The 72,089-nt window shown below is 36.4% G+C and overlaps 2 protein-coding genes, 1 long non-coding RNA gene, 1 other non-coding gene and 1 pseudogene across 5 annotated transcripts; 3 read left to right on the top strand and 2 right to left on the bottom strand.

Moving 5' to 3' along the window:
* Nucleotides 1–15,659: 15,659 nt before the first annotated feature.
* On the top strand, nt 15,660–15,766 carry LOC116105145. The gene has a single exon (XR_004124035.1). It is a non-coding gene; the product is annotated as a small nucleolar RNA R71 (small nucleolar RNA).
* Nucleotides 15,767–34,500: 18,734 nt separating this feature from the next.
* LOC116105144 (origin of replication complex subunit 6-like) lies at nt 34,501–37,380 on the top strand. Its single transcript, XM_031391560.1, has 10 exons — nt 34,501–34,721; nt 34,809–34,855; nt 34,941–35,045; nt 35,140–35,220; nt 35,451–35,562; nt 35,666–35,728; nt 35,814–35,901; nt 36,099–36,169; nt 36,808–36,901; nt 37,007–37,380. Exons 1-10 carry the CDS (start codon nt 34,602–34,604, stop codon nt 37,084–37,086), a joined length of 861 nt encoding a protein of 286 aa, XP_031247420.1. The 5' UTR covers nt 34,501–34,601; the 3' UTR covers nt 37,087–37,380.
* Nucleotides 37,381–38,407: 1,027 nt separating this feature from the next.
* Nucleotides 38,408–40,820, top strand: LOC116105130 (sphinganine C4-monooxygenase 1-like). Its single transcript, XM_031391550.1, has 2 exons — nt 38,408–38,899; nt 40,128–40,820. Exons 1-2 carry the CDS (start codon nt 38,669–38,671, stop codon nt 40,680–40,682), a joined length of 786 nt encoding a protein of 261 aa, XP_031247410.1. The 5' UTR covers nt 38,408–38,668; the 3' UTR covers nt 40,683–40,820.
* Nucleotides 40,821–41,059: 239 nt separating this feature from the next.
* On the bottom strand, nt 41,060–45,099 carry LOC116105132. 2 transcript variants are annotated; one of them, XR_004124032.1, is made up of 5 exons: nt 44,979–45,099; nt 42,333–44,406; nt 42,125–42,240; nt 41,877–41,996; nt 41,060–41,592 (listed from the first exon to the last, which is right to left on the bottom strand). It is a non-coding gene; the product is annotated as an uncharacterized LOC116105132 (long non-coding RNA). The 2 variants fall into 2 exon arrangements; XR_004124031.1 differs by having other exon boundaries at nt 41,877–42,240.
* Nucleotides 45,100–47,404: 2,305 nt separating this feature from the next.
* Nucleotides 47,405–48,863, bottom strand: LOC116105126 (annotated as a pseudogene).
* Nucleotides 48,864–72,089: the final 23,226 nt, after the last annotated feature.

A 72,089-nucleotide genomic window follows, 5' to 3' on the forward strand; every position in this document is an offset into this window, starting at 1 on the left:
CTAAAACAATCGAGAGCTTCAAGAATCAAGAAAGAAGAACAAGAAAAGTTTTCTTCTTGAGAGAGAGAGAGATAGGGTGGCTAGGGTTTAAAATGAATGAATAATTCTCTTAATGTTTTAATTTTAAGTTGCACTTATACAGTGCAACAATTTAAACCCTATTCCACTTAGGAATAGTCATGGGCTCCAACCCTAGTTCACCCTTGCAACCAAAAAAACCCTTTATGGTATTTTAATTAATTAATTATTATTATTATTAAAATCAATTAATATATAATAATATATTAACATTCAATTAATAATAATAATTCATTTAAATATATACATAGATATATTTAAATATAATCTCACAAATTTAATTTTAATATTAAAATTAAATACAGGCAACAACTTCAACAAATTTAATTGCACTGTGAGATTACCAAAATACCCTTTCGTTCTGAAAGACGAAAACACCCTTCTCACAAATTCATTCTTAAATTATCTTCTAAGTGTATGACCCGGGGGCTCCTTATCATATCAGTAGTGAGTAGTATCGCAATTAACATCAATTAATTGTCTCACTATACACAGACCCAGATTGGCCTCTTGCAAGGCATCATGGCCACCCGATAGATTCGAATTCAGCGAAACCGCAGCCTGTCAACAATATGGTTACCATGCAATCAAATCATTTTCATCAACTGTTCTCTCATCAAGACTAAGGTACAGAAATAGTGTCAACCTTAGATATCCTCGACATGTTTATATTCAATTACTGGACCAATGACAGGAATATTAATTTGGATTGAGCATCAACTTAATCCCACTATGGCCACAGATTTAGTGTCATTGTCATTTACTAAATTACCCAGTGATATAACTTCTCCCGTACCCAAGAGTGATGAATCCTTTGTCGATCCACCATAGCCTCGATACACTTCTCAATGTAGCTAATCACTACCATATTGAAAGCTTTGAATAGAACTACGTTGGGCTAGTGTCAAACTACACCAATCGGTGCATAAGGCACTTTGGTGATCTCAAGTCTAAGGATCACATGCACCACCATCCGTTGGAGGATTTATTCCATAGACACTCGGGCTACCATCCATATGGAATCCTCTGGTGGGTCTTCCAGTGAACTTGCCTCTAGCAAGCACCCATGCGTTGCACCAGGTTGTCGGCAAACAACCTTGACAAGTGAGATCAGTCACTGCCTTTCGATAGGGTCGTTCAACACTATGATAGCCTTGCCGTATTATCTATGTCCTTGGTCAGAATAATACTAGGGCTATGGATATTTCTAGAATGGCCACCATATGTGATCATAGGGTTCTCACTATCAAGATTTGAAACACTTGATACCGTTGTCACGGTTCTACCATCCTAAGGACACATATCATTACATACACGATATAGAAGAATATGCCTTTTATTGATAAATAAACATTTATTACAGAGTCAATTTTACAATAATTGATTTGCTCTAGGGCACCTACTCTAACAGTCTCATCATGCCAGCTTGGAATAGAATAAAGAAGGATGTAATTTGCAAGGCCATTCCTACATGGAGATCTCTCGAATCCCTGACAATGTCTAGTATAGTAAATCCGCCTTATCTTATAGAAGAAATAGCCGTAAATTGCATGAACTTCAATGAACTCACAATCATGGGTCCTTTTGATGTTCTCTTTGCTTATACGATAGTCAAATTTCTTCCAAATTTGAAGGCTTTGAGCTTAAGATGGTCAGCAATAGTTGAGGATGCCCTATTGCTTATATTGGATGACCTACTAAATCTGGAAGTCTAGTCTTCTTATACAAGGTCCACTTCTTTCTCCAATGATGCCCAAAAAAATCATTAAGAAGCTAGATAAAATTATCTTGGAAAAGGTTGCTCAATTACACGAGTTCTTAACATGTATTGAGCACTCGTGCATTATGAGGTAACGTACTCGATGTGATGAAGGCTTTATGAGGTGGTACAAATATGAGGAAGGTCTATGGAAAATGGATGAGGGGGGTCTTTTGCTCTTTGATTAGGATGTTGTAAAGACTGTAATTTTAATATTTTATTTTGCTTGTATGTAATATATAGATAATATGTTGTTGAATAAGCATAGATAGAATTGGTCTATTGTGGTTTAGGTTGTCATGCTCTTAAGCTTTCGTTTTAGGTCGTGTAATACCCAAGATGTCAAAAGTATGTTCCTAACTCAAAATAGTCCTTTAAATGTTTATTTTATGTTAAAAAGCATAAAATCTAACTAAGGGCAAAATAGTCAATTCATTTGGAACGGTATGAATCAATTATCCATAAAGAGGCTTAGGGGCAAAATGGTTATTTTTCCTATGGATAAGCATTGAAAAAGTCAAGGATGAGTAGGCTTCATTGCATTTAATGGCATTAATTAAGTAATAATTATGTCTAGTGTGAAATGACCAAAATGCCCTTATATGAAGAATTAAGGACTTATGAGTTATACAATTAAAATAATTGGGCCAATTGCATAATTTTGGAAAATAAATGAAATATTTTCCTATAAATGAGATGAAATTCGTTCAAGCCAAAGGAGAGAGCCTTTCTTCAACATTTCTTCCATTTTCTCTCAAATCTTCCATGAAACAAGCTTTCTTTCTCTAGGTTTTCAAGGAGTTTTGCATAATTTTTCAAGGAGAACAAGATAGGAGCCTTGGATCTTCAATTTGAAGGGTTTAAGGTAAGGATTAAAAACTTTAGTTTTGATGTGATTTGAAGATTTGAGGTAGATGTTGAGGTATAATGTTATATATGTAGGATTAAGGTGTAAAAGAAGTCAAAGGCAAAGGATTTGTTGGAGGAAGTCTTTAAAAAGGTAAGGAAGAACCTCCCATGACTTTAGGGTTTATGCTAGGGTTTGTAGATTTTTATGAAACCTTAAATTAAGGCTTTAAGGCATAGAATTAGTTGATGGCAAGTGTAGTTGAACTCATTTATTCTACTTATTGCCTTGAATTCATTATACATGAAGTTATTGCTATTTATGTTTTATGAGTTGTTATGTTTGATTGAAGAAAATGAAGTGTGGATACTGATTGTGGCAAAAATTGTAGTATTGGAGGCCACATGGTGTTGAATGGTTGCTATTAGAAGTGTTGATGTGTTGTTTGCATTAGCTTACAATGTTATAGCAATAATGGATGATTATGGGAATGAGATTTTACACTTCCTTTAAGATGTTAAAGACTATTAAGGGGAGGTTTATTTGATCCATAAGTTAACCTATTGGTTAATGTCAATAGGAATTGATGTGGCATAGTTAATATGAAAATTCGGATTTAGTGGGCTTAGGGGTTTTGTTAACCCTGCTTCAGTATTTCGACCATAACTTGAGTTATAAAAATCGAAATGAGATGATTCTTGAAGCATTAGAAAGCTAAGACACAGACCTATAACTTTTATGTTTATGCCAAGAGCCAATTCGTTTGAGAAAAGGATGGAAAATGGCCTGAAGCATAAACTGGTTATTAAAGTTTAAGATTTAACATAATCAATTCTTATGATTATGAATTGATTATTAATGTATTATTGTAATTATGCCATGTACTAATGTTTACCCATTAGTTAGATGATCTTTGAAAGATATACATGGTCATGATGTCAATGCATGATTAATGTTATGAAATGGCATGAAGATGCAATGTAATACATGTTTTAAGATGATGTATGTGAGCAAGAGGTAATGTAAATGGATTGATAATCCATAGATGAATTAAAAGTATTAAGCTCACCAAAATATGTATTTACATGCCATAAGATGTTAGAGATGCAAATAGACATGATAGAGATGCATATAGACACGATGGAAAACGCGTAAGCATATCCTCGTATACCGGTTGAGGAAAGATGAATATATGCTTTAGATGCTAAATAACGCGTAAGCACGCCTCCCGATGATATGAGCTCTAGATGAAATTTGAGGCTAGATGATATGAAGTGCTTAAGATGCTAAGAAAGGTCCGATCGGCTAGACGTTAAATGTTTCATATGCATTTAGTTGCATTACATGAGTTATGATGTTATTTACATCATGAGATGATTTATACTCATGTTAGATGATTTTAGATGTTATGTCATGATATGTGATGTGTGTGTACACATTGATGTTTATATAGCCATGGGATAAAATGATGAAAAGCATATGAATTAGTAATAAAAGGGGAAGTATCCCTAGATGTAAAAGATAAGTGATGTGTTAACAGATATGTTTAAATAAAGATCAAATAGTACATTTAGAATGAAACGGATCATTCCTTACTGAGCGATTAGCGCTCACCCTTTCATTGTTGATTGCTTTGCAGGTAGACTAGAAGCGAGGGATGCTAGAGACAGCGGGACTACACGTGAGGGGAGATGATTTATTATCATCTCGATGTTTTTATCTTGATGTAAATATGTAAATGATAAATATTTGTGAAATACATTTGGAAGCTTCCACCCTATAAATATGTTTTGATTGTGTAATTTCTTAAAGTTTGTAAATTATAAGTTTAGATCCTGCGTGATATTTTATATGCATGTTTTGGATATTATTATTATTATCCTTATACAGATTTTTTCTAAATACAACTCGTTCTCCAGACATGTATCCTCGGGATTCTCATTGAGGGATATTCAGAGGATACCTGACTGGAGGGGGGTTTTACAGGTCGTCAACATTGTAATACTTGCATGATGATCTTCTCTCATGGGAAAAGTATTATCTGTCTACAGAATTATGTGCACATGTTAAAATTTTACTTTTTGTTGTTTCAAATTTATCTTTCGTTATTCATTAATGTTATTCAAAATGAAGTGGTTTCAAACTAATATGCAATTGAGTATTTTATATATTTCAATTCATGTTATTTATTTTGTAATTGTTATTGTGAAATTCATTTCTATTGTCAAGTTTAGTATTTGATAGAGAGATTTTGAAGGAATCTTTGAGTCTCGTTTCTTTTATACTTTGATGATAAGTTATAGTGACATTGTTCAGCTGAAGTGGTAATATAAAAGTTTTACTGTGCGCTATCATTTTGGCTTTGTAAAATTCATAAATGATGAAAAATGTTGTCGTTTAAAATGTTGTTGATGCTTAAAGAAAACATGCGGAATTAATAGGTCATATAATTTTTAAACTTCTATTGTCCTGCATAGTGATTAGAGCAATGGCGATTTGATACATTGCTTGCTGGTAATCTTGTTTGTAAGCTGCAATGAGTAGTTGTAATACTCTATTTCTATCATGCTTCCCAAATGACTATAGCCCCTTGGTCTTGGGTTCGAGTGCTGGGGAAGGCGAAAGAAATCCCTTAAGGGTGGGGGGGGGGGGGGGGATATTCCTTAGAGTCACACAGAGTGGGTTGGTGCTTTGTGAACTCCACCCGGCCGTGCCTCCAGTAAAATGGGGTCGTGACAATCATGTATGCCATGCTATGTACTCGGATTGATGTCTCATGTGTTTTGAGTACTTGTAGGAGATATCAATCGGATCCAGGTGAGCGTCATGGATGGCTGTCAAGAACATTCTTAAGCACCTGAAGAGGACTAAGGATATGTTCTTGGTTTACGGAGGGGAAGATGAGCTCATTGTAAGAGGATACAGTGATGCTAGTTTCCAAACCGACAAAGATGATTATCGATCGCAATCAGGGTTTGTATTTGGTCTCAATGGCAGTGTAGTAAGCTGGAAGAGCTCTAAGCAAAGCACTATAGCGAACTCTATAATGGAGGCTGAGTATATTGCATTATCAGATGCGGCCAAGGAGGCAGTCTGGATTAAGAAGTTTATTAATGAACTTGGTATGGTTCCTATGATTGTTGATCCTATAGACATCTATTGTGACAACAATGGACCAATTGCTCAAGCCAGGGAACCACGGTCTCATCAGAAATCCAGACACATACTCAGACGATTCCATCTCATCAGAGAGATAGTTGAGAGGAAAGACGTACAGATTAGTAAAGTGCATACTGATGACAATCTCGCAGATCCATTGACGCCTCTGTCACAGTAGAAGCATGAAAGGCACTTGAGATCATTTGGTATTAAATACATGAATGATTGGCTATAGTGCAAGTGGGAGATTGCTAGAGTAGATGCCGTAGAGCCAATCAATTATTGTAGAATTGACTCTTTGTAATAATGTTCATTAATCAATAAAAGGCATTTTATTCTATATCGCTTAAATCATTATTATTGCAATATGTATTGATATATGTCCTTAGATTGGTAGAACCATGACGAGGGTATCAAGTGTTTCAAATCTTGATAGTGAGAACCCTATGAGCACATATGGTGGCCATTCTAGAAACGTGCATAGCCCTAGTATTATTCTGAAGTAAGGGCACAGATAATACGGTAAGGCTATCATAGTGTTGAACGACTCCGTTGAAAGGCAGTGACTGATCTCATTCGTCAAGGTTGTTTGGTGACAATCTGGTGCAACACATAGGTGCTTGTTGTAGGTGAATACACCGCAGCAAGTTCACTGGACTGACCCACCAGAGGATTCCATATGGATGATAACCCTAGTGTTAATGGAACAAATCCTCTAACGAATGGTGGTGCATGTGATCCTTAGACTTGAGATCACTGCAGTACCTTGTGCACCGATTGGTGCAGTTTGACACTAGCCTAATGTAGTTATATTAAGAGCTGTCAATACGGTGGTGATTGGCTGCATCAAGGAGTGTATCAAGGCTATGGTGGATTGACAGAGGATTCATCACTCCCGAGTACAGGAGAAGTTATCTCACGGTGCAATTCAGTATATGGCAATGACACTAAGACTGTGGCCACAGTTGGATTGAGTTGTTGCTCTATCCAATTTATAATATAGGTCATTGGTCTAGAAACTGAATACATAATATCGAGAGTAACCAAAGGTTGACACTATTTCTATGCCTTCGTCTCGTCGAGATAACGTATGATGAAAGGATCGAATTGTACGGTAACCATATCATTGACAGGTAGCTACTTTGCTGAATCCGAATCCATCGGGTGGTCATGATGCCTTGTTAGGGGCCAATCTTGGTCTTTGTATCAGTGAGACGATTAATTGGTGTTAATCGCGATACTATACACTACCGATATGATAAGGAGCCTATGGGTCACACACATAGAAGATAATTTAACAGCCAGAAAGAAAGAAGGGCGTTTTCATCTTTTTGGGTGAAAGGGTATTTTGGTAATTTCACAATGCAATTAAATTTGCTGAGGTCGTAGCCTTTATTTAATTTATTAGAAAAATTAAATAAGTGAAATTACGTTTAAATATTTATTCGCATATATTTAAATAAATATCATTATTGTTAAATGTTAATATATATATTAATTGATTTTAATTGAAGATAATGATGAAATAAAATAAATATCTAATTGGGAGTGTTTGGTAACATGGGGTGTTTGGGTTGCAGCCCAAGCCTATTCCATAAGGGAATAGGGCAACTAAAATATGACTATAAAAGAAAAAGGTGTGTGTGATTTTTAATTGATTCATTCTTTGATTGAGAAAGAAAACACACAACCCCAAAAACACTCTCTCCTACGCCACATTACTTATTTTGCTTTGAAATCAAATTCTTTTGATTTTTCTTCTTTGTTCTTAAGGCTAAAAAGGATATAGCAAATCCCTCTTTAGTTCCTTGTGATTGTCTTCGTGTAGAGTTCATCGGTTCGATCCTACACTTAGGTCGGTAGTAAAACACGTTCTAAGATAAAATTGGAGGAGCCTCCAACGTGGGTATGGTTCCTAAACTTCAAACTAATTTTCTGTAGATTTTATAATGGATAAACTGTAATGTCTGTGCCCTGATTTTGGGTTCTAAGGAACGATCCATTGTTGTAAATATTTTGTTTTTCCGCTGCATAACTGGATCGCTTCCTAACAGTGTTTAGGGTAAAGGGATTGGACAATTTTTGGGTTGCAAGGAAAATAAAGCAATGATAATCTCATAAGGCTTAAATGGGTGACAAGGGAAAGATTCATTCATGGGTCAGCTGGAAAGGCTCAAACGTTCCGAAAAATGCCTAAATCATTTCCTCAATGTCTATTCCTATAATTTCGCCTCAAGCACTTCTCTACTAGGTTCTAGAGTCCACCAACATTATCAAGACTTCACCTTACCACATAAAATGTTTCTAAGCATGCCGAAATAATGAAAATGGTGGTTGAACCACTCAACAAACCTCAAGCTAAATTCAGCAAATCAACAAAAACTTGAAGCAATGCCTAACATTTTTCAACAATAAAATCCCAACAATCCTATTGTCATCATTGGCAAACACAACAAAACACGAAATTAACTAAACAAAAATAAAAAATTTCTCAAATTTCTCCTACCCCCAAACTAAAGATGACATTGTCCCCAATGTCACATTATGCACGAATTAGGAATAGAAAAACAAAATCTACAAAGGTATGAGATAGTTCCCTGATTAATCTGTGAAGTTGAAGTTTCGTTCAACAGCATGCACACCCGGTCCTTGGCTTTCTTATCACCATAATTTGTAAAAACACTTGAAATACTGTGGTGTCCACTGTGTTAGAAAAGTTCACTAACTAATATGAAAATATTACAATCCTAATCTCACCTTTACAACTACTAGGAAATTAAAACAAAATTTAAACCATCCAAAAAAAAAAAAGCAATTTAGTTCAATGTTCGAAATGAAATACAAAAACAACTAAAACAAAGAAACTAAAATACAAAAACAGGTGTTCAGGTTCATTCTTCGGCCTCCTCCTCTCCCTCGGTATCGTCCTCTTCTGAGTCGGAGCCCATCCATTCTTCTGAATCCCAGTCTGCCCATTGGAAGCTCGAAGTATCAACTTTGAGCTTGGTGAAGCAGTTGTGCTACATGTCATACATCATCTGGGTCTGCTCTGCAAGCCAATCCTGACATTTTTCCATCTGTTTCATCTGACCCAACATCTGTTGCATCATCTCCTTTAATTTGGATGTGGAACTGGATGATGTGGCAGCTTCTGTGGTTCTTTATCTTTTTGTTCCGGAGCTAGGTGCTTCACTAGGAGTATGCCTAAGTAGCTTCCGATAGTAGGCTATGTCGAGAACTGGGGCAACATGGATAAGTGGTTCATCATCCTCCTTCTGGACTCCTGCTTTAATGCACAGCTCGGTGAGGAGATGTGGGAAGGGGAAACTCCCTCACCTTGGTTGGGCTGCATTCTGTATACTATTCAAGATAATTTTCCCCACATCCTTCTTCTTTCTGATGGCAATGGAGTAAAGCAGCAATGCCTTGTCAAAAGTTATTGAACTATAAGTTACTGAACTATAATGTGTTTCCGGCATCATCCGTGCACACACAAAATACTGCCACAACCTAGCTATTAGAGTCAGATTAGTTCCCTTGATGTTCTTCTTTCCCTTTTTTGAAACCTCCCAAGGGGTATCCGGTTTTGCTATAACCTTAAGTATCTCATCCTCCTGAAATTTTTTCTTCTTAAACTCCAGATACTCATCAGGGTCAATCGAAGGCAAGTGAAAAAAATCATTGATGACCTTCGCATCAAATGGAACATCCGTAGCCCTCATAAACACATGACCGGGATCACACTCAAGGAGGTTGGCGTAAAACTCTCTTACTATCAGCTCTACAGTCGCGTGTCCGGGTTCATTCATAAATGCATTCCATTTTCGCCCTTCACTCCACTCTTCGGCATAAACAGTGGTCAAACCCCGCTCGACAATAAATCCCTCATCTTTCCTTTGGATTGCCCCTTCATATCGTTTCCGAGCCTTGTCATTCACAAATCAGTTGTCCACTTTTTTTCCTTTTCCTTTACCTTTGGATTGTGTTTTGAGTAGCATTTTCCCAATTTACAAATCAACTCAATAATTCAACTCTAAGCACCCTACGAACAACCACAATCAATCCTACAAAAACACCACACTTCCAAAAATCGCACCTAGACCCACAAACTTTGATTCTTCCCAACTTCACAAAAACCCCCAAAATTCAAACCCAAACTCCTCAATACTACACAATTCACAATCCACACTTCCTCAAACAAAATCAAAGCACAATAATACTAAAAATCCACATCTCAATCAACAATCAAAATTTTCAGATCTACAACTCTAAACCCAAAATTTGCAATTAAAAGATTAGGGAACTTGAAATCTTACCAAAACTAGGAAGTATTCACCACCAATTTAGCCAAAATCAGCCTAGATCGCAAAATCCCCTATTTCTTGAACCCACAATTTTCTTCAATTGTTCTCAAAGATCTTTGCTAAAATGAGTTGTTTTGGTGTTTAGAAAGGTGAAGGAGTGAGATATTGTGTTGGGAAATCACTAGAAAGTCTCAAGATTAAAGGTGGGAATGTTCGCTCTTGAGTGTGTTTGAAGTTTGTTGCGTTAAAAATGAAAAGTCATGTGGGTATTTATAAAATACGGTTTTCGCCGCGGCGAAGAACAAACTTCGCCGCAGTGAAGTTCTTCAATTAGTGAAAATTTTAAACCCAATCGATGCCGAGGGGAAGAGAAATTCTTCGCCGCGGCAAAATTCCCTTAGTCAAATTTTGTAAAACTCTCTCTGCCGCGGCGAAAAATTCCAGGGAGCACGTCGCCTCGGCGAAATCTAGGACTTTTTAACTTCCGTTTTGTGCAAAAATGTACTTCACCGCGGCAAAAACTGGAAAATTTTCCTTTTTCTGCCTTAGTTCGAAATTTCACCTGAAACACCCAAAAACACACAAAATCTAAATCATTCTAAATCATACTAAAACTAAACAATTTCAAATAACAAATAAATGAAAAACAATTGAAACACTTGGGTTGCCTCCCAAGAAGCGCTTGTTTATAGTTGAAAGCTTGACTTTCTCAAGTCTTCATGTCGGAATGTCAAGCCGGAGGGGGATTGAATTGCAACTCATCACCCCATCAATGCATGGCTTCAACCTCTATCCATTGACCTTAAATGTGCCATTTTCTTCATGTGATACCTCCACCGCTCCGTATGGGTACACTCTTGTAACTATGAAGGGTCCAGACCATCTAAACTTAAGTTTTCCAGGGAAAAGCCTAAGTCTAGAATTATACAACAACACTTTCTGACCCACTTCAAAGTTCTTCTTCCTGATATGCTTGTCATGCCACTTCTTGGTCTTTTCCTTGTACATCCTAGCATTCTCATACGCGTCATGATGGAACTCATCGAGTTCATTCAAAGTCAGCATCCTTTCCTCCCCAGCAGCTCGTAAGTCCATGTTTAGTTGCTTGACTGCCCAGTATGCCTTATGCTCGAGCTCTACCGGCAAGTGACATGCCTTCCTATAGACCATCCTAAATGGAGACATACCAATCGGAGTCTTAAATGCAGTGCGGTAGGCCTATAATGCATCATCTAATTTCTGTGACCAATCCTTCTTAGATGCATTATCTGTCTTCTCTAGAATTTCCTTCAGTTCTCTGTTTGACAGTTCCACTTGCCCGCTAGTCTGTGGATGGTATGGTGTTGCAACTCTATGTTTCCCTCTATATTTTCCCAATAGTGCATCTAATTGCCTGTTGCAAAAATGCGATCCTCCATCACTGATGATTGCCCGTGGTACTCCAAATCTTGAGAAAATGTTCTTTCTCACAAAATTAACCACCACCCTGGCATCATTGGACGGCAGTGCGACTGCTTCCACCCATTTCGATACATAATCCACCACTACCAAAATGTATGTGTTCCCAAAAGAATTTGGGAAAGGACCCATGAAGTCAATTCCCCACACATCAAACAGCTCAACTACTAAGATATTGTTCAACGGCATCTCATATCTCTTTGAAATATTTCCACTCCGTTGACATTGGTCACATTCCTGAACCATCCGGAAAGAATCCTTGAAAAGGGTTGGCCAATAAAACCCAGATTGAAGAACCTTGGCTGCTATCTTAGCTCCTCCAAAATGGCCACCCACTTCCCTCTCGTGACAATGCCGTAGAATAGTCTCCATTTTCTCTTCCAGGACACATCTACGTATCATCTGATCAGCACAGTGTCTATACAGAAATGGCTCTTCCCAGAAGTAATACTTAAAATCTGAGAAAAACTTCCTCTTTTATTGAAAGGTCATGCCAATTGGGAGCACTCGAGTAGTTTGCAAAATCTGCATACCATGGTGTTTCCTCCACTCTTATCAATTTCTCATCTAGGAAATTTTCTCTGATTTGGGTTTCCTCTTCATTTCCCTGAATTGGTCGTTCAATCCTTGACAAATGACCTGCCACCACATTTTCCGACCCCTTCTTATCTCGTATCTCCAACTCAAACTCTTGTAGCAATAGGATCTATCTTATTAGCCGAGGTTTCACTTCTTGCTTTGCCAATAGGTGCTCGAGTGCTGAATGGACCGTGTAGACTATTACTTTAGCACCTAGTAAATATGAACGAAATTTGTCAAAAGCAAAAACCACAGCCAACAATACTTTTTCAATGGTGTTGTAATTCAATTGTGCATCAGTGAGTGTTTTGCTAGCATACTGAATTACATGCAACACTTTGTTTTTCCTCTGTCCTAATACTACTCCTAGAGCAAAATCACTAGCATCACACATCAATTCAAATGGTAGTCCCCAATCGAGAACTGTAATAATAGGTGCAAAAACTAATAAAATTTTTAGAGTTAGAAAGGCATGCATGCATTCATCATTAAAATCAAAAGCAACATCTTTAATCAATAAATTGCAAAAGGGTTTAAAGATCTCAGAAAATCCTTGATAAACTGTCTATAAAATCCCGCATGCCCCAAGAAACTCCGAACTGCTTTAACATTTGAGGGTGGTGGTAGCTTCTCAATCACTTCTGTTTTTGCTCAATCTACTTATATGCCATCCCTTGAAATTCTATGACCGAGCACTATTCCTTCCTGAAGTGGCACTTCTCCTAGTTGACCACCAAGTTCGTTTCCTTACATCGCTGCAAAACAAGTGAAATATTAGATAAGCAATTGTCAAAAGATGAACCAACAATAGAGAAGTCATCCATGAAGACTTTTATAAACTGCTCCACCATATCACCAAAGATAGACATCGTGCATCTTTGAAATGTGGTTGGTGCATTGCATAACCCAAAGGGCATCCTTCGGTAAGCAAAGGCTCCATAGGGACACGTGAAGGTCGTCTTCTCTTGATCCTCAAGAATGATGGCAATCTAATTATATCCTGAATAACAATCCAGGAAACAGTAGTAAGTATGCCTTGCCAATCTCTCCAACATCTGATCGATGAAAGGAAGTGGGAAATGATCCTTTCTTTTTGCTTCATTTAATTTCCGGTAGTCAATGCATACTCTCCAGCCCGTGACCATCCTAGTTGGTATCAATTCATTGCTTTCATTCTTTATCACTGTGATACCTCCTTTCTTCGAAACCACTTGCACCGGGCTCACCCATGGACTATCAGAAATAGGATAAATTATGCCAGCATCTAGAAGTTTCACCACCTCCTTTCTCACCACTTCCTTCATCGAAGGATTCAGTCTCCGTTGTGGTTGCACCCTAGGCTTGACATCATCTTCCATAAGTATCTTATGCATACAAAATGGCGGAGAGATGCCTCTAATATCCGAGATAGTCCATCCAATTGCTGATTTATGTTCTTTTAATACCCGAATCAACCGCTCTTCTTCCAATTTGCTCAACCTTGAATTGATGATTACTGGGAAAGTTTCTACTTCACCAAGATACACATATTTGAGGTGGGAAGGCAAAGGCTTAAGTTCAAACTTCGGAGGTTCTTCCTTTCTTTCCTTTTCCTTCTCCTTCTCAAAATCAAATTCCTCAAATTCTAAATCTTGGCTCTCATCAATCGGTTGAAGTGCTTCCAACAATCTAGCACATTCATTCTTTGCCGACTCATCTACCTCTACTATTTTTGATTGGGCAATACAAGCTTCTAGAGGCAGATGTGGAGTGTTCTCTTCAACAGTCTCTGCTACGAGTTTATCCACCACATCAACACTAAAGCATGAATCCAACTCAGATGGAAACTTCATAGCTTCAAACACATTGAACGTTCCTGTTTTATCTTGAACTCTTAATAGTAACTTTGCTTCTTGCACATCAATAAGAACTCTCCCGATGGCCAAAAATGGTAGGCGCAAAATAAAAGGCATTTCCTTATCCTCTTCCATGTACAATACAACAAAATCCGTTGGAAAGATAATCTTGTCCACCTTCACCAACACATCTTCGACTATATCCCTCGGATGTTTAATAGATCTATCTGCAAGTTGCAACGACATGGTCGTTGGCCTCACTTCACCAATTCCCAATCTCTTGAAAATAAAAAAAGGCATTAGATTGATGCTTGCACCTAAATCACACAAAACTCGATCAAAAGTAATGTCTACTATAATGCAAGGAATAGTAAAACTCCCTGGATCTTTGAGTTTTGGGGGTACCTTCTTCTGGAGAATGGCGTTGCACTCCTCCGTGAGCATCACTATTTCCTCATCTACTAACTTCCTTTTGTTTGATAAAATCTCCTTGAGAAATTTCACGTAGCTTGGCATCTGTTGCAATGCATCTGCAAAAGGAATATTAATATGCAATTTTTTAAATATTTCAATGAACTTGGAAAACTGCTTATCCTGATTCTTCTTTTTAAGTCGTTGAGGAAAAGGCACGGGTGGAGTGTGATGTGCCAACTCTGGTGGTATTTTGGGAAATGGCAATTTCTCTTTCCTTTGTCTTTGCTGCTCTTCCCTCTTTTGTTCCTCTTCCCTAGGGCTGGTTGGTTTCTCTTCAGCAACTATTTCTTCATCAAGTTCCTCATTGGATTCTTCCTTTTCCTTTGATGGGCTTTCTTCTTCCCCTGATTTTTCCACTTCTTCTAACAATATCCCACTTCTCAGAGTTATTGTATTTGCTTCCTCACGTGGGTTAGTAACAGTGTTGCTCTATAGTGAGCCCTATGGTCTCTTATTTAACTTATCAGCCAATTGACCCACTTGTACCTCCAAGTTCTAAATAGACGCCCCTTGATTTCTAAAATTCGTCCGCGTCTCATTCATAAAACCTATGGTCTCTTGTATAAACTTTCCAAACATGTCCTCCAATTTTGTCACTCTTTGCTCTCCTGGTTGATTGTTCACCCCTGCTTGGTTGTTTGGCATTCCTCTTTGGTTCCATTGATTGTTTTGCTGATTATGTTGGTTTTGATTGTCCCAAGATAGGTTCGGATGATTCCTCCAACCAGGATTATATGTGTTGGAGTACAGGTTGTCCAGTTGCCTTTGATTTCCTACCAACTAGTTAACCTGCTCCGATGATGAAGATGCTGAAGCAAACGTGTTCCCCACTTGACATTCACTGCTCACATGACTACCTGCACAAAATTCACAAGTTAGTTGAGGTGCTTGAATGGAATTTACCTGCATACTTCCTAACTGTTTCTGAAGTGCTGTCAGTTGGCTGAAATGGTTGTATATGCATCAACTTCATGAAGAGCCATAGATTTCTTCGGTTGCACCCTCTCATTAGTTCTTTGATAATTGTTGCTTGCTAGAACTTCAAGCAACTCATGAGCTTCTTCTGTGTCTTATTTTGCAGTGCTCCTCCCGAGGCTGCATCCACTATAGTTTGCACATTAACCATCAATCTGTTATAAAATGTTTGGACTTGCATCCAAACTGGCAACCCATGATGTGGACACCTCCTTAGTAATTCTTTGTATCTCCCCCAAGCTTCATACAATGATTCTGACTCTTCCTATAGAAACAATGTGATGTCATTTCTCAGCTTTGCTGATTTTGCTGGAGGAAAGAATTTGGTCAGGAACTTCTATGCTAAATCATTCCATGTTGTGATCGTTCCTGATGGTAGTGCCATTAACCATCTTTTTGCCTTATCCCTCAATGAAAATGAGAACAGTCTCAATCTGATGGCATCATCTGACACTGTGTTTGACTTGAAAGTATCACAAATCTCCAAAAAATTGGCAATGAGTAGATTTGGATCTTCCTTCAAATCTCCTTTAAACTATACCGACTGCTAGATCATCTGGATGATTGTCGGCTTTATCTCGAAGTTGTTGGATTGTACCACTGGCCTAGTAATACTCGACCCACTACCTTGAAATGTGGGAACTGAGAATTCCCTTAGTGTTCCATTTTTTGCCATCTCAACAACTATGGCTTCTGGTTCAACTGTAGCCTCTCGTTCTCTTCTCTCTCTATTTAGTCTTCTAGTGGTTCTTTCAATTTCAGGATCAACAAGAACCACTAGCTGACGTCTTGCTCTTCGCATAAACTACACAGAAAGATAGAAAAAGTGAGATCACAAACCAACCGAAGAGAACAACAAAAATTAAACAAACAACAATTAAAACAAAAATAAACTCCAATCTAGCTAACATAAGAAAACTCAATGTTAATACAAAACTCAATCCCCAGCAACGATGCCAAAAACTTGATGCGTTGTTACTACAACATGCAATAATAACAAGTGCACTAGTCGCACAAAGTAATAAAGTGGTGAGTGAGTATCGTTCCCACGAGGATTGGTTGTTAAGCACTAAATTTCCTAACTGTTTTCAAGTTGAAGGAACCGAATTTGTTTGGATTAATTGGAGAGATTAAAACTAAAACTAAAACTAAACTTACTAAGTATTAAAAATAATTAATGAGAGCAAGAATTAAAAGCGAGAGTAATATCAATTTAACAAACGGTTAGGATTTTGACTTCATTCGGACTCTATGGATGAATTCTACAGATTATGCTATTTTCACACTCACATGCACGGATTGTAAATCGAATTCTCTAAGTTGTCAAACATACCTTCTTAGGCTATGAATTCCTACTTTTCCCTATTAAACTTCTGCACCTAACAATTTGAAGAATAATAATTCCAAGTTCATTAAGCTAAAGGAATCCTAGATTAATTTCATTGATTCTCAAATCTATCTCTAGCATTCAATACTACAATGGTCATTACCCAAGAAGCTCAACATGATTCATTTCTCAATCTCATCATATTCATCAAATAAAATCAATAAAACCAGAATAACCACACAATCTGTGCAATAGAATATAAAAATAACCATAATCACTTGATTAACCCATAGAAATCTGAGTTACATCAAAACCCTAATCCAAAACGGGTTAGCTCATAACTAAATCAAAATAACAGCAAGAAAAACAATAAACACAATATTCAGCATATTGAAATGCAAAGAAAAGAGTAGAGATCTCCCCTAGTTGAAGAATCCACAAGATTCAAGCTCAAATCTTCTCTCTAAATGTCAAATCTATTCAAAACTCAATCAAAACCAGACAAACCTAGACGAACCCCCCTCAAAATGATAAAGTTTCTCTTAAATAGCTCGCCCAAAAGACCTAAAACTTTCCTAAATTAAAACTATGTGTTTTGAAGAAAACTAAAATTCACAGACTTTGCCGCGACGAAGAAAGAATTTCGCCACAGCGACAAACTAAAGCTGAATCTCATTCTTAGCTGCTTTTGCTACAGTGAAGAATGACCTTCACTGCGGCGAACCTTCTTGGAAAATTCTACATTTACCGAAATGCCCTCCACTTGCTTCCTTGCATGAATCTTCGATCCTCGATGCTTTCCCATTGGAACAAGCTTCATAGTGCCTTAACTCTACTTCAAAACTTTCCCAAAATTTGAGATTTGTTGACTTCTGAATCCAAAAACTCCAATTCGCTCCTTATTTGCTAAAAATGCACGTTTCGGCCTGAAACATAAAATAAAAAGAATTAAGTAGCAATTCAGGCATAAACAAGCTAAGAAGTATCTAAAATCCGGCCAAAAAGCTTAAATAAAATAGTATAATTCTTGGATTATCACCTTCCTTCTCCAATATTAAGTAACCATTTGTCAAAAACTTCAAGTTATCCAATTCTGTTGGGTTCACCAAGTTTGTCTTCAACCTCATGTTCTCTATAAGTGTCAACACTGTTGCATGTTTCCAAAGGGAAGATGACAATAAATAGGCCTGTATTATATCATGTTTTTTCCCTTTTGGTATAACTGGTAGAATCTGTCTAAAATCACCACCCAGGGCAACGATGAGGCCTCCAAATATTCTATCTACGTTTGATTGATCTTTTTCAGACAAAATATCTTTCAAAGTTTTGTCAAGAGCTTCAAAGCAATACCTGTTTGCCATGGGTGCTTCCTCCCAAATGATCAAAGCTGTTTGTGCAAGTAGTTTTGCCAATTATGTCCCCTTTTTGATATCACATGTACTTTCCTCAATGATATCTAAAGGAATTCAAAAATGTGAATGTGTTGTTCTTCCAACAAATAGCAGCAATGCAACAATTCCTGATGTAGCTACAACTAGTACAATTTTACCCTCGGATCTTAATTTGGCCATGATTGTTGACCATATGTAATATACCCTCTAGCTAGTAATTCTTTAAGAAATATATGATAAAATCCACTAAATAACTTTGTAAACATATATATACATAGAGGTATATAATGTAAAATCCAAAAATTCTAATTTTAATTCATATAAATATATACACAAAATAACTGATATACTTTAATAGGTACAAGGTAGTCTTGAACAGTGCTGCCAAACTCTTCCGCTTCTTGACGTCCCATCCGACCATAAATCATCTAGTGCATGCAAGACAATAGAAATAATGGAGTGAGCACTAATTGCTCAGTAAGCAAACCAAACTACATTACTGTTCTTCCTCCGTTACTCATGTTTTGAGTTTCCTTTTCTCACTTTAATCCTTGCTAATATTCTTCATTCTTTTCTGATATTCTACATTCTTTTTTGATACTCTGATTTGCTACTTATCAACGTGCAAAGACAATGAATAAAACTGCACATCGTCAAGCACATAAGAAATACTGAATCATGTAAGTAGCATAATACATATGCAGAATAATAAACTTTCCTGAGAAAAGAGCTTTCTTTTCTTTTCTGTTATTTGTCGCTTATGTTGTATCTCTTTCTTTTCTTTTCTTTTCTTTCTTCTATTCTGGTTTGTCGATCGGACTACGTTGATGCATGAATTTGGAACCCTGGCCATGTGAGTAGGTACAGTCTTCATCTACATACACTACTGATAGACTGTACAAATATTGTATCTCTCTACTGTGGCTGCTCGCTTGTGGCGGCGTGCATGTAGGTATGCTCTGCTGGGTACAGTCCTCATCCATATACACTACTGACGGACTGTACAAATACTGTATCTCTCTGCTGTGGCTGCTTGCATGTGGCGGCATGCATGTGGGCATCTCTGTCACTCACGGGTTCCCCATCGCAAAAACCTTAAAACATAGCATGCTGTAGAAAGAGAATAGAAAGAGATACTATACACATTTCAACATGAATTTCCAAGCTATGGAAATTCTACACTTGCATTCTTTAGTAAATGAGAAAATATACATACTTGCATGTTAGCTTAAAAGAAAATTACTAGCCGTTTTCTTTTTCTTTCTCTCATTCTTTGCTAACATATTCTTTCATATTCTCATTTACTAAATCAAGGCTATATATATAATCATATGCACAATATATGCATGATCAAGCCTGTAACGCCCAACATGGAGATACATGATTTAAATTATATTTTATAGCCCTTAGTTAATTTTTGTTAGAATTATTTTAAGAGAATATGAAGAAAATGCCTTAAACTTGCATTAAGGGTAAAATGGTCTTTTCACTCAAAATTAGTTGAAAAAGTGGGAAGTGAAAAGAGAGAGAATTTCATAGAGAATACAATAAAAATGAGGGCATTATGATAATTGACTAAGGGACATAGATGGAATTTTTAAGAAAGAGTAAGGGCAAAATGGGAAAATGCATTTATAAAATAAGATGATAAGGGTTTGTAACCCTTATTTCCTTCATTCCACTGCCACACTACTCCTCCATTTTCTCTCAAATTTTCATTCACTCCTCCAAGGATTTTGAGGGCTTTTGAGTGAGTTTTTAATAGGGTTTTGATTTTAGGCTTCAAAAGGTAAGGATTTTTGCTCTTTATCTATGATTTATTTGTCTAAAAGTTGAGTTCTTATGAAGTTTATGCTCAGGGGTAGAAGAAGTTTTGAATCCAACAAGACTAGAGAGCTTAGTAGAGACTACTCAAGCATAAGGTAAGTAAATTCCACTCAAAATCCAATTCAAGTTAAAGTTTAAGAAAATCAAGTGTGTAAAGATTTCTTTTAAGCATGCATATGTTATGATTATTGAGAAATTGAGATGAGATTGATGATTAACTATGCTTGTTGTTGGATATATTTGAATATGAGAAGTGTATGTGATGATATGATGATAGGTTGAAATTGACAAGTGAGATCAGTCACTGCCTTTCGACAAGGTCGTTCAACACTATGATAGCCTTACCGTATTATCTGTGCCCTTACTTCAGAATAATACTGGGGCTACGGACGTTTCTAGAATGGCCACCATATGTGCTCATAGGGTTCTCACTATCAAGATTTGAAATTATGATTACCCTCATCACGATTCTACCATTCTAAGGACATATATAATACATATTGCAATAATAATGATTTACGCGATATAGATAAAATACCTTTTATTGATTAATGAACATTATTACAAAGAGTCAATTCTAAAATAATGATTGGCTCTAGCACACTACTAACAATCTCTCACTTGCACTATGCCAATCATTCATGCACTAACATTGAATGACCCAAGTGCCTGCACTAAGCCAGTCATCATGCATCAACATTGATGACCCAAGTGCCCATCATGTTCTAATACAACAGAAACTTCAATAGTGGGTTAGTAGGTATTCTGCAAATCTGCACATTCCCTTTCTTATCGATCCTTCAGATCAGATTGAATCAACTAAGTAAGTGTTTGGATACTGGTGAGACCATGATTTCTCAGCCACAAAAAGCTCCATTGTTATCGTAGTACAAATATCTGGATTAGCAATGCTTGAAATCAAATCAAGTTTAGTAATGAACTTCGATCCAAACCGCCTACATGGCAGCATTAAAATGCAATACACTTAGCATCAATTTGTAGAATTCACTACAGTACACTGATTTAAGCTCTTCTAGCTCACTGCAGTTACATTGAGACAAAATGTTTAATCCCAAATTGCGTACTATAATCATCCTTTTCTGTTTGAAATAGAGTCACTTTATCTTACAGTGAGCTCATTTTTCCTCCATAATCCAAGATATATATTCTTAAGCCCTTTCAAGTACTTAAGAATGTCCATCGACACTCATCTAGTGTCATTCACTTGGATTTAGTTGATATCTTCTACTAGTGCTGAATGCACATAAGACATCAATCTAAGTACATAACATATTGCTCACTTGAGCATGATTGGAACCACTACTAGTGCTGAATGCACATTAGATATCAATCTGAGCATACAAGATGGATCCACTGTGTGAAGCATGTGGGATCGTCTTCATTCTATCTCTCTCTTTGTGGGGTTAAGGACACATATCCTTACCGAGATAGACACCATATGCCATCAGAAGAAATCCCTTCTTGGATTTTCTCTATACTGAATGCGTTCAGTATCTTGTCTATGTACTCTGACTTAGTTTGAGCAACCTACATGATCTATCACAATAAATCTTTAATTCCAAGGATGTAGGCTGCTTCCCCTAAGTCCTTATAGAGAAGCACTTGGATAACAAGTCTTACTGACTGCAGTTTGGTATACGTTCCGATCAGAAGTATGTCATCGACATATGACATTGGGAATGCTACTGCACTCCAACTCACTTTCTTGTAAACCTAGGGCTCATCTTCGTTCTTGATAAAACCGAATTCTTTTACAGTTTTCAAAACGAATGTTCCAACTCCTTGAAGCTTGCTTGAGTCCATAAATGGATCACTGTGTTGGAATAGGTACCCTAGAGCCAATCATTATTATGGAATTGACTCTTTGAATAATGTACATTAATCAATAAAAGGCATTTATTCTATATCGCGTAAATCATTATTATTGCAATATGTATTGATATATGTCCTAGAATAGTAGTACGTGACAAGGGTATCAAGTGTTTCAAATCTTGATAGTGAGAACCCTATGAGCACATATGGTGGTCTTCTTAGAAACATCCGTAGTCCCAGGATTATTCTGAAGTAAGGGCACAGATAATACGGTAAGGCTATCATAGTGTGAACGATCCTGTCGAAAGGCAGTGACTGATCTCACTTGTCAAGGTTGTTTGGTGACAACCTGATGCAAACATGGGTGCTTGCTGTAGGCGATACACCACAGCAAGTTCACTGAATGACCCACGAGAGATTCCATATGGATGGTAACCCCAGTGTTATGGAACAAATCCTCTAACGAATGGTGTGCCTGTGATCCTTAGACTTGAGATCAGGAGTGCCTGTTGCACCGATTGGTATAGTTTGACACTAGCCTAAAGCAGTTTTTCAGAGCTGTCAATACGGTGTGTGATGGCTACATCAATGAGTGTATCAAGACTATGGTGGATTGACAAGAGATTCATCACTCCCGGGTATGGGAGAAAGTTATCTCACAGCGCAATTCAGTATATGACAATGACACTAAAACTGTGGCCACGGTGGGATTGAGTTGTTGCTCTATCTAGTTTATAATAGGGTCATTGGTCCAGAAACTGAATAATAATATCGAGAGTAATCGAAGGTTGACACTATTTCTATGCCTTCGTCTCGTTGAGATAAGTATGATGAAAGGATCGAATTGCACGGTAACCATATCGTTGACAGGTAGTATTTGCTGAATCTGAATCTATGGGTGGCCATGTGCCTTGCTAAGGGCCAATCTTGGTCTGTGTATTATTGAGACAATTAATTGGTGTTAATCGTGATACTATACACTACGATATGATGAGGAGCTATGGGTCAACACACATAGAAGACATTTAAGATCAAGAAGAAAGAAGGCATTTTCGTCTTTTAAGGCAAAAGGGTTTTTTGGTATTTCATAGTGGCAATTAAATTTGCTGAGGTCGTGACTTTATTTAATTTATTAGAAAAATAAATAATGGAAATACGTTTAAAGGTGTTCGCACATTTAAATATATATTCATTATTGTTATATATATATATATAATATATATATATATTATATATATATATATATATATATATATATTATAATAAAATAATTGATTTTAATTGAGATAATGATGGAAAAATAAAATATAATTGGGAGTGTTGGCAATATGGGGCGTTTGGGTTGGAGCCCAAGCTATTCCGTATGGGATTAGGGCAAATTGATTAACTATAAAAGGAAAAGTGTGGGTGTTAATAATTAATTAATTGATTTCTCTTGAAATTAAAACACACACAGTAGCCCCATCTCCTCCACGCAGTTTTGGGTTTAGCCTAAATCAAATTCCTTTGATTTGCTTTTTTCTTAATCTTGAAGCCAAGAGGATCTAGCAAATCCCTCTTTGGTTCTTTGAGATTGTCTTCGTGTGACTACGTGGTTCGATCCTACACTTGGATCGGTAGCAAACATTCATTGACAAATTTGGAGGAGCTCCAACATGCGTTTGTTTTCTTAAACTTAGATTATTTTTTGCAGATTTTATTTTAATATGAATTGTAAAATATACCCTTGATCTTGGCTCATGTAAACGATCTCTATATTATATTTCTTTTGTTTCCACTGTGTATATGGGACCGTTTACTAACACTCTGCAACTTGCATACCTTATTGGCTGACTATCAGAACGAAACCATCAGGTTGTGTCATGGACACATCCTTCAAGGTTTCCGTTCAGGAAAGCAGTTTTGACATCCATTTGCCAATCTCATAGTCATGATTGCAGCAATTGCAAGCATCATCGGATGGATTTAATCATGGCAACCGGGAAAAGGTTTCTCATAGTCAATGCATGAATTTGTTTGAAACCTTTGGCAACCAGTCGTGCTTTATAAGTATGCACTGCCCATTGTCATTTTTCTTCTTGAAGACCCATTTACATCCTGTGGGTTTTACCCATTAGGTGGTTCCACCAGAGACCATACTGGTTCTGGTACATGGAGTCCATCTCAGATTTTATGGCTTCAAGCCATTTAACGGAATCTGGATCCAATATAGCGTCTTCGTAGGTTCTGGTTCATTGTCTTGGTAGACCAGTACGTCACCATGTTGAGTCACAAGATACCGTATCTCTGGGCTCATGGCGTACTCTCTCAGATCTACGTAGCTCCTGTGCTACCTGAGGTGGTTCACTTTGATCCACAAGTTGTGGAGTAACTCTCATGATGTCAACCACTTTCTATGGCACATCATCCCGTCTTCGTTAGTATATCTTGTGGTTCTAGAACTCATCGAGTTCATTTTCTCTCACTAGTATTCTTAGAAAATATTCCTTTTCTAGGAAGACACCAGAATGAGCAACAAAATTTTGTGCTCTTCCAGGTTGGTAGAAGTAGTATCCTTTTGGTCTTCTTGGATACCCCACAAATATACATTTACAGGATTTTGGGCCCAGCGTTCGAAGTCAATTTCTTAACATAAGCTTCTCAACCCAAATCCTTAGTAAGACAAGTTAGGCTTTCGCCCACTCCATAGTTCATATGGAGTCTTATCTACAGATTTGACGGCACACAGTTCAAAACGGAGTCGCAGTCTCTAGGGCATAACCCTAGAACGATACAGGTAAATCACTAAAACTCATCATGGACCTAACCATGTCAAGTAAGGTCCTATTTCTCCTTTCTGACACTCCATTGTGTTGGGGGGTATAAGGAGGGGTGAGTTATGATACTATCCCACATCCCTTCAGGTATGTTTAGCTCAACTTACCAAAGTTGGCATAATTGTCATTTTTGAGATTATCCTTATTGTCTTCTTAAGAACATTATTATGAAACAGTTCCATAAAGAAATATTTACAATCAAGGACAATAATCCATTAGTAAACTAATATTCTCATTGTCCTAAGTGGACAAAGAAATATAATTTCCATAAACTGAAGAAAAATCAAAATGATCCACGAGTCTAAGAAACAAGCCCATTGGCTAAAATCAGACGATAAGATCCTACAGCAAATGTAGCAGCATGCTTCATTTCCACTGGTAGGCCACCTCTCCCTCCAGAACAATCTACTCTACCGTAGTTCCTGCACATCAATCAATGTAGAACACATCTTGGGTCAACAGTTTACAAGAGAAGTTAATCTGAAAACTTACCTGACGAAGAAGTAAAATTCTTCCTCCCTGCTAGGAAGGCCTTGCATGTTTCCTCCAATGGCTGGGATTCCCACAGTGAGGACAAACGCATTTCCTTTCTGAACTGTTATTTCCATGACTTCTGAGCCCTTTCCTTTTCACTTGAGTTGGTTTAAACCAACGTCAATGTTTCTAACATTTTCATGGCCTGAATCAGTAGCCTTCAACAAATCCAGAAGCTCGGAAAGGGTATTCTTCTTATCTTCCTCAATAAAGTCATAGACAAATTGAGAATAAGAATCTGGCAAAGACTGTAATATTAGGTTTATCATTAAACCTTCATTAAGTCCACATCCCAAAATCTCAAGCTTATTCATATACTCGGTCCACTTAAGTATATGATCGCCAATTTTGGTACCCTCTTCCATCCTACATCTGAATAACGACCGAGACACCATATGCTTCTCATTTCTTCGAAGAAAATGAAGAATAGAAGCTAAATCCATTTTCTGGCACTACTGTCACAGTAATGGAGCCATTGATGCAAGCATAATGTATCTAGTCATTTCTGCTTTTGCATCATGTGTATGCTTCACATATACATACCCAGTCTTATGGATAGAACAATCAGCAGGCTCTGGTGATAGAGCTTGCTCAATGGTGTATAATCTATCGATTGACTGAAGTATATTATTTATACTTCTATACCAGTCAACGAAATTTTCACCATTCCATTTCTCTCCCAGTTTGGTAATTTGTCACAGTGATGTTGGGATCATTTTGCTCAATTTTAAGTGAATCTACAAGTGCAGAATAAGTAACCGTTATTACCATGTTCATTATTGTTTAATATGGTCTTTTATTAAACGAAGCTCCCACTATTTTACTCAAGTCAATAGCCTCATTATTAACTCGGGAAAGCCCGTTGGCTTTCCTAGTGGACCGAGATCCCATCCTGCCCATTTCAAACTTTCACTTTGGCGAACAAGCCAAAATGAGTTGATTAGGTAGGCCAACAAACTTAATCCACACCAGTTGATAGCTCCTACTATCAACAAGCCAATCACACAATCCAATGGACACTACATGCCATCATCCTCAAGTGTGATTCTCAGTATCAGTAGAGTGGACACTACATGTCACCACGTACACATAATAAGTGTACTGCTCTACTATGCCTATCACGCGTTTATCAACCTTCGCTTTGGCGAACAAGCAAAACCGTCATTTTAAGTCGACCCATCACCATTAAGGAAAACTCCAATGCATTTTAACCTCCCACTGGTATAAGTGTACCCTTTGTTTTGGCGAACAAGGTTTCAACGAACAGTGGTTTGATTAAAACCATAGTGATGGAAAGCTTATGTGACTTAATATACTTTAATTAAAGGTTTCGTTATTTAACGTCTCACCAGATTATTATCTTTGTTAGAATGACATTGTTTGGCATGTTATTCAACATTCAACCTTAGCATGCATTCTAAGCAAAAATTAAACGTGTCGGTACATGGCCCAACTAAAACCGATTTCCTCGAGCCTAGAGGAATCGGTGGGTCACCTAGGGGTCCTATAATAAAAATTGAGTCTTCAAGTATGATGTCTCTTCCTTGATCCGTCTTCAAGTACATTACAAAAGCATCATTCTAAATTTAAATTTATCTTAAACTAATTTTACATCAACAAATTTAGAAACCTCGATTTACATTCGAGGGGAATGAGATGAGAAAAGAATGTACATCAAGAAAAGGAGAGAAGGTAGGACACGCAGGCCCTATTTAAAATATTACAACCATACATACCCAAAATAATTTAAAACATTCACCCTTAAGTCTAAGGCTCATGTACGGGGCACCATGCAATATACAAGCAAGTACAAAGCATACACTTCAAAAACAATCACTTTTTTGAGTCGGGTGGGTTATATATTAATTACCCTCTTAAATGTGTAGAATGTACATTGGCTTTACAGGTTATTAAAAATTGCAGATTATTCCCTTCACGGAAAAATGCAGAATTTGGGAAAGCTACAGACTTCGCCGCAGCGAAACCTGGAAATCCCCAAATCGCAAGTTCGCGTTTTTTTTGCAGTTTTTGTGTATAAACACGAATCCAAATCAAATCAAACGCACACACGTTCAACCAGGATATTAAGCAACCAATATAACATTCATCAACACATTATTAAACCAATTTAACAATTGATTCATTCAATCAATAGTGGATTTACAGATTTTTCAGATTTAACAAAATCTAGGTTTTCATGGCAGATTCAACAAGGCAACATGTTATCAACAAAAACATGTAATCAACCATTCATAAAAACTGTAAAATCTGGTACCCTAGGCTCTGATACCACTGTTAGGAAACGACTCAATTGCGCAGCAGAAAACAAAAATTTTTACAACCACGGATCATTCCTTAGAACCCAAAATCAGGGTATAGAAATCACAATTTATATAAATATCAAGAATCTATAGAAAAGTAAAGCTAAGGTTTAGATTCCTACCCACGTTGGAGGCTCCACCAAATATTGTCTTTGAATGTGTTTGCTACCGATCCAAGTGTAGGATCGAACCGTAGAAGTCCACACGAAGACAATCAGAAGGAACCAATGAGAGATTTGCTAGATCCTCCTTGGCCTTAAGAGATCAAGAAGAAAAAAACAAAAGTTTGATTTTGGCACAAACCAAAAATTGGTGTGGGAGAGTGTTTTCTTTGTGTTGTGTGTTTTCTTTTCTCTCAAAAAGGCCAAATAAAAAAATCATTAACAAATCACACAAACACTATTCCTTTTATAGGCAAACCAAGTTGCCCTATTCCCACATGGAATGGGCTTGGGCTCCAACCCAAACACCCCATGTTGCCAAATACTCCCAATTAGATATTTTAATTTAATTCATCATTATCTCAATTAAAATCAATTAATATTTAATTAACATTAACAATAATGATGATTTAATTAAATATGTGCGGACACACATTTAACCGTAATTTCACTGATTTAATTTTTCTAACAAATTAAATAAAGGCTACGACCCCAACAAATTTAATTGCACTGTGAAATTACCAAAATACCCTTTCACCCAAAAAGATGAAAACGCCATTCTATCTTCCTGGCTCTTGAATTATCTTCTATGTGTGTGACCCATAGGCTCCTTATCATACCGACAGTGTATAGTATCGGGATTAACACCAATTAATCGTCTCACTAATACACAGACCAAGATTGGCCCCTAGCAAGGCATCATGGCCACCCGATAGATTCGGATTCAGCAAAGTAGCTACCTGTCAAAGATATGATTACCGTGCAATTCGATCCTTTCATCATACGTTATCTCGACGAGACGAAGGCATATAAATAGTGTCAACCTTCGGTTACTCTCGATATTATGTATTAAGTTTTTGGACCAATGACCTGTATTATAAATCGGATAGAGCAACAACTCAATCCCACTGTGGCCACAGTTTTAGTGTCATTGCCATATACTGAATTGCGAAGTGAGATAACTTCTCCATACCTGGGAGTGATGAATCCTCTGTCAATCCACCATAGTCTTGATACACTCCTTGATGCAGCCAATCACCATCGTATTGACAGCTTTGAATAGAACTACGTTAGGCTAGGGTCAAACTGCACCAATCGGTGCACAAGGCGCTCTGGTGATCTCAAGTCTAAGGATCACATGTACCACCATTCGTTAGAGGATTTGTTCCATAGACACTGGGGTTACCATCCATATGGAATCCTCTGGTGGGTCAATCCAATGAACTTGCTGCGGTATATCCGCCTACAGCAAGCACCCATGTGTTGCACCAGGTTGTCACCAAACAACCTTGACAAGTGAGATCAGTCACTGCCTTTCGACAAGGTCGTTCAACACTATGATAGTCTTACCGTATTATCTGTGCCCTTACTTCAGAATAATACTGGGGCTACGGACGTTTCTAGAATGGCCACCATTTTTTCTCATAGTGTTCTCACTATCAAGATTTGAAACACTTGATACCCTCGTCATGGTTTTACCATTCTAAGGACATATATCAATATATATTGCAATAATAATGATTTACGCGATATAGAATAAAATGCCTTTTATTGATTAATGAACATTATTACAAAGAGTCAATTCTACAATAATTGATTGGCTCTAGGGCACATACTCTAATAGTGAGACTGATACTTCAGGGGATTGAGATCCAGCAGGAGTTTTTTCCGTTCGAATTAGGAGGTGCAGACATTGTGTTGGGAATTACATGGTTGAGTAGTTTAGGGGATGTGAGTGCCAATTGGAAGAGACTAACAATGGAATTTGACTAGGAAGGCAAGAGGGTAAAACTGAGAGGGGATCCTCTACCGGTAAAGATTGAGATCTCACTAAAAACCATGGTCAGGTCTGTGCATGCTACGGGAACTGGCTACATAGTGGAGTTTGGAGCCATAGGCTTAAGGAAGAACCAATGCATGAGGAAACTGACCTTGGAATATTAGAGGTGATAGATAGTTACCCCTATCTGTTTGACCAGAACCCTAAATTACCACCCAATAGGACCCATGACCATGCCATAGAACTCCAACTAGGTTCCAAACCACCCAAATCCGACCCCACAAATACCCGTACTTTCAGAAGAATGAAATCAAGCGGCTGGTTGGGGAAATGTTGACTACCGGGATTGTACAGCCTAGTGTTAGCCCATACGCCAGTCCTGTCCTATTAGTCAAAAAGAAGGATGGGAGTTGGCGATTTTGTGTAGATTACTAGGCATTAAACGACATTACAATACCTGATAAATTCCCAATACCGACCATTGAAGAGTTACTTGATGAATTGGCTGAGGCAACGGTTTTCACAAAACTGGATCTAACGTCAAGATACCATCAAATTAGGGTGCGAGAGGTTGATGCTCCCAAGACAGCCTTTCACACACATGAGGGGCATTACAAGTTTCTTGTGATGCTTTTCGGACTCACTAATGTGCCCTCAACATTTCAAGCCTTAATGAACTCCGTATTTAGACCTGTCCTCCGTAAATTCATCCCGGTCTTCTTTGATGACATTCTTGTGTATAGCCCCTACATTTCCACACACATCCAGCATTTACAACTAACCTTTCAGATTTTGCAGGAACACAAGCTAGTTGTTAATAAGAAAAAATGCTCGTTTGCCCAATCTAAGCTGGAATATTTGGGTCACCTGGTTTCAGAAAAGGGAGTAGAGGCAGATCCGAAAAAGATCGAGGCCATGGTGTCTTGGCCACGACCTGTGAATGTGAAGGGATTGAGAGGTTTTCTTGTGCTGACAGGTTATTACTGGAGATTCGTAAAAAGGTATGGTTCAATCGCATGGCCCCTTACTCAGCTACTGAAAAAAGATTCTTTCACTTGGAATGATTCAGCACAAACGGCTTTTGATAGACTTAAGAAAGCCATGACTACTGTCCCAGTTTTAGCAGTTCCAGATTTCACACTTCCCTTTGAAATTCAGACAGACGCATCCAGAAAAGGTCTCGGGTCTCTTTTGGTGCAACAGGCTCGACCTATAGCTTTCCTCAACAAGGCATTCTCCCCTACAGCCAAGTTGATATCAGTTTATGAGCGTGAATTGATGGCCATCCTCTTTGCGGTCAAGAAGTGGAGTCACTATTTGCTTGGCAGAAAATTCATAATCAAGACTGATCAGCTCAGTCTCCAGTTTTTAATGGACCAAATATCAAAAACGTCAGAGCAACACAAATGGATTTCCAAGCTAATGGGTTTTACGTTTGAAATTCAGTATTATCCAAGGGCTTCCAACCGAGTGGCAGACGCTCTTTCAAAAAGAGAAGACGAAACTGAATTGGCACACCTTTTAGCTTTGTCTGCGGTACAGTTTTCTAAGTATGAGGACATGGCTTTAGAGGCACAAACAGATCCGAAACTCAGGGAAATCATTCAGGACCTTCTCCTTGATTCTTCTAGTTGACCCAACTACCACCTCCGCAGGGGCTACCTATTCTATAAGGACAGGTTGGTTATTCCAAAAGGGTCCAGATTTGTCTCCACATTACTGGCCGAGTTCCATTAGAGTCCTAATAGAGGCCACTCGGGTTTCTTCAGAACATACAAGAGAGTCTCCTCAGTAGTTTATTGGGAGGGTATTCAGGAAGATATACAACGTTACATTAAGGCCTGCACTACCTGTCAACTTAATAAACAGTCGTCGTTAAAACCAGCCGGACTCCTCTAGCCCCTTCCCATTCCAGATCAAGTTTTTGAGGATCTCTCTATGGACTTTATCGGGGGGCTACCACATTCGAAGGGAGTGGATACTATCTTTGTTGTTGTTGACCGCCTGACCAAGTACAGCCATTTTTTTAGTCTCGGTCATCCTTACAATGCAAAGGATGTGGCTTCCATATTCGTTAAGGAAGTGGTCAGGCTCCATGGTTTCCCTAATTCCATTGTTTCTAATAGAGACAAACTTTTTATGAGTCAATTTTGGTAGGAGTTGTTCAAGGCTGTCGGCACTGTTCTGAAATTTAGTTCGGCTTACCATTCGCAAACAGATGGGCAAACGGAGGTGGTCAATAGGTGTCTCGAGGCATATCTCTGCTGTTTCTGCAGTTCTCAACCACGACAGTGGCCGATTTGGCTTACTTGGGCAGAATATTGGTACAACACAACCTATCACGGCTCCATCTGAATGACTCCCTTCAAGGCCCTCTATGGATGAGACCCTCCCACCCTTTTAAAATTCACAGACTACCCTTCCGCCTTGGAAGATGTCAATGTCCAAATGACTGAGAGGAATGCCATGTTAAAGGAGCTTAAGGACAACTTAGTTGTGGCTCAAGCTCGCATGAAACACAATGCTGACCTTCATCTGCGAGACAAGTGCTTCCAGCCTGGTGACTCAGTTTTCCTGAAGCTACAACCTTACAAGTTTAAATCACTTGCCCGAAAATTGAATGAAAAACTCAGTCCTCGTTTCTATGGCCCTTACACTATTTTGGAACGCATTGGACCAGTGGCTTATAAATTGGATCTGCCTCTCACAGCCCGTATTCATTCTATCTTCTATATTTCTCAGCTCAAGCGGAGCTTACATCAATCGGTACCCATCCAACCCCTCTCGGAATCACTCTCTAAAGACATGGAATTACTGGTCCAGCTAGACATTGTTCTCTCTGTGCGTACTTTATTAGATGGGTCTAAGGAGGTTCTCATCAAATGGTAGCATTTACCTGATTTTGAAGCCACATGGGAACCATATGAAGTGATTAAAATGCAGTTTCCTCAGTTTCACCTTGTAGACAAGGTGAATCTTCAAGGGGAGGGTATTGATAAACCGCCAGTGCATAAAGTTTACACCCTTAAGGGGCGTAATAGACATTAGGAAGGTTGTTAAGGGAAGAGGGTCCACAAAGCACAGGTGTCATGGGTAGGAGTCTGTTTTGAGAATAAGAATTGTGTGAGTAAGGGTAATTGTGGAAAGGGGATTAGTATTTAATCAGGGAGAGTCGTAGCAGCTGGGTATCTTATTTTTTGTTGATAAAACAGTGGAGGTTCCTGGCTCCTCGAAACACTAGGGTTTAGGGTTACAGTGCAGTTCATTCCATTTCTATATGTTCCATTCATATTATCTAATTAATACAAATAGTGTTGAGATTGCATATTCTGTTTCTTGTGTTATTCTGGTTGTGGATTGACTGTGTGTTGATTACTTGTGTGAGAATTATTGCTGGTTGGTTGTGGATTGAGTTTGTCTGTAGGTGATCGTATCACAATCCAAGCAATATAATCCCAATAAATTCTATAAAGTATTAACAGTCTAAATTATTTAATTTGAAATTGAAAAAAAATAATAATAAAAGAGAACACTGAAATTTTGGTGGGGTGTTAAATGCCGGTTGAAATCTGGCAAAACAGTGGCCAAATCAGGGTGGCATGATTTGGAGCAACAGTGACCAGGTCGTGGCCGCCCAATCCAGTTTTGTGGCTAGCCAGATTGGGCAACCACGATTCGGCCATCGCTTGGCCGAATCGAGCCGCCAAACGGTAGCACCTTGGCGGAATGAATGGGGAGGAGGAAAGAGAAGAATGTAAGCGAAAGAAGAGAGAAGAAAAGAGAGAACGGAGAAAAGAAAAAACATATTTAGGGGTTAATGAATAGTATTTTGAAAAGTAAAAAATACCCTTTATATATTTAATGAATATAAAAAATGCTTAACTAATGGTTAAAGTTAACAACCAAAACTAGCTGAGAAGGAGTTATGTCATGTGTAATATTTTTTTTATTTTCAATACTAACTGACAAACATGGCAAATATAGAGGAATTCTCATAAATATCCCATTTTTTAAAAGGATGTTTGATATTTATTAATAGGTTTTTTTTAAAGGAATTTTGATAATTATGGAAGTATATAGCTCTTTTCAACAACAATCGAATTAATATGTGTTATGCCTAAAATAAGGGTTGACCCATGCTGACATCATCAAGCACTAATCAAAATTCAAGAAGGCTTTTCACCGTCCAGAGTTTATGATGTCCCCAAAGGCAAAATGAATATAATTGTTAACAATCTAATCGACTTAAACAATTGTCTTTGAATGAATTTGGTTCACAAATTTGTCCAAGCTCTATTTAATTTAAAGGTTTTCTTTGAGTTCTCAACAAATTAGATGGTAGGAGAGGTATGCACGGCACCAAGTCACTTGCAAAAGTGTAATCATTACCTTGAACACAACAGGTATAAATAGGCAGCTCTCCCTCACAAAAATAGAATCAAATACTCTTGAATTTAAAAAAAAAAATAGTAACGACATACTACTAGAAAGATACTAGCTTGATATTCTCTAACACTTAGAACATCAAACATTTGTAATACCAGCTCGCAGTTCGGCAACCTTTTGTAATCTTGACTAACGACCAAAAACACACTTATATAAAAGAACACAATGGATATAAGATTCGTTTTAAGTATCTGAACTACTATAAAAAATTTAATGTCTCCTTTATTTTTTACGTCTTTGCATGCCACTGTGCAAATAGTACCTCATCCATTCACTATAATCAGTGCATATGTAATTTGGTAGTACTTTACACGTACGAAGTCGTTAGTACCAAAATCAAGTATCAACCATATATATCATACTAAGCAATTTTATAAGATAAATAAAATAATCTCAATATAATATATATAAAACGACCCTGTAAAAATTGATCTTCCAACTTTAATTTATTTAAATTTTAAGAAAGAAGATTTATACCAGATTTGTAAATTAAACGATCCTTTAAAAATGGATCTCAAAATTCAGAGACTGGCTAGGCGCCAAAACTATATACGGCCGGGAAACATAACTCATTCTGTTCGCGCCACAAGTTCAAAATGAATCCCGCCAACTCCATCACTTATTTCTTTAATTCCAAAACCACTAAACTCTTAATCAACAAACTAAAACAAAACAATTCCAGACCCAATCACACGAGATGGATCTCTCCGATATCGCTCAAAGGCTAGGCCTCTCAGATTCCAAGCAATTGATCCGAAAAGCCGCTGAGTTTCGCCGGCTTTGCGACGCTCAGTTCGATTCCTCAGTTATCGGAGTCGTAAGCACTATAGAACTCTGATTTATTCATCAAAATTTTAAGCAGAAGTTGAAATTTTGTTTAAACAAATTCTGTTATCCTTTTTAGGGAGAGATCTGTAAGGCTATAATGTGTCTGGAAATCGCCGCCACGAGGTATAAACGTTAACGTTTGATTGATCCAGACGACCAATAAAATGCTGCTTTGTTTGTGATATTAATTAGGACTTGGTGTATGCAGGTTTGACGTTATATTTAACCGACAGACAGCGATTAAGATGAGTGGAATGTCTGAGAAGGCTTATACCCGATCCTTTAATTTGCTACAGAACAGCATTGGTTTCAAGTGGGTGATTTGTTTTATTTTTTTGCTTCCTTATGTTGATTTTAATTTGATGTGGATTGTGTTACTGATAAGAATATGTTATGGTTTGGTGTAGGAATAAGTTGGATATACGAGAATTGGGGATTCAGTTTGGGTGTGTTAGGCTCATTCCATTTGTACGAAAGGGCTTGTCGCTGTAAGTTCCTTTTCCTGTTGCTTTATTGTAGCTTTGTTTTGAAGTTCATAAATTTTGTATATTCTGTTTGCTACAGATTGATTGTGCACACAGATGATATTTGCTACTTGTTTGTAAAAATGCCCCTTAGAAGGGAGTCCCAGAAGTCAAAGACTTGTCCTATCTTTAGTTAATGCAGTGCTGTGAATGAATTTATTGATTGGTGATTGAATGAATGGTGTTGATGTCAGGTACAAGGAACGGTTTCTTGCTTCGTTGCCAGCTTCCAGGCGGGAAACTGCAGACTTCACTCGCCCTGTATTTACCGCTGTTGCATTCTACTTATGTATAAAAAAACAGAAGGTAACCAAGAATAAATATTGCAAAGGAATGGTGGTTTGAGAAATTTTATTTGGTATACTTGTATGTTTTAACTTATTTAGTGTTTGAATGTCTAACGTAACAGCTGAAGGTAGACAAGCTTAAGTTGATTGAGGTTTGTGGCACATCTGAAGCTGAATTTACAAGTGTAAGGAAATCCCCCATAGTGGATAATTCTTCTTTGTAGTGGGTCATGTTGGTATCATTTTGAAATTATATGGGACTGTTTATAGGTTGCTACCACAATGAAAGATCTATGTCATGATGTTTTTGGAGTCGCAAAGGAAAAGAAAGATCCTAGAGAAATAAAAGGGAATCGAGGTAACACTTTATTTGTCTTTGCATTGGAATCTTTATGGATGTGCCATGTATGTGAGTCTGAAGTTTTTCTAACTTTGGCACTAGTTTTTCTGTGTAACTTGAATTCAGTTAGTTTTGACCAATATTTTTGGCATTCTTTTTTTCTAAAATCAGTTTTGGCATTTGTTTTTTCCTCTAATTTTGCCTTATTTGTGCAGAATTGCTTGATGTCTTACCGGGAAAAAGGAAGATTGAAGATGGAGGATATCTATCTGATGATGGAGCTGAGGTAGTGTGGCTGCATCTCTTGCTGTGTTTTATTCCCTTTTCACATTGGATAAAAGAAATGTTTAGATCAAGTCTGTAGGGATAAATGCCAGTTGAGTCCCCTCAGACATTTGACATTTGTTGACTTTTGATATTAATTTAGCAAAACAATATATGATCCATTTCAGAAGAGTGCAATGTCTCTTATCTTCTGAATTCTGTGAGGATCATTAATAAATATTTCAAGCTGTTTACTGGCTTTCTTTTGATTTGTTTGTTTGGCTGACCTGGAGCATAATATATGTTGTAATACGTATACACCCAGTATGATACTGCAGAACTGTTAGCATGAATCAAAAGTAGCACCAAATGACATAGCTTTTGAATCAAAAGTAGTACAAAATCTCCTCTTTAATGGACCAAATTGTTTGTTAGCAAGTTATAGCCATATGAATTGGGACCAGTGCCCCACAATAGGATGTGGTTGTATATAGATTATCAACTACTTGCTACAAGTTATATGCACACATTAATATCTTGTCAACCCCTATTTTAACAAGGCAGAAACAAAACATAGTTCCCATCCTTCGTTACCTATTTTTTCCTCTATCAGTTTGTGATTGGTTTTCCTAAAATGTTATTGGCACGATTCTTCTGCAGGTTTCAAGTTACAAACGGCAAAAAGGAAAGGAGAAAGTTGCTTATGAGGAGTGGAAATCCCGTGTCTTGTCATCAAACAAAAACAAGGCAAAAGGTTGGTTGGCATTTCCTTTTATTTTTTTACTTTTCTATTTTCATTATGCACTATTGTTACATAATTTGAGAGAAACGTTACTAATTTACTGATTGCAATTTTTAGTACCATGCAAGCGAACAACGCAAACCAGCCTCAACTTTCAGAAGAAAGTTGCCGAGATTCAGGAGTTGGAGGCATTGTAAGATACTGGCATCCTTTTGGTGAATCTTTTGGATTGTCCATGCTGGAAGCTCACATGGGAAGACAGGAAATGAACATAAAGTGCAATTATTGATTATGCTACAACTAACAATATAACTGCTTCGGGCTGGTGGTATATTTTTGTTATTGGTGCTTGCAGCATGTGCTCAATAGATCATGAATTGGAATTTCTGAGCATTGAAGGATTATTCTAATTATTTCTTCATATCAAGTGACTGTAAAGCTGCAGTTTTGCATATATATTATTATAGGATCTCCTTTTCTTCATAATGAAAGGAAAAAAAAAAAAATAGTGATTTGTTCAATAGACTCTTAGCTGTTGATAAATATTTTTGTTGACATTTATTTTGATTTGAGAGAATAAAAGTGTGTTCATTTGTTAAACAGAGGACTGACATATATTTTAGGTGACAATGTATTACTTACAGTTTAACATTCCTTATAACAAAGTTATTCAAAAGGTTAATCATCTTTAGGTGATTGGGTGGGATAATAAGAATTTTTGAGTATATTATTTAACAGGTTTTGATTTTTGAATTCGATTTATTTGGATTATTATTATGAGTGGTCATTAAAGGGTTTATTTAGTTTTTAATTTTAGGATCCTTAATAATTAATTAAGATGCGTATAAGTTGGTTCGAACACTTTTGGTTATTAGTAAAAAAGTAATTCAGAAGTAAAAAATGTTAAAATCATTCTATGGACAATACATTATTTATGAGAGTTTATGTTATATATTTTTTATTGATTAATTATGACATTTTGCTTTGTATTAAAGCATTCATCGTTTGTTTAATATTAATTTTGGATTTTACTTGTTACAAGAGTAAATGTTGGTGATTTCAAAATAATAAATAAATGTTTATTATTTAAAAAAATTAGGAAATTAAAGAGTTTCAAGACCTGTTTGGTTCACTGTGATGTTTTTAAAAATAATATTTTGAAAAAAGTAAAGTTAAATTTAATTATTAGAAAAGTAATTCTGATGTTTTGAATTAGATAAAGTAGAATTAGATTTTAAAAATATTAAAATAAATATATTTTTTAGTTTTTAAAATAAGATAGGATGAAAATAGTGAACCAGCATCGAATTTTTAACTTCGCAGGCCACCATTCAACTTGGGGCCGGCACATAGGAGACGTATTTGACCCATACACCACATAGAACACAAAGTACGACCAGAAATCGCCACGTCAAGACTCTATAAAAATATCTACCATGTACTCGCACACATGTAACAACATCCTCAATGATATTTATTGGTGCCTATCCACACAATACTTTGATTACGAGGACTGTTATCGAATCTTCTCTAACCTAATTCGTAATTTCGCATTAACTAATCTCTCTTTAGTCTTAGCTTAATTAAACAAAAGTCATTTATATAAAAAGAAAGGAAGGGGCGTTGAATCGCCTATATATTTAGTTATTAAATAATTGAATATAGGTTAGGGTTTTCTTGATCTCGTAAGAAAAATCGAAACTTGTTGGTATTTGTTTGTAGAACACAACATTAGGGCACATTGACTTGTGTCCTATTTGTTGAATTTGTAAAAGAAGAATGGAGTTTGGGGTTTCCGACGAGCTTTTAGGCACCTTTGTTCCGATTATAGTTTATTGGCTATATTCAGGGCTGTATGTGGTGGTTGGTTCATTTGATAAGCTTCAAAATTATAGGCTGCACCCTAGACAAGATGAAGATCAGAAGAATTTGGTATCTAAATTAGATGTTGTCAAAGGCGTTCTTCTTCAGCAATTTATTCAGGCTATTGTTGCTATTCTCTTGTTTTCGGTTAGTCTTTTTTTTTTTTCTTATATATGTTTCTGTAGGTCAATTTTAATCTTTTTTATGATGTTTGTTGATTCTGTGCTCGATTTATGGACATGGGTTTGCTTTAGTTTTTTTCTTTATTTTGAATTTTACTTTTGTGTTTTGTATTTTGTAATTCACTAAGTTGTTTAGAGTTGAGTTGACTTTTGAAGTATAAGATGATCGATCATACGCTTTGCAGTTTTTTGTGTTTATCCGATTTTACTCTTTATTTATTATTATTTTTTTTCTCTTAAGCTTGAATTTCTCTTTCAAGTGTTAACGGAATTAATTGGTGCATATATGATAAAAAAATAAAATTAAAAAAAAAAAAAATCTGTAATTTTTGTCTTCCAATTTCATTCCAGCTTCACGTTAGATTCATCGTGCTCAGGTACTAAGATATTATTTATTTATTTTTATTTTTATTTTTGCTAGGAGGATAAATAACTTGATAATAAGAATCTGCGTGATAGATTTTTGAAGGAATGCTCTGACGTTGGAACTTTAGCATCTCATGATATGAAGAACATGTTTGATTGGTGGCGAATTAGCATGTTGAATTTTGTGTTAAATTGTAGATTTAACATATGCAGATGAGTGCTAGTATATTTATTGTCTTTACAGTTTTGTGATTGTATGCTGTGCATATGGTCAATATGAGGAAGGTGTTTGTTGTTGTGTATATGCGTTAAGTGCTTTAATCAATTTATGTAGTATTTGATATACCATTTTAAGATATATATGGCATAATAAAGTTATTAATTAGATAAGAATCTCAAAGATATGGGTAGAACAATTATGGAAACCACGTTGGTAATTGACTGCATTGAATTTATGAGTTGACATTAGCAGAGGAATTCTGGTCCTTAATTTGTTGTATCATGGAGTCAGTGAGTTAAGCTGTGTATCTTTATACAAAAAGCCTTTAGTTCAAATTTCCTCTTCAGGAGTTGTTTGCTCTATCGTATGATGAATTTTCTTGAATCCTAAGTGTCTGATTGGTGATAAATTAATTACTTGGCTGGTATTACTCAGGTCATATCCTGATTGTTTTTGTTCAGCATCATAGACTGCTGCCAGCTGTGTCATATTATTCTCTCTGTTTTGTTGCTCACCTTCATCGTCTCTCTGTTTTGTTTGCTTGATAATAAATATGCAGAAACTAGATATATATTACTAATTTGTGGTGGAATCTTGTCCTGCATAGGTAACAGGAAGCGATGCCTCGGCTTCTGCCAATAAACAGTCTTCTCTATCTTCTTTAGCTAGACAATTCATAACAGCGATGTTGGTTATGGATACGTGGCAATATTTTATGCACAGATACATGCACCACAATAAATTTTTGTATCGACATATCCATTCTCTACATCACCGACTTGTTGTCCCCTATGCATTTGGAGCTCTCTATAATCACCCAATTGAGGGGCTTCTTAATGACACAATTGGAGGAGCTTTATCTTTTCTTCTCTCTGGTATGTCTCCTCGAGCCTCCATCTTTTTCTTCTCCTTTGCTACAATCAAAACAGTGGATGACCACTGTGGATTATGGCTTCCTGGAAACCTCTTCCAATTCTTCTTCAGAAACAATACTGCATATCATGATGTGCACCATCAGCTTTATGGTAGCAAATACAACTTTGCACAACCATTCTTTGTAATGTGGGATAGAATTCTTGGGACCTATATGCCCTATTCACTTGAGAAGAGAGCAGACGGGGGCTTTGAAGCACGACCTATCAAAGATCACAAAGAGAACTGATTATTATGTTTAGGACAATCAGTTGTGTACAACCAGTATTTGATTCTTTTTGCGAACTGATGAGCCATGCTGTTATGTTATTTTGTATATACATATAATGTTGTGTTTTATTCTCATAATTTTTGTTTATATGAGTTAGTAATGAAGTTGATATACCAATCAAACTAAATCTATCTTGAGTAGGGTGGCCAATTTAGGTGTTAAATAGATATAGTCTGCCATGAATTTTTTTTTCATTTATGAGCAATTAGGAAAATGTTTATAGATATTAAGTCAGATGCACCAATAATGGCAATTATTCTACAGCTTCTGTGACCTTGGTTCTTGAGTTTGTGGTGGACTGTTGCCGCCTCATTCAACCATCACCTAGAGCCTGTTTCATGTTTTTGTATCAAACCAATGGACAGGAAATATAATAGGCCTTCCTGTTTGGAAGTGTAATTGGGGAAATAATGTCATTAGAGAAGTACTTAATGACTTTGCTCTGAGTTATGGGACTGTCATTGGACCGTTCATGTTTTATCTTTGTTGTAATTGTTAATGCCTGCTATTTTCCATTCCTTGTTTGAAATGGTGATCCACACCTCTGGATTAGGCATAATTCTCAAATTTCAGAAATTTACAAATATAAATCATTACTTGACTAAGATGTGTCTACTTGTATTGATACATTTTGATACAAAATGAAGAAAGACTTGCCATTTCTTTTTAAAGTAGATTTACCTAGGGTTGTAATCGAGCCAAGCCGAGCCGAGTTTTCGGCTAATCGAGCTTCACTCGATTATTATATGATTGCGCTTGAGCCAGTCGAGCTCCGGAAATGGTGATCAAACTTGTCTTAGGAAGTTCGAGTTTGAGCCAGCTCGATTAGGCTCGGTCAACCCTGGTTTGACCACCCCCAATTTCAGCCCTGCATGATTTTTTTAGCTCATCAACCTCTTTAATTACACAATTATGCAAAAACATCTGCTGTAAATGACAATATACATTAAAAAAAAAAAAAAAAAAAATAGCTACTGCATCTCCTCAATCATATTAACCATGCTGGTTTCGTATGAAAGATTAAGTTTAGTGAATTAAATTTCTTAGTTTAATTGACTTTATTTAATTAATGTTTGAGCAAAACAAAAATAACATGTGATTTGGAGGCTACAACTAATAACTTTACATGCTAGGAGTAAGCTAATAACTAACCAACTATACATCAAAAATAGGTGGCCAAGTCATCAAAAGTTAGCTGTCCACTGTCCAGTAATAAAAAAAATAGGTGGCTGTAGATGGGTTTCTTCTTCCGAAACCACCAATTTCTTAGGGCTGCAAATAAATTCAATTTAGTAAGTTTCTTTTTATGTAAATATTCTAATTAATTTGCTATAAAACTGATATAAAATTACAAGAATAAGAGATCTTGCATGCTTCCATGTGGTTTAGGTAACTCTTACATTTTAATCTCTGCATAATAATGAAACCAAACCAAAATGAAGCAACTTGGACCAACGCATGCCTGCTACTATAGCCAAACCATATACTGAATCCCAGGAACTTAGGGGATAGGAAGCTAAATGAAAAAGGAGGAAAAATTAAAGTTTAGCTAGAATAAAGATACTGTAATTATTGAATTGAACCAAAACTATATTCAATATAACTTACTTTGCACCCTTTCTTCACCCCATTCAAAGAACGACACCAATCACATCCACATAAGAGCATCTCCACCGTGTCGGGAGTCAACAACGATCGATACGTGTCAATTACCCTACTCCCGGCACTAAAAGCAGACTTAGAAGCAACTTTAGTGATATGGATGGCTAATACTTCACGAGCCATGGTAGACAAAATTGGGTACTTTGTTGAATTTGCCCTCCACCACTACAAAGCATCAAATGCACCAAGATCTTCCACATATTTATGGCATCTCTCTCCCAAATAATAGTCTAACTCAGATTTACTTGGCTCTATAGTCTCTACCACGTCCCGAAAGTTAGTAAAATCATCCCATCCTGTGCTCTGTCTGCCGTTGGCCCCGACCCCTCACCAAGAGCCTGAAGTCCATCCCATGCTGATGTGAAAGCGCAGGCAATAGTCGATGTTTTACTAGCATCAACATACTCACCATATACCCCATATACCTCATACAAGGCATCCCGAATAATAACAGTATTTGCCCACGCTTCAAGGTCAAGATACATTTTAGAGAACAACCATTGAATCACCTTCATCTTCAATCTAAGGTCCAATACAGCAGCCACAGCCATCAGTAGATTACATTCCCTCCAATATTTGTCAAACTTCTCTTTCATTTTCCTAACCATGTTCCTAATAAAATCATCTTCATCTTCATCTTCACTCTTTCTATCCAACATGATTTTGATTAGACAAACTTGTTTTAGAAACAAATTTGTTGTCGGATAATCACTCCTTGAGATGAGATTGGTCGCACCACTAAAAACCTTCAAAATATCACATACTTTCTCTACTTTGTCCCAATCATCTTCTTCGGGACAATAATGATAACTTAAATCTCTTTCCTTCAATCTTTGAAAAACACGTCTGAACTTAATTATTATTGTCAACATTTTATATGTTGAATTCCACTGTGTTTTGCAATGAAGAATAAGTTTGCGAAACGGCAATCACAACTATTGAACAAATTCCGAGAAAACCTTAAGCCTACTCTTTGAGGCATTGATATATGACACACTATCATGGATGTCATCAATGATATGTCTAATTTGATAAATATCATCTTGAATAACCAGGTTTAAGATGTGTGCATAGCATCTTACATTAAACAATTTGCTCCCACAAATGAGCTTCCCCATAGCTTGGAAATTTTCCTTGAGGACTTTAATTGTAACATCATTGCTTGTAGCATTGTCCACTGAGATCGTGTGGACCTTATTTTCAATTCCTCAATCCATCAAGCACTTGTAAATGACATAAAAAATGGTGACACCACTACGGGGAGGGAAATGAAGAAAGTTGAGGACCCGTCTACTCAGTTTCCAATTATCATCAATCCAATGCCCAGTCAACACCATGTACTTCATCTTTTGATTGTCTAAATTTCATAGATCTATGGTCAGATTGGTCTTCCTAACACCCTTCAATGGCGTCTACAACTTTTGCTTCTCATTTTCATACACATTCACACAATCATTTTTGCATGTATTACGCAAAATCAGACTCCATTCAAGAATCTCATACTTCATCACGTTGTTCAATCCCTTTTCCTCCACCACCGTAAATGGATGTTAATGCATCAACACTCAATGGGCAATAAGTTCCCTCATCTTTAGCATATCGAACTTGTCTCGTAGAGCAGGCAGGATAACAGTTGCAGCCTCAACATTGGCAAGGGGAAAATTAATTTGTTGTTGCCTTACAGAAGCTATTCTCCTTGCACACCTCTTCAAATGTCTATTAAACTGGGTAGTGCTTTTAGTGACATTAATTTTCAGCTTGGTTTTATAGTGGATGCACTCACATTCTTTGTACCATCAGGGAGAACCATCTCCTTAAATTTTGTCCACACCGCTGATGTCTTGGCTCTTTTTCTCCTGTGAAGTGGATTGTCATTCTCCTCTACATTTTCTAGGCTACTAACATTTTGTTCCGTGGATCGAGTCATGCTCGCATACATGTTACAATGATCTACCACTCTGATAGTAATTGTATCATCATCCAATGTCGGGGAGTTTGAAACTACCTTCCATTTCCATACCTATATTTGAAAAATGAAAACAATCGTTAATATAAGTGAAATTAACTGCTCAACTCATATCATCAACAAACCATATGAAACATACATAATAAGAATTATACTGATAGATGCAATATATGATAAGTCAAAGAAATAAACAATCAAAGAAGCTCCTACAGGCTACAACAATCTGTTATAGATGCAAAGGTTGAGGTTTCAATAACATCAGCAAAAATATCAAGCTTATTAGAATACATTGTACTCTAGCAGGAGTACAAATAGTGGCATAAACCTCAAATTATCAAACCACAACAATAACAACACTCGACTCAACCTAGAAAATTATCAACAAATAGAAGGCACAAGGCAGTAGCCAAAGTCAGAAAATTTTATACCTCTCTTTATATTATAGCAAACCAAATACACAGAAGAATTAAACTAGCAATCACTATCCAATGGCACAATCAAAAGGAATAAAAAATTAGCAATCATTTTGAATAAGCAAAATTATCAAGAATGGGTTCTGGAAACTTTAGTAGGCTGTCATGTAGCCGTAGTACTCCATTTAAGTCTGAATTGAAGTAATTTCTCACTTTTTTTGCAGAACCCGTCGACTGAAGCACTAGAGTTGGAGAGAAATGGTTTCACGGCTAAATTTCGTCTGGCGTTAGCATGAAAAACTGAAAGTTGAAGCGTGGACGTCGTCAATCGATCGGCATCGGTGTTTGCGGCGTTTTGCATGGCAAGAAACTAGGAAAGAAAATGGCGAGATTACACAGTGGAGGGATTTATCCATTTGGGGTAGGTTAGTGTTGTGGATTTGGGAAGGAAATTGATTTGGGGGTTTTAGGGATTGGTCTTGTTTTACAACTAATTACTTAGGGGGGGTAAATGTCATGTTTTTAATTTTCAAACTTGAATATAACCTTCAGGTCCCCCATAATTTATAAAAAGTCACAAAAATCACCCTCCTTATGCGAGCCAACTCATACTCTGAGCCTAGAGCCGAGCCTCCCTGATTGAACTCGGCTCGTTTTATATGACGAGTCAGACCGAGCCATAACAGCATCAGCGGTTGATCAAGCTAGCTCACAAGCTACTCCACTCGTCTGACAACCCTAGATTATCTTACTATGCGATTTAAAGAGGGACCATGATTTCCCTGTTAATCGTTAATCAGGAGCCAAAATATTCCGACCTTTTTAGGGTTATGAATATAATCGCTGGTCCTTTTCTATGTATATGCACTTTTTTCAAGCTTTATCGATTGTTTGATGGTCCATCTTCACCCCTGTCAATGTTCCATCAAAAAGCAATTTTATTCTCTCACCAGTTACAAACCAATTGGTAGCATTAAACATTCTCGTGTTCCACGTGGTCCAACCTATCTCTAGGCTTATAACATCTCCTCACGCCATTATGATCGATCTTCTACTTCTAACCACAAAAAAAGTTTCTTCCAACAATAAATTTACCAGAATTCTATGCCCTTTGTCGGAGATTTCAAGTTACCCTTTTGCTGCAATTATGATACATCTACCTTCACTTCTTTCTCCTATTATTCACATGGGCTGTCCTAGCCATTAAACAAATGTAGGAAGAGAAATGTTTGAAAAACCTTCTCATTAATGGTTCGGTCCACTCATTAAAGTTCTGGAATGGACACATTAAACGAGGGTTGCTTCACATACAATCTATTAAAACTATAAACAGAAATAAAACACCCTTATTGAAACTATACAATGCCGACCTTACCTAATTCATATTACAATTTGAGTTTAATTGCTTTTTCAATATCTTATCAAGCAATCCTATCTTCAGCTTTTCATGAACATCTGATAATGGGTTTTTTCGTTTGTTACCCAACACACATCTATCTGTATCTTTCTTCTAGAGATGCTTTAATGTTTCTCGAATAAATTATATGAGTAATGAAAACATGGACCAGCATATTATTAGGTAGTTACAGAATTAAGGTTGAAGCAGCCTACATTCTCCATGTGGACACTGTTGATAATGTCCAGTGAATGTCACTGTAATCACATTCTTTACTTGAAGGTTTTGCAATACATATTGCGATTGAAAGTCCTTTATCACCATAACTTAATGCACGGAGGAAATTAATTCTAATACATGACCTGTAATGAATCCCATCAAATATAACTTTTCTTCTCTGAAAAATTTATATCCAGGGTTTAAGCACTTGATATTTATGGCTAATTATTTGATTTGTAGCAAGCCGCCATGGTGATGAATGATGATATAAGTAGACACGCTGCTTGAGCGTTCGGTCAGTCCGAGTGCCCTATAATAATCCTTTGTTTTTGTGTTTTCACATCGAGAATTCCTACTTCTTTCTATTCTCGTCACTTTCGTTGCTCTACATTGTGCTGAGACCGAAAGGCTCTAGTAAAGCTTTAGCTCTTTCATATCTTACATCTGGTCCTCACATAAACTGAAATTTAGAAAAGCTCAACAACGAAAACGAAAACGTAACGAATCCAGCACTTCTAGGGTACGAAAAACGTTCTTATGTTCCTCAAGACATATTTGCTAAAGATACGAGACCAAAAGCTAGCCTTGTAGCCCCCCTAAAATGCCACAAAAGAGTAAACAATTTGCCCGATTAATGAGAAAGTTTATCAGTTCTTAATAATAGGATTTGGTTTAAAGCAGATTTTAATTGGTTAAGTTCATAAATACACGACCACTAAAGTATTGAAATTTTCAATCAAACAAACTAACAAAAATTTCACAAAAACTCTCTATGTAGGTGCCGTACCAAACACAACCTAATATTTAAAATCTAACAATAAAAAGAAAAAGGCATAAGGATTTTGATGAGAATAGAGTTTACTGCTGGGGAAATGGAAAGGTAGTTTTGGAAACTATGAAATGTTATTAAAATACTAGTACAATGATAATAAGTAACCCTGGAATTGCAAAGAAACGGTACAACTCACATCTATTTTGATCATACAGGTCAAAAAACCTTAACTGAAACCAACTGGAGCCGACTCTAATACTGAAGTACAAAAGATGAGAAGCACGTGGTGAGATGGATCTGGGAAGTGAGTGGGTGCGGTTGGCAGCTGCGCAAGAGCATGTTGCCTTTGTCTGGAATCAAAATCTGTAATTTTGTCTCAGCTTGAACCCTCGTCACAGCCACAGCTGATGCAAATGAATCAGCGTTCGACGACGAATTCTTGGCTCCTAATTATTATTTGCCTTCTGATTTGGACTAGTCAAATGTGCATCTCCTGCAACTCTAACAGCCTTCTCTTCTCACAACCCAACAAAATACTTGGACGTCACCTTTGGTAACTCAGTGTATACTCCTAGTTTTAGCAATATTTGAAAACGTTTTCACAGGACTTGTTGCATTACTGCGGCTCTTACCTCTTCGCAATCTGACATGACTGAGAAAATCTGCAGCATGGCAGTGACTACACTCCATTCGATGCTCGCCTCACTGGGTGCATAAGCTGTTGGAGTGACACAACCAGATGTGGCATCTGATCCTTGCCTTGCAAGAAAAGGTTGCCTTGCCTTTCCCGTGAGGCTCTCTATTTCAAACAAGTCTGAACTTGCATCACTCTCGGTTTCGAAGTAGTTATCACCATGACTTGTTGCTGAAAATTCAATTTCCTCTCTTCTTGGACTTGCATCCTCCCAGCATACATCGTCTCTCCTTCACGCTTAAAGACTTGTTTCTCTTTCAACCATAGGGCACCAAACCACCTCAATTGACTTCCTTGGCTTTTCTTCTTCAATTTCTTGGAATGTATTTTAATGGTCTCAGAACTCATACTCGGAAAACTAAAGCAGTTTTCTTTACTGCAGGTTTGCTAATCGGTTCTGTAGTGTTTATTGTTTTGGTTGAACTGTACCGTTGTCAGCACTTCTTTTGAAATTGGTTTCACCACCATGTTCATTGATATCAACTGAATCTTTATCAGAACAAAACATTTACATCTGAGACCAGCGAAAAACTATTCCCTTGTAGCTTTGTTTCTTCGTGTGTTATGATGGTTAGGATTAGGATTAGGATTATTATGCTTCAGACACTCTGCGTAAAGCAGTTTGGCTGTTCCAACTTGATTCAGAACGACGCTTGGAGTTCCAGCTGCCTGAATTCTTGGTTTCACTAGAGTTGGATCAGTTCGTTCTTGATCTTTCACGTAAGGGTAGTTTCTTGCACCAACTTTGACAATTCTCGGACTGTCATCCATTGCTCCGTGAAGTATTCTCAGCACTAAATACTCCAATCTCTCCATCTTTTTGTCCCTTTCTTTCTGAGCAAAGATTTCGTCTTGGCCACCATTATAGGACTTGACGCTGCAAGTTTACGTACAAAAGTCTCTCGGCGCTGTTCGGTATGAGAAAATGATGCCTCGCGAAGTTGTTATTGTTACTTCCATAGGGCAGTGTTTGTGAGAGGCTGTCTTACAGTTTGATGTTATGGTAATCATAGCCATGGAGTTTTTTTTTTTTTTTTTGGAAATTTGGTTGCAAAAACAAAAAGCAGGTTGCTGAAAGCACTAAACTACAAAAGAAAAAAATGAAAAGACCCAGCAGCGGGAAATTACATCCTGGTAGCATTAGCTTAAGACATGTAGAGAATTTGTTAAAGCTACCAACTGAACTGAAAACATGAAAAGAAACAAACATGAAGAAGCTTCAAGTAACCAATGGCTGAAATTAGGTAGCAGAAAGAAGAAATGGATTTGTAAATTGAGAGGGAAGTAGGGTGGTGGGTTTAGTGAGAAAATAGTTTGTATAGTAGAGTTGTCAAATATGCAAGATGTTAAAAGGGGTAGGCCGTTACTTGTGGTGTGACCTAATTGAATTCTAATAAATGTCTAACACTAGGTATGATATCGATAATTATATTTATTTGTTTCCATATTAATGGTGGATATGATATCATGTTGCTTAAATTTCAGTTAGATTGACATGTAATAACAAAAAAAATCACAGGAGATTATCAAATTTCACAATATGATCAAATGTATCTTTCAATGGTTTTATACCATCAAAATTCATTTTGTTAATTTCTTCAAGAAAAGACCATTAATATTAATAAATAATCTGTATTGAGTCATTGGTTGGTACCTATCTCTTCATTAACCATGTGATAGTGTATAGCAAGTTGTAGTTGATTTTTCAAAATGATAAGCATAATCAGTGGATATATTAGCCATGAAATGACCAGAACCAAACTGCGTAACATGTTTTGCCTGGCTAGTTCGGTAAGAGATGCTACATATAATTATATATGGGGTCATTCATATTAATCAAAACAGGGATTAAGGTAGAAATGGAACACGTATACATTCGTATCCGTACTGGACTATCTAGCCGACAGATACCATTAAGAATAACAATCTGCCATCACAATCTATGCCATAAATCTACCAGCCTTCCTCAATTTAGTCCACACATAAAGTTACACCCCATTCCCTACCATCACCAACAGGCTCCCTTCATCTTCATTTACGTAACTCCAATCCTACTATCAATAAGACAATCCTATAATATTTTAATACATGCACTGAAAAAAATGAGCTCTATCAAAGTTACTTCAAATGGACAACCTTTCATGTCCAGAAAGCACATGGAAAACTGTAGTTAATAAATAGCTGCTCCAAGGTTGTATAGCCGAACTCGGTAAGGGCTTTCTATATCAAGGTGGGTGGACATTGGCTGGACTTTACAGGTCGGGCTGTTGACCTGTATACTGGCCTGCTAGAACTCAAGTTGAGAGTTGAACAAAACGAGCTTGGCCGAAGGCCTAGGCTGCTAGGAAGTGGAGCTCACAGCGTGAGACTGGTTTCACAGAGCGGCAAATACGCCCGCTGTCAGTGGATGGATACCAGTCGGTTCTCAGTGAGCTCACTAACGCCTGCAAAGCCCTCTCAGTTGGACAACACTTTTGTAATTTTCTTAAGGCCTTTTTCCTTTACCTCCTGAAAGATTAATGTTTAAAGCCCCCAAACTTTCGGAAAAGTATTAAAAACCTCCTTGATTTTTTTTTTTTTTCCTTTTTCAATACATTCTTGAGAAAATTTTCTCTATCATTTGTAAAAACCCACAAACCATCAAAAATACAAAATCACTCACCATAACTGTTATAATTAATTTATACCTCATCTTCGTATCACATCATCATAAATGTGTTGAATAAGAATCTTGGCTAAATAAGAATAAAAAATGTACATTAAAGACTAACCAATTTAAAAATTTTTATTTTTATTGTTATTATTTGAAGAATAAAAATTGATTCTGATTACTTTTTATATCATCCATAACCAATTCTGATAACACATCAATGTCTCTAATGTATCAGAATGAAGCTATAGCGATGTGGACTTACTACCTTTCCACTAGTGCTAAATGCCATTCAAAAGCAACTGTAGAGACAAGAATAGCAAAGATATCTCCAACAATCTTTGCAGATAGGATATTTAGGCCTATTTAACTTCCACCAAGCAATACATCAAAGTTGGAGTTCTAGGAAAGTTTCTCCTCTAAGTAACATCCAATTGACTTCCCTAGGGTAATACTTGATTCTTGTTCCATAAACATATCAAAACCAACAATCAATCCTCACCAAGCAGTGTAGAGTAGTGCCCTAGAGCCAATCAATTATTGTAGAATTGACTCTTTGTAATAATGTCAGTTGCATCACTAAAAAGACATTTTATTATCTATGCGTGTAAATTCATTGTAGTTTAGTTGATATATGTCATTGAGAATTATAGAATCACGTGACGAGGATATAAGTGTTTCAAATATGATAGTGAGAACCGCTAGAACAAATATGGTGGCCATTTCTAGAACGGTCGTAAGCCCTAGTATTATTCTGAAGTAGGGCACAGTAAATATGGTAGACTATTCATAGTTTGAACGATTTTTCGAAAGGTAGTGACTGATCTCCTTCAATGTTGTTTGGTGAAACCTGGTGCAACACATGACGTGCTTGATGGTGGCAAGTTCCTAACTGACCACCGAGGATCCATCTGGGAGGTAACCCCCAGTGTCTATAGACCAAATCCTCGTAACGAATGTGGTGCATGTGATCATTAGCACTTGAGATCACTAGAGCGCCTGTGCACGATGGTGTAGTTTGACACAGCCTAACGCATTCAATTCTGAGGTGCAATACGATGGTGATTGGCTGCATCAAGGAGAGTATCAATACTATGGTGGATAGACAGAATGGATTCATCACTCCTGGGTAGGGGAAAGTTATCTCACGCACAATTCAGTAAATGACATGACACTAAAACTGTGGCCACATGTGGGATTGAGTTGTTGCTCTATTTAGATTATTATTCAGTCATTAGTACAGTAACTGAGAAATCAGAATATCGAGAGTAACGAGGGTTGATATATTTCTATGCCTCGGTCTCGTAAGATAACAGATGATGAAAGGATCGATGCACGGTAACCATATATTGACAGGTAGTTTTCGTGAATCGCAATCTAGCGGTGGCCATGATGCCTTGCTAGGGGCCAATCTTGGTATCGTGTGTAGTGAGACGTTAATTGGTGTATCGCAATACACCACTATCGGTATGATGAGGAGCTACGGTCACACACATAGAAGATAATTGAGAACCAGTTTACAAGAATGGCGTTTTCGTCTTTTTAGGCGAAAGGGTATTTTGGTAATGTTATCAGGTGCAATTAAATTTGCTAAGTCGTAGCCTTTATTTAATTTGTTAATAAAATTAAATAAGTGAAATTATTTAAATATTGTTCGCATATATTTAAATGAATTATTGTTATTAGTAAATGTTAATATTGAAATATATATTATATAATTGAATTTAATGAAATAACAAAATAATTATTAAAACATCTAAATGGGGGTGTTTGGAATACAAGGGGTGTTTGGGTTGAGTCCAAGGCTTTCCATAAACGAAGAGGCAAGTGTGCACTATTAAGGCAAAACTTGTGGAATTAACTAAATTATTCATTCAAATCAATGAAAAAAATTCCAGCCCCTTTCTCTTTCTCTCATCACGCCATTTTTGATTGAAATCAAAGTTTGCTGATTTCTTCTTGGTATTAAGGTCTAAAGAGGATCTAGCAAATCCCTTCTATTCCTTGGAGGTATCTCGTGTGGAATAAATTGGTTCGATCCTACTCTTGGGTCGGTAGCGAATACGTTCAGAGACAAGTTGGAAAGAGCCTCCAAACGTACGTATGATTTCTAAAATTAAACTGAAAATCTGCAATTCTTATTTAATGTGTAAACTGTAAATTTGTGTCCTGATCTTGGTTTTAAGGCAGTCCATGTTGTAAATAATTTTGTTTTTCGCTGCCATAACTTGGTCGTTGCCTAACAAGTGGTATCAGAGCAAGGGTACCAGATTTTACAGTTTTTTGTGAATGGTTGATACACATGTATTTGATTGATAACATTGCCTTGATGAATTTGCACAAAAATCTACTTGAAGCATGTTTTAAAGAATCAATTAATTGGTAATTAATTTGGTGATGATCTGCATTTTGGAATAACTAGGTTAGGATTTTTGTTGAAATCAGTAGTTAGATTGATTGCAAAAAACGTTGGCATATTTTTGGTTGAATTGTTCTGTTGCTACAGATTCGTGTATGCTGATTTTTGCATATTTTGTTTGAACTGTTCTGTTGCTACAGATCAGTGTACGATCGCCCACAGCGATATAAAACATACCGCGGCGTGCGTGTTGGCGTACATGTTGATTGCAAAATCAGCGCTCGCTGCAGCATATAAGCCATTGTCGCTACAAACGCTGTTTGCAATCAGTGCTCGTTGCGACGATAAACCCATCAGCGCGGTGAACGCACGTGGAGTGTGAATTGCTACGTAATCAACGCATGGTGCAGCGATCAACCCATCAACCGTGAGAGCACTTCCGAGTGCACAGGGGCCAGATGAAAAGTTTCAAAACTTTTAGACACAAATATAGATCTGCAAATTGTCAGGGGGTAATTAATAATTAACTCACCCAATTCAAAAATTGATTATTTTTGAAAAGTATGTCATGTACTTGTTTGTATATTGATGGTGCTCGGTACATGGCCTTAGACCTATGGTGAATGTTTTAAAATTTTTGGTTATGTATGGTGTTAATTAAAATAAGGCCTGCGTGTCCTCCTTTCTCCTCTTCTCGATGTACAATCTCTTTCATCTCATTCCTGAATGGGATCGAGGTTTCTAATTTATTGAGTAAAATTTGTATAATATTCTTCAGTGAAGGTTAATATGATGTTTTTGTAATGTACTTGAAGACGAATCAAGGAAGAGACAATCATACTTGACAGAATCAAGATTTTATACAGGACCCTAGTCTGACCCACGATCCTCTAGGCTCGAGGAAATCAGTTTAGTTAGGCCATGTACGGCACATTTTAATATTTTGTTAGAATGGATGCTAAGTTGAATGTTCAATAACATGCCAAACAATGTCATTCTAATAAAAATAATAATCGTAGTGAGAATTTAAATAACAAACCTCAATTAAAAGTATATTAGTCACATATGCTTCCATCACCATGGTTTTAGTAAATCACTGTTTGTTGGAACTTTGTTCACCAACGAGAAGGGTATACTTCTACCAGTGGGAGGGTAAAATGCATTGGAGTTTTTCTTAATGTGATGGGTCGACTAAAAATGACGATTTTGCTTGGTCGCCAAAGCAAGGTTGATAAGCGCGTCATGGCATAGTAGAGAAGTACACATATTTGGGGGTGTTACGTGGTGTGCGTGTCCACTCTACTGATACTGAGAATCACACTTAAGGCGATGGTTGGGGTCATTGGATTGTGTGATGGCTTGTGGGCTCATCATATTTGAGTTTGATAGTAGGAGCTATCAACTAGTGGGATTAAGTTGTTGGCCTACCTAATAACCTATTTTAGCTGTGTTCGCCAAGCGAAGTTCGAAATGGGCTAGATGGGACTCAGTCCACTAGGAAAAGCAAACGAACACTCCGAGTTAATAGTGAGGCTATTGACTTGAGTAAATAGTGGGAGCATGGTTTAAAAAAGACCCATATTAAATAATAATAAACATGGTAATAACGGGTACTTATTCTGCACTTGTAGATTCACTTAAAATTTGAGCAAAATGATCCCAACATCATTGCGACAATCATCGAACTGGGAGAGAAATGGAATGGTGAGAAAATTCCGTTGACTGGTACAGAAGTAATAAACAAATATTCAATCAAGCGATGGATTATACACCATTGAGCAATCTCTATCACCAGAGCCTGCTGATATTATCCATGAGCTGGGATGCATATGTGAAACATAACACATGATGAAAAAAGTAGAATGACTAGATAAATTGTGTGCTTGCATCATGGCACCATACTGGACAACAGTGCCAGAAAATGGATTTAGCTTCTATCTTCATTTTCTTCAAGAAATGAGAAGCATATGGTGTCTCGGTCATATCCGAGTAGGAGGAGAGGGTACCAAAATGGCGATCTTATACTAAGTTGACCGAGTATATGACAAGCTTGAGATTTGGGATGTGGGCTTAATGAAGGTTTAACGATAAACCTAAATTACAGTCTTTGTCAGATTCTTTTTCTCAATTTGTCTATGATTTCATTGAGGGAAGATAAGAAGAACACCCTTTCTGAGCTTCTGGATTGTTGAAGGCTACTGAGTCATGCATGAAAATGTCAGAAACATTGACATTGGTTGAAGCAGCTCAAGTGAAAAGGAATGGCTCAGAAGTCATTGGAAAGAACTGTTGCATAAAGAAAGGCGTTTGTCCTCACTGTAGGGAATCCCAGCCACTGGAGGAAACATTGCAAGGCCTTTCTAGCAAAAGAGAAGAAGAATGTTACTTAGGCAGTACATTCTGTGAGATTAACTTTCCCGTAAACATCTTGTTAGTGTATGCCCTAGGAACCAATCGTGTTCGGTTGAGTCATTATGTTTGTATATATATGTGAATGTATATAGTTTGTATATACATTTTTTTCAATAAAGAAAAAGTGTTTCTTATTTCACATGTGGTTTATTGCTCATTTATAATGTATCATGTGACATGTTCGAATGATACAAATCTTTAGAAGATCAAAACATCAAGTATTCCCTACAAGTAATATTAATTGGGCAATAATATTACATAGTAGGCATGCTGAATGCCTCCGTAGATATCATTGAGGTATGGTGTGGGTGATTAATAAAGTTATATCACTAGGCATAGCATGGATACGCGGTTGTGGTACTATTTATCGAAATTGGCCATTTATGATGAATCACATGGACATTTAAAATGTAATCAAGATTATCATTAGATCGTACTAGGGTTATTAATCGTTAGACCTGAGATATCACGGTTGGATTTCGCATAAATGCATATGGTTCAATGGTATATTAAACATGAGGCTAATATCCATGTGTTAATAAGCCGAATGGCCATGTGTTTGTTTTATGTGAGGACAAGTGATAGCAGATGGGATCCGTTGACTTGGTATAGATGATATCAAGTTCCTAGACAAATGTCAAGATACTTGGGAAAGGGAAATCTTAGCCAGGGTATAAAATGTTACATGAAAGGTGTTTCATGGTGACACGTTCCGTAGTATTGTATTAAAATTAAGATAAGGATTTTGACCTACCATGAATCCATTCTTAATTGGGATTAGACAAGGAAGGATGATTATAAACGTGTATGTTGTAAAAGGTTCGGAGTATACTCATTGTGACTTAGGGGTTATGGAGCATTGCTAGATGCTTACATAATCAGGGGAGTTTGTTCATAAGAGTTATGACAAAAACATATCGAAATAGACTGTGATATTGGGCCCCACGGCTAGGCCACAGTGAGCCTAAGAGGTCACACACAAAACTAAGGAGAATAAGAATAGCCAAGAGAGTTGATTATCCAGGTTGGCTAGCAACTACCAAAGGTAATAAAGTTATTTATATTAAACATTTTCTTTATTAAATTGGATTTTACAAGGGGTTGTGATTGTAAAAATAAGGGTTAAATTTATGTAAACATTTAAGAGTTAAATTGTTAATTGTGATTAAATGTTAACAATGTTATCATTAAAGAGTTTAACAACTTCATAACAATTATGGAATTGTTAAGGAAGTCCAAAACATTATTGAATTGTTTACAAGGATTCCTATATAAAGAAAATGATATATCATTTTGTGAAGAGAAAAAAAAGAGAAAATCTCTAAGACCTAAATCTCTCTCTTGGCCAAATTCTTTTCCCTGGTGTGGATACTCTTTTGCTTAATTTCTCTTGAAATTAAGGTCTCAAGGTTGCTAAGGCTTAAGGTAACATGTTCTACCTTATTATTTCAATTGATTGAAATCTATTTTAAACTATGACTATACTTGTTATAGTATGGTATGCTTGATTCTCCATGCATCTATCTTTCAAATGGTATCAGACCAAGGATTTGATCTTTATTTGTCTAAAATTGGCCAAAAGTTCATGTTCATATGTTGAATAATGTTGTGTATTTTTCCAAATTTTGATTTGTGAAGTACATGTTAATTGCTTGTTAAGAATTGTAGATCCATGCTATGTATGCTTAATATGCCATAAAAATTTATTTTTTTTAATCATTTTAGTGGACTAGCAAAATTCGGCCATGACTTAGTGTTTGAAATTTTTAATTTCAATTATGCTCTTATGTTTTGTTTGAAAACATGATGGTTATGGCACAAGCTCAAGATTTTAATTGAAATTTGATATTTGATTGAAGTTGGCCAAATGGGTTTTGGGTTAAAATGTTGCTTGTTCAATTTTATGACTTGAAGAATAAGATTCTTGATGGTCAGGACATTGTATGGCTGCTACTATGTCAATTTGATGAAAATTGATGTTGTTCACATGATTTTGATTATGTGACATTTTGGCTATGACAAGTTTGTAAATAATTGTTGATTAATGAGCATAGGTTTAGGACAATTCAAATGAATTTTTAATAGTGATTAAAATGTTCATGGATACATGGAGATGTTTTTGTTCATATGAGAAATAGTTGCATATTTTTTAGTAGGTGCAAAAAGGGTTATTTGATCTTGATGGCATAATTTGTTATGTTATATTGTGTGTTTGTAAATATGTGATTTAATGGACATTAAGGGTATTAAGATAATTTGTCTTAAAGAGTTAAGGGTAAAATTGTCTTGTGCCAAAAAACTGGAAAAGTAGTGTGAACACAATTAATTGTTAATTATGTGTTTGATAGATTAATTAGATTATGTATATTAATATGACAGTGTCTTAAAGAAAGCATGTTTATTGTTAGCTTATGTGTTTAAGATTCAATGCCAGTGTCTTAAAGATAGGGTTGAATAATTGCTTATTTATGTAAATGTTACATTATACCCTAAAGTTTAATAAATGTTTTTAATTTATGCTTATTGATGGCAATGTTGAATATATGAATATGAGATATATGTGTGTTATATCAACATAATGCATTTTTGTCATGTTTGATAACAGTGATGTATCTGAAGCATGCAATATGCTTGTATGTTTATGCATATTAATTAGCCATTGTATATAGTTAAGTTTTAATATTTAAATGAAGTGTTGAAACTTAATTTTATGGCATGACATTTAGTTTTTAGGTTTGTAGTTTGGGGGTTTATGTTTTATATTTAGTTGATACATATGGATATGTATAGGGTAGATATTAAAACATTAACCAAAAACAAAACCTAAACTTAAATCTTCTCTAATTAAAAATTAATCTAAGCCTTCCATTATGAGTCTTAATTTCTTTGCCATAAAATAGAATTCCAAATTTCTATTATGTGAGGGATGCTAATTATGACTTAGAATTGATTGTCTTAGTTCTTGGATAGAAATTCACATTGTACCCAGATTCTATTATGTGAGGGTATAATAGGAATTCTATTTTAAGAAAGCATAATGGATCAGATTAACTAGTGTGGGTACCAAGATTTCTATTATGTGAGGTATCTGAAACTAGAGGCAGGAAAATGAATCATAGCTATATGGTGATATAAAAGGAAGAGTTTCCTACTTATTGAATTTAATGGACCAAGTTTCTATATGTGAGGTTTAGAAAATTGATACAGAATTTGATTCCCCACTAGAAATTTTAATCCAGCAAAATTTCCGAATCTTTATCTAGGGATGTACAGGATTTGAATAAAATAGTGGAGGTAATTAGATTAGCTTAGAAAAGAATATATATAACAAAACACTCATAATTGTTTTTAATTTTCTTGCGCATCTCTCATAAGATATAAAATAGTGAAAGATGAATAATCTACTGTGAAAATCCTGGATGATAAGACAAGTTAGTTGGCCGTAGTAATTCACATGACGGCTGAGGAAACTGACAATAAATTGAATTCAGAAAATGCAGCCTTTGTTTAGAAACACCCCTGCCTGAACCTCCTCTTCTGAGAGCATAATGAATATAAAAAATGGAAGGAAGATGAACTTAAAGCTCGCTCTTATTGTGGCGTCGATGGTGACGAGCTTCAGAGAAGTGTGAAAAGATGAAAAATGCTAATGAAATTTACTTGCGTTACAGGTTGTAAGTGAGAATTCGAGGATAAGACATATGAATTAAGTTCAACTTTATCGGAATGAAGTTGAAAGAAGGCGTGTCACCGAAGAAACATGTCATGAAATGATTACATTCGGGGTATACATGCCATGAGAATTGTAATGCCGGATACCCTCAAGGAGGATTTGGTTCTCCAATCTCTACCTCCAAGTTTCACACCTTTCATCAATAATTATCATCTCAATAGGATTGAGAGAAAACTTCCTGATTTGTTGAATGAGATTCACCATTTTAATGATCAGGAAAGAAAAGGAAAAGGCGGGAGGTTGTAAGTATTGCTTCTTCTTAAGACAAAGAAGAAAAGCGAATGGAATCCAAAAGAAATTGGGAACAAAACCAAGGGAAGGGATTTAGAACAGGCTGCTCCTCAAGCCAATAAATCTAATGACAAGGGCCAATGTTTTGTGTTAAAGAAAGTGGCGCATGGAAGAGGAATTGTCCTCTTTATCTAGAAAGTCTTAGAAGGCTAAAGCTCTTGCATTGCGAAGACTGGATCAGGTATGTCCCAATGCTATGTCATTGAATTTGAATTAAATGTTAGTCAAATAATTCAACCTGGTAATGGATTCAGCTGCTACTACATATTGTGTTGTTTACAGGATCTGCAGAATAGTTCTGCTCTAGCAAAAGATCAAGTCATGTTAAGAATGGCGAATGGAACAATGTTGCTGCCGAAGCCATGAAACATGCAGTTTAAGGCTTCCATCAGGACACATTTTGTATTTGTAATGTCCTGTATTTGCTAAAGCCACTAGAAATATAATTTTCGTTTCTGTATTATGTAAATATGGTTACAGTGTACAGTTCAATAGTAATGAATGTTTAGTTTATTTTGGAAATAAACTGTTGCAAAGCTATCAATACAATGGTTTGTATGTGATAGAATTAAATGGGCATAACATACATAAATTCCATAACTATAAAAAGAACTCGAAAGAAATTAATCAAAATTACTTTGGCATGATAGATGGCCATATAGGAGAAGAAGAATAAACCAGTTAGGAGAAAGTGGACTTTTAATTCATGGGTTCAGAACCTTATTCGACCTGGAATCTTGTCTTCAAGAAAATGACCAAGTCACCCTTTAAGAGTAAAGGGGAAAGGCAAAGAATTGCTGGAATTAATACATACAGATGTATGTAGACATTAATGAAATGGCCAGAGGAGGTTTTCACTGCGTCATTACCTTACTGATGATTATTCAAGGTATGGGTATTTGTATTTAATGAATACAAATCGGAATCGTTTGAAAGTTCAAGGAATTCAAGAATGAAGTAGAGAAACAAATTGAAAGAATATTAAAATTCTATGATCAGATCGTGGAGGTGAATAACTTGAGTAAGGAATTTCAAGATTTCTAAAAGAAAATGGGATTAATCACAATTAACTCCTATTTAACCACAACACAATGGTGTATCTGAAGGAGAAATCGTACTTTATTGGATATGGTGCGATCGATGATGACTTTACGGACTTGTCGATTTACTGTGTGGGGGTATGCCTTACAAACAAGCAGGGCATATTTTAAATAGAGCAACCATACTAACAGTCCAGAAAAACACTATATGAAGTGGGTATGGCAAACCACCTAGTCTTAACTATTTAGGTTTGGGGTTGTCTAGCTTATGTCAAGATTGTTAAAACAGACAAGTTGGACGTAAGATCTGAAAAAGGTCGATTTATAGGATATCCTAAGAAAGTTTAGGATATTATTTTTACTTCCCTACTGATCAAAAGATTCAATCAGTAGAAATGCACATTTCCTTGAGAAAGAATTCTAGAAGAAGGAGGTGCAAGAAGAAAAGTTGAACTCAAAGAATATTCGAAGAGTCTCAAATCGATCATACTCAGATAGGGACACAGCGCACGAACCTTCACGATGAAGCAATGTTCCAGCCCGTAAATCTTCTAGAATTCTCGACCTCCAGGGATATATGGCTTTCTAATGAAAAAGTTTTGAATCTTTTTCAGTGGGAGAAGTTGATCCTAAACTTATGAAGAGGCGATATAGATATTGATTCTGGAAGATGGCTAGAAGCGATGAATTCTGAAATAGAATCCATGTACAAATCAAGTTTGGAACTGTTGATCCTCGAAAGGAATAGTTCCTATTGGTTGAAATGGGTCTTCAAGAGAAAGGTTGCGTAGATGGAAAGTAGAAAACTATAAGGCTAGACTGGTAGGAAAGGTTATACTCAAAACAAGGGTTGGATTATGAGGAACTTTCTCACCAGTTGCAATGCTTAAATCCATCAGAATTTTGCTAGCCATGCAGCACACTGATTATGAAATTTGGCAAATGGATGTCAAGACCGCGTTCCTCAATGGATTTATTGAGGAAACATATAATACAACAACCTGAAGGTTTTGGATCCATGCTGAAGACATAAAGTGTGCAAATTGCATAGATCTATTATGGATTGAGCAGCTTCCAGAAGTTGGAATATTCGATTTGTGAAACAATCAAACTTTTGGTTTCATAAAGAATCCAGATGGAACGTGTGTATACAAGGGGTAAAAGATCATGTCAGTGATTTTCCATATTATATGTATGACATATATTAATGGAAATGATATTGGCATGACTGAAGTTAAGATGTGGTTGTCAAAGCTTTTCTCAATGAAAGATTGGAGAAGCAAATACATCCTATGAATACGCATATATAGAAATAGAGCGAAAGGATTGATAGGGTTATCTCAGAGCATGTATATAGAAGAAAATGTTGAAAAGTTCAACATGCAAGACTCCAAAAGAGGTTTTTTGCCTTGCAGTCAGTGGACTACATCTTTCTAAGGATCTTAGTCCTAAGACTGATCAGAAGCGATAGCGGATGCGTAAGATACCTACGCTTCAGTGTGGGTAGTCTTATGTACGCAATGCTAGTACAAGGCCTGATATAGCCTATGTTGGAAGTATTGCGGCAGATATCAATCAAATCCAGGAGAGAAACATTGGTCAACAGTTAAAACAATCTTAAGTACTGAGAAGGACTAAAGATTTAATACTGAGTATGGAGGTTTAGATTGAAAATCCAGGGATACTAGATTCTGATTTTCAATCAAATGGGATGATAGAAAGTCTACATCTAGATTCATCTTACATGTAATGGATGAACAGTTAGTTGAAAAGTTCCAAACAATCGACCACTGTCGACTCCACTACAGAAGCGATATTGCCGCTTCAGAAGACAGCAAAAAAAGAAGGTGTGTGAATACGCAAATTTGTAGCTGAACTTGACGTGGTTCCGAACTGAGTTATCCGATAACCTGTTTTTGCGATAATAATGGTGCTATTGCACAAGCAAAGAACCAAGAGCACACCAAAAATCAAAACATATTAGAGTAAATTATCATATTTGAGAGAGCGTGTTGAAGCTGGAGAAATTTTTGGTGCAGAAAACACCTTCAGCGGATAACGTAGCTGATCTACTACAAGCGATGACACAGAAGCAATTAGATCATCATCTGAGAATATGGGTATAGATACCACAACGATTGGCTCTAGTGCCAGTGGGAGGTTTGTTAGTGTATTGCCTAGGAACCAATCGTGTCATCGATCCAAGGCATTATGTTTTGATATATAGTGAATGTATATAGTTGTATATACATTTTATCTTATCAATAGAAGAAAGTGTTATTTCACATGTGGTTTATTGCTTCATTTATATATAGTTTACATGTGAAATGTTCGAATGTAACAAATCTTTAGAAGATCAAAAATCAAAGTATTCCCTACATAGGTAATATTAATTGGGCAATATAATATAGTAGGCATGCTGAATGCCTCCATGAATATCATGTGATGGTATGTGTGTAGGTGATATAAAAGTTATATCACTAGGCATTAGCATGGATATGCGGTTAGTGAAATGTTTATCGAATAGGCCATTTTGATGAATCACATGGACATTAAAATAGGTCATGATTTATCATAAGATGTACTAGGGTATTATTAATCCTTAGAACTGAGATATACGGTTGGATTCTGCATAACGCATATGGTTTATATGGTGTATAAACATGAGGCTAATCAGCCATGTGTTAATAAGCCGAATTGGCCATGTGTTGTTTATGTGTGTGAGGAGAGTGATAGTCAAGATGGGATCCGTTGACTTAGTATAGATTGATATCAAGTTCCTAGACAAATGTCAAGATACATGGAAAAGGGAAATCTCCAACCGGGGTATATAAATGTTACATGAAAGGTTGTTTCATGGTGACACGTTCCGTATGTATTGTATTAAATTAAGTAAGGATTTTGACATACCATGAATCCATTCTTAATTGGATTAGACAACGGAAGGATTTGATTATACAACGTGTATGATTGTAAAAGGTTTGTTGGAGTATACTCATTGTGAGTAGGGGTTATGGAGCATGCTAGATGCTTACCATAATACAGTGAGAGTTTTGTTCATAAAGCAGTTATGACAAAACATATCGAAATGACTGTGATATTGGGCCCACGGCTAGGCCACAGTGAACCTAAAAGGTCACACATAAAAACTAAGGAGAATAAAGAATAGCCAAGAGAGTTGATTATCCAAGGTTGGCTAGCACCTACCAAAGGTAATAAAGTTATTTATATAAACACTTTCTTTATATTAAATTGGATTTACAAGGGGTTGTGATTGTAAACAATTAAGGGTTAAATTGTTATGTAAACAATTTAGAGTTAAATTGTAATTGCGATTAAATGTTAATCCAATGTTATCATTTAAAGAAGTTTAACAACTTCATAACAATTATGGATTGTTTAGAAGCCAAAACATTATTAAATGTTTACAAGGATTCCTATATAAAGAAAGATATATCAATTGTTTTGTGAAGAGAAAAAAAAAAAAAAGAAAAATCTCTAAGAACCCTAAATCTCGTCTTGGCCAAATTCTTCTTCCCTTGTGTGGTACTTTTTGCTTAATTCTCTTGAAATTAAGAGTCTCCAAGTTGCAAGGGATTAGGAAACATGTTCTACCTTACTTTTTCAATTTGATTGAAATTATTTTTAAACTAGACTATACTGTTATAGTATGATATGCTTGATTCTCCATGCATATATCTTTCACATCTAGGGTCATAACAAAAGATGTGGTACTCACATTTGGCTGATGTGTAGGAACTACGGTAGAGTAGATTGCTTGCCAAGGGAGGGTGGACTACCAATTGGAAATGAAGCCAATGCTGACATTTATGTAGGATTATAGTCTGATTTAGCCTATGGGCTTGTTTCTTGGAACTTGTGGATTATTATGGTCTCTTTAGATTCTAGAAATTATATTTCTGTGTCCACTTAGGACAAATGAGAGTATTAGTTTATAATGGATTATTGTCCTTGAGTGTAAATAATATTCTTTATGGAATGTTCATAAAATATGTTTTAAGAAGACAATAGGATAATCTCAAAATGACAACCATGCCAACTTTGGCAAGTTGAGCTAAACATACCTGAAGGAATGTGGATAGTATCACAACTCACCTCTTGTATACACCCCAACATAATGGAGTGTCAGAAATGGGGAATAGGACCTTACTTGACATGGTTAGGTCCATGATGAGTTTTAGTGATCTACTTGCATCATTATGGGGGTTATGCCCTAGAGAATGGAATCACATTATGAACGTGTGCCGTCATAGTTGTAGATAAGACTCCATATGAACTATGGAGTGGGCGAAAGCCCAACCTGTCTTATCTAAGGATTTGGGGTGCGAAGCTATGTTAAGAAATTGATTCGAACAAGCTAGGCCAAAATCCTATACATGTATATTTGTGGGGTATCCAAAGAAGATCAAGGATACTATTTCTACCACCCGAGAGCGCAAATCTTTGTTGCTCTTCTGGTGTCTTCCTAGAAAATGATTTTTTCTAAGAAGTACTAGTGGGAGAAAAGTAGAACTCGATGAAGTTCTAGAACCACAAATTAACTAGACGAAGGAGGATGATGTGCCCCAGGAAGTGGTTGAACATCAGAGAAGGTTACTCCACAAACTGTGGATCAAATAAACCACCTAGGTAGCACAGGAGCTACGTAGATCTGGGAGAGTATGGTATGAGCCTGGAGACACGGTTATCTCGTGATCAACATGGTGACATACTGGTCTACCATGACGAGTGAACCCAGAACCTACGAAGACGCTATTCGGATCCAGATTACATTAAATGGCTTGAAGCCATGAAATCTGAGATGGACTCCATGTACCAAAACCAAGTATGGTCTCTGGTGGAATCACCTGAAGGGGTAAAACCCATAGGGTGTAAATGGGGCTTCAAGAAGAAAGACTGACATGGATGCAATGTGCATACTATAAACACGACTGGGTGCTAAAGGTTTCAAACAAATTCATGGTATTGACTATGAAGAAACCTTTTCGCTGATTGTCATGATTAAATCCATCCGGATTATGCTTGCGATTGTTGCATATCATGACTATGAGATTTGGCAAATGGATGTCAAAACAGCTTTCCTGAATGGAAACCTTGAGGAGGATGTATATAGACACAACCAGATGGTTTCGTTTTTGATGGGCAAGCTAATAGGGTATGCAAGTTGCAGAGATCCATTTAGGACTCAAGCAAGCTTCAAGGAGCTGTAACATTTGTTTTGATGAGCCGTAAAAGAAATCGATTTATCAAGAACGAAGATGAGCCCTGGTTTACAAGAAAGTGAGTGGGAGCGCAGTGCATCCCAATATTGTATGTCGATGACATACTTTGATAGGGAAGATATACCGAACTTGCAGTCGGTAAAACTTTGTTATCCAAGTGCTTCTCCATGAAGGACTTAGGGAAGCAGCCTACATCCTTGGAATAAAGATCTATCCTGATAGATCGCATAGGTTGCTGGCCTAAGTCAGAGTGCATATATTGATAAAGTACTGAAAAGATTCAGTGAAGATCTAAGAAGGGATTTCTTCCGATGCACATGGTGTTATCTCTTTAAAGAATTGTGTTCTAGAAACAAGATGAGAGAGATAGGATGAAGAGGATCCCATATGCATCAGCAATTGGATCCACTGTATGTCATGCTATGTACTCGGATTGATGTCTCATGTGCTTTTGAGACACTTGTAGTAGTATCAATCGGATCTAGGTGAGCGTCACTGGATGGTTGTAAAGAATATTTTAAGTACCTGAAGAGGACTAAGGATATGTCTTGGTTTATGGAGGAGAAGATGGGCTCACTATAGAGGATACAGTGATGCTAGTTTCCAAACATACAAAGATGATTATCGATCACAATCAAGGATTGAATATTTGGTCTCAATATAGCTGCAGTGAGCGTTAGAGCTCAAATCAGTGTACTGTAGCAAATTCTATAATTGATTATAAGTATATCGCATTATTTATGCAGCCGTGTAGGCGATTTGGGTTAAGAATTTCTTACTGAATTGATGTGGTTCAAGCATTGTTGATCTAGTATAGTTCTACTATGATAACAATGGAGCCATTGTTGTGGCTGAGGAATCACGATCTCACCAGTAATCCAAACGCATACTTAGTTGATTCAATCTGATTTAAGAGATCGATCAGAAAGGGAATGTGCAGATTTGCACAAACCTACTAACCCACTATGAAGTTTTTGTTGTAGCAAAAGCATGATGGGCACTTGGGTATCAATGTGTGAGTGCATGAATGATTGGCTATAGTGCAAGTGGGAGATTGTTAGAGTTAGGTACCCTAGAACCAATCAATTATGTGAATTGACTCTTGTAATAATGTCATTGATCAATAAAGACCTTTTATTCTATATCGTGTAAATCATCATGTATGTATTGATAAATGTCCTTAGAATGGTAGAACCGTGATGAGGGTATCATGTGTTCAAATCTTGATAGTGAGAACCCTATGACACGTATGGTGGCCATTCTGAAACATCTGTAGCCCTAGTATTATTCTGAAGTAAGGGCACATATAATACGGTAAGGCTATCATATGTTGAACGACCCTGTCGAAGGCAAGATGATTCTCACTGTCAAGGTATTTGTGTGACAACCTGGGCAACACAGGGTGCTTACTGTAGGCAAGTTACTGGACTGACCCACCAAAAGGATTCCATATGGATGGTAACCCCAGTGTCTATGGAAAAAATCCTCTATCGAATGGTGGTGCATGTATCCTTAGACTTGAAATCATTAGAGCACCTTGTGCACCGATTGGGTAGTTTGACACTAGTTAACCAGTTCTATTCTGAGCTGTCAATACAGTGTGATTGGCTGCATCAAGGAGTGTATCAAGACTATGGTGGATAGACAGATGATTCATCATCCCCTGGTACGGGAGAAGTTATCGCATCAGCTAATTCAGTAACTGGCAATGACACTAAACTGTGGCCATAGTGGGATTGAGTTGTTGCTCTATCCGATTTATTATTCAGGTCATTAGTCCGTACTGAATACATACAATATCGAGTAACCGAGGTTGCACACTATTTCTATGCCTCGGTCTCGTAAAGATAACAGATGATGAAGGAGTCGAGTGCACAGTAACCATATCGTTGACAGGTAGCTGCTCGTTGAATCCATCTATCGGGGCCATGAGCCTGCTAGGGGCCATCTTGGTTGGTGGTAGTGGACGAAATTGGTGTTGATCACGATACTACACACTATCGGTATGATGAGGAGTCTACAAGTCACACACATAGAAGATAATTTGAGAACCAGTTTACAAGAAGGGCGTTTTCGTCTTTTTAGGTGAAAGGGTATTTTGGTAATTTCATAGTGCAATTAAATTTGCTAAGGTCGTAGCCTTTATTTAATTTGTTAATAAAATTAAATAAGTGAAATTATATTTAAATATATGTTCGCATATATTTAAATGAATTATTGTTATTATTAAATGTTAATATATGAAATATATATATTAATTTAATTTAATTGAAATAACAATAATAATTATTAAAATATCTAAATGGGGTTGTTTGGATACAAGGGGTGTTTGGGTTGGAGTCCAAGGCTATTCCATAAACGAATAGGGCAAAGTGTGCACTATATAAGTGCAAAACTTTGTGAATTAAACTAAATTATTCATTCAAATCAATGAAATAAAATTCCAGCCCCTTTCTCTTCTCTCCCACTCCAGTTTGCATTTTTGATTGAAATCAAAGTTTGCTTGATTTCTTCTTGGTTCTTAAGGCTAAAGAGGATCTAGCAAATCTCTCTCTAGTTCCTTGGGGTTATCTTCGTGTGGACTATATTAGTTCGATCCTACTCTTGGGTTGGTAGTGAAATATGTTCAGACACAAGTTGGAGGAGCCTCCAAACGTGCGTATGATTTCTTAAACTCTAAACTGAAAATCTGCAGATTCTTATTTAATGTGTAAACTGTAAATTTGTGCCTTGGTCTTGGTTCTAAGGAACGATCCATGTTGTAAATAATTTTTGTTTTCCGCTGCCATAACTTGATCGTTTCCTAACACTACGAACATCGGACTGAGAAGAATATGCACTAAAAGAGGGTTGAGCTTCACAACTTTCTTGCTTTGATTGATACTCAAGAAATAAATTAGAGCAAAATCCTCGAATTCTCATAATTTGATCTACACCATCATCTCCATAGATCAAAGGAAAGAAGTAATCTGACAACTTCAATTTATATCTAGGATCTAAAACAATTGTTCCCCCCTTAACACCATCAATCACATTCCAATACGTGGAAAACTTTTCATTCATTTGTGTTGTCATCTTCCACACATTCGAGCCAGCCTGCCACACATCCAAGCCAACTAGACAACTGAAGTTTAATTTCCCAATTTTTTGGAAAATAAACATTAGATGTGGGATATTTTGTTCTAGAGAATAATAGTGTGGCATCGTAAAATATTTTTAACTTTCCACAAATTTGTTCTGCCAACTCCAATCTTTCTCACTTGGTAAACATCTAAAGTGTGGTGCACGATGCTTTAACCAAGTAAATACTTCTTTATAAATGAAAGCAGTTTCAAGCATCAAATAATTTGAGTTCCAGCGAGTCTTACAGTCAAGAGCCAACTTCTTGGTACTTTGAACGCTTAACTAATGTGCTACTTTATCAAATATTTGCTCTCTTGTAGGCGATGTCGTCCAATAAGCAACATTATCACAAATTTTTGCAATTGCTTCTCCAATCACTAATAAGTTATCCTGAACAATTAAATTCAAAATATGCGCACAACAACGCATATGAAACAATGAACAATGTTGCATAAGCGAGGCACATGGAAGCTCTCTCAAGATATCCTTAACAACCGCATCATTAGTGGAGCAATTATCAATCGTCAATATGGACAACTTCTTATAAATATTCCACTCAAAAAAATAGTTCATCAATGTCGCAGAAAACACATCTTTAATATGTGGGCAAGACACATATACAAACCTACAATATAAATTATAGATAATTGATATATTAATATAGCTAAAAAAATGTATTAAGAAATAAGAATAATAAAACATTAAAAGATAATACCTTATAAGAGCATCTCTAATGGTTCTATTTATTTTAAAGAGTATCTTTCATATAAATAAAGAGCATCTTTATTAATTTCTAAATATAAAGAACAAAATTTTTACTCAAATCCAATAAACTCTTTAAATTTAATGAAGATGCTCTTTATTTTCAAGAAAGAGACTTAATAGGAGAGAGAATTAATAAACAAAATGTATAGAAACTTGTAGTTTATTAATTAAAATTATGATAGAGAGTAAAATTTGACTCTCTAGATTTAGAGAGTCAAACTCACTCTTTAATTTATATTTAAAGGATAAATTATTTTTACGGATAGACTCTTTATATTAAAGAGTTTGGGTCATATAAAGAGTCATTTAGAGATGTCTTTAGTCGACTTTGTAATACCCAATTGTTATTGATAAAGTGTATTGTGATGGTCATATATCCTTTGTTTTTATTATTGGTGGTCCACAAATCAGAAGTGATGGCAATTCTACCCTGATTCTTGTTTAACAATTTCATTGACTTCTCATTTTCAACTTCATAAATCTTCAGAATATCCTTCTTAATAGTCTTCCTAGATATAACCTTGAGCAAGGGTTGAATAGTGTTGCAAAATTTTCTAAACCCGTAATGACCAACCATACTAAGAGGATACTCGTGTAGAATAATCAAAGTTACAAGGTTCTTTCTCCGTACCTCTTGATCAAAATGATAATTGGTTAATGTCTTAATCCTCTTTTTGGGTCACCGCAAGCATCTTTTGTGCTATATCTTGGTACTTTTGCCTTGGACAAATTCCACNCTTCATCAAATATTTGCTCTCTTGTAGGTGATGTCGTCCAATAAGCAACATTATCACAAATTTTTGCAATTGCTTCTCCAATCACTAATAAGTCATCCTGAACAATTAAATTCAAAATATGTGCACAACAACACATATGAAACAATGAACAATGTAGCATAAGCGAGGCACAGGGAAGCTCTCTCAATATATCCTTAACAACCGTATCATTAGTGGAGCAATTATCAATCGTCAATATGGACAACTTCTTATAAATATTCCACTCAAAAAAATAGTTCATCAACGTCGCAGAAAACACATCTTTAATATATGGGCAAGACATATATACAAACCTACAATATAAATTATAGATAATTGATATATTAATATAGCTAAAAAATTGTATTAAGAAATAAGAATAATAAAACATTAAAAGATAATACCTTATAAGAGCATCTCCAATGATGCTATTTATTTTGAAGAGTATCTTTCATCTAAATAAATAGCATCTTTATTAATTTCTAAATATAAAGAAAAAAAATTTTACTCAAATCCAATAAACTTTTTAAATTTAATGAAGATGCTCTTTATTTTCAAAAAAGAAACTTAATATGAGGAAGAATTAATAAATAAAATGTATGGAAACTTGTAGTGTATTAATTAAAATTATGATAGAGAGTGAAATTTGACTCTCTAGATTTAGAGGATCAAACTCACTCTTTAATTTATATTCAAAGGATAAATTATTTTTATGAATAGACTCTTTATATTAAAGAGTTTGAGTCATATAAAGAGTCATTTGAAGATGTCTTTAATCGACTTTGTAATACCCAATTGTTATTGATAAAGTGTACTATGATGGTCATAAATCCTTTGTTCTGATTATTGGTGGTCCACAAATCAGAAGTGATAGCAATTCTATCCCGATTCTTGTTTAACAATTCCATTGACTTCTCCTTTTCAACTTCATAAATCTTCAGAATATCCTTCTTAATAGTCTTCCTAGATATAACCTTGAGCATGGGTTGAATAGTGTTGCAAAATTTTCTAAACCTATAATGACCAGCCATACTAAGAGGATACTCATGTAGAATAATCACAGTTACAAGGTTCTTTGTCCACACCTCTTGATCAAAATGATAATTGGTTAATGTCTTAATCCTCTTTTTGGGTCACCGCAAGCATCTTTTGTGCTATATCTTGGTACTTTTGCCTTGGACAAATTCCACGATGATCATACAAGTGCTTTGTCCTATTTTGAAAACCACCAACAAGTTGTCTATGACAATAGTTACACTCTGTCTTTTTCTTGCCATCAACTTTTACTTTTTTGAAATGTAGTCATACAGTTGATTTATACCTACCAATACCACAAGCATCATTAGGGGAATTCCAGAGAGGGCTTGAACAAGGACTATCTACATATATTGGTTCGTTACTTTCATCAATTGGAGATTGCAATTGGTTACTTTCAACCGAATTCAGAGTTGTAGAAGGATGAGAAATCGCAATCAATAATTTTTTTGATGACTTCGAATATTGATTGATCTCCTCTTCTAAGCTTTTTCTTTTGCGACCCACACAACACAGTTTTAAAACACCCTCACAAATCAAAACACAGTTTTAAAAAACTGCATTACTGATAAATACATGCTACAGAATATTATTATCATCATTTATATGAAATGACATTATTTTAACAATTTCCTATTACTTCAATTTAACACCACAGCAAGTCCATGAATGAAACTACTAAAAATTGCTAAATATAACACCACTTGCATGTCTCATATTCAATAAAGGAACCAATCACTAGACTTCTCCACCAATGCAAAACACACCAAACACTTACACAAATAATATTTTCAAAAAATAACTAGTTCACTTGCCATTCTCCATAACTATTTGTAA

Source organism: Pistacia vera, unplaced genomic scaffold (assembly GCF_008641045.1).
Source record: "Pistacia vera cultivar Batoury unplaced genomic scaffold, PisVer_v2 Contig493, whole genome shotgun sequence".
Taxonomy (NCBI): Eukaryota; Viridiplantae; Streptophyta; class Magnoliopsida; order Sapindales; family Anacardiaceae; genus Pistacia; species Pistacia vera.

What these genes read in the sequence shown, in the direction of transcription:
- LOC116105130 (XM_031391550.1), top strand. Translation starts at nt 38,669, where the DNA reads ATGGAGTTTGGGGTTTCCGACGAGCTTTTAGGCACCTTTGTTCCGATT. An exon ending in TTGCTATTCTCTTGTTTTCG is followed by an intron (nt 38,900 to 40,127) that starts GTTAGTCTTTTT and finishes TGTCCTGCATAG; the next exon opens with GTAACAGGAAGCGATGCCTC.
- LOC116105144 (XM_031391560.1), top strand. Translation starts at nt 34,602, where the DNA reads ATGGATCTCTCCGATATCGCTCAAAGGCTAGGCCTCTCAGATTCCAAG. An exon ending in CTGGAAATCGCCGCCACGAG is followed by an intron (nt 34,856 to 34,940) that starts GTATAAACGTTA and finishes TGGTGTATGCAG; the next exon opens with GTTTGACGTTATATTTAACC. An exon ending in CTGAAGCTGAATTTACAAGT is followed by an intron (nt 35,729 to 35,813) that starts GTAAGGAAATCC and finishes GACTGTTTATAG; the next exon opens with GTTGCTACCACAATGAAAGA.